General features: G+C 39.6%; 1 protein-coding gene across 2 annotated transcripts; it reads left to right on the top strand.

Moving 5' to 3' along the window:
• Positions 1-26206: 26206 nt before the first annotated feature.
• PLEKHF2 (pleckstrin homology and FYVE domain containing 2) lies at positions 26207-58483 on the top strand. 2 transcript variants are annotated; one of them, XM_036875458.2, is made up of 2 exons: positions 26207-26518; positions 55894-58483. In XM_036875458.2, exon 2 carries the CDS (start codon positions 55908-55910, stop codon positions 56655-56657), a length of 750 nt encoding a protein of 249 aa, XP_036731353.1. In that variant the 5' UTR covers positions 26207-26518; positions 55894-55907; the 3' UTR covers positions 56658-58483. The 2 variants fall into 2 exon arrangements, with proteins under 2 accessions (XP_036731353.1, XP_057353864.1); XM_057497881.1 differs by lacking the exon at positions 26207-26518 and adding an exon at positions 46170-46649.
• Positions 58484-72089: the final 13606 nt, after the last annotated feature.

Genomic DNA, 72089 nt, shown 5'->3' with positions numbered 1-72089 from the left:
CTCTGACTGCCCCTCAGTCCCCCTTACCTTTTTTCCATATTGAGATCTGTGCCCACCCCCACTTTGGTAAAGTCAGTGTAAGTGTTCCCTGTATGTGTGTCTGCAAAACGCTTATTTAGTATTTTAAATTTATTTAAAAAGTAACTTTATTATAGTAACAAGTTCTAAAACTTAGTCCTTCCTTAGGTTTTAAGGAAGTTTAAGCTTCGAAATCATTTGTTATAAGTGTAACAGATTTTAACAATCACTTCTAAGGGGTCTTTGATACTTGGTCCAATTTACAGATATTTCAACTGCTGATAGTCAAATCAGGATGCCAGTGTTCCTTATTTAGATGGGTGTGAAAGCTCCCGAATAGCATAGCGGCAGTGGGCCTAGAAACTTGGGATGGGGGAGGGTCAGGAGAGTGGAGAATGCTGGGGGAGGGGCGCCGCAGCCAGGACTTAGAAGAAAGTACTGGACCTCGAAGGAGTCAGGTAAAGAAGCTCTGCTTCTCAGCCACCTGCACCACCCCTCAATGCCTGGGGCTGGTCATTGACCAATCAGAGACTCTACATGCGCAGGGCTGAAACTCCTGTAAGCTTATAAACAATCCAAGTGACCAAAATGAGTAAACATCAAAAGGAATCATTAGATAACAGACCAAGAAACAATAGCAGATGAGAGAATTAATATTACTGAGTGCACTTTGTTCATTAGGCCTCCCTGTAACCCTGTGAGGTCAGCATTACTCGTCCCACTTCAAGGATGTGGAACCTGCATCTCAAAACCATGTATTTAGTGATTAGTGGGGACTAGATTTATTCTGCAAATCTTAAAATACATATGCCTTATTAAAAACTATTTATAAACATCTTGCAGAAGTGTTGGAATTGTCTAGTCTGAATTGGATCACAAGGTAACTTTTCCACCTTTATCAATTTCTCTCAGCCCCTAGTCTGCTCTGACTTTTTCCAAAACTGCCATCTCAGGTTCACTGTCTGAGTCTCCATGGAGCAAACCCAGGCAAGGCTAATTTTGAGAATTTCTTATGAAGAAAACTGCAGGAAGGAGCTGGTTCTGCTCTACTATGCTACTGTGGTTGCCAAAGTGGAAGCAGAGTCATTGCCCACTTGGAGATGCAGGAGGCCCCCAGTAGCTCAGCTGGGATGCTTGGCAGCTTATCAGTAGCGATGCTGACAGAATCCCACCTAGTGAGGCCTAACAGGGAGGCAAGGAGACACGTAAGCTTGCAGCTCCTAGAGCCCATGGGTCCACAAACAAACTCATTCATCCATTTTTCTCTCAGGCTAATATGGTGCACATATGAATTTAGAATCATCTTTTCAAACATGCACAGGAAGTTAGCAAAATATATAATGTATTAAGGTCACAAATTTCCAAATGGAGAGTTGCGTAGGTCGCATTCCTTGACTGTACATTAAATGAAACTAAAGTGAATAACAAAAGATTAAATTAAGGCATCTCAATTTGAAAAATCGAAGTACCTCCCTTATTGGTAACAGCAAAGGAACAAATGAAACAACCTAAATATAGAATACTGTGCAGTCACTAAAATAATGTTGTTGAGTTTGTCTTCTATCCATACTGTTGACTCCTGAGTTGAAAATTAAGCTTTTAGAAGTTGGTGTGCTCCCCAAAGATCTAACCTCTGAATTTCAAAGGCACGGGCTCAGGAGCCTAGGATCTGATGACTGTGAAGCACTCTGGAAATTCCGCCGAAGTGGCGACTCATCTGTTGCTGGTCATGGATCTCTAGACCTACTCTCATTACCAGGACCTGCTTTGCTTTCTGAAGTTAGGTGATGGACTGGAATGCACGTGTCTGAGGGAAAGTTCTGGTGGGTTCTGAATCCCTTTGTCTGGGGTTGGTATGAGACATTAGAAAGGTAAGAAGAGGTTCTTTTATCTCCTACAGCTCCTTGTAAAGGGCTTCAGGTGAGAGCCTTAGTGGTGATATTCTGTTCTGGAATCCTTTCTGCTTCCCCAAAGTGAATTTTCTTAACAGATTAAAAAAGCTTACTGTCCATTGCCCCGAACTGGGATGGTGCTCAGAAGGCATCGAGCACTGAAGAATAAAACAATTGACTGCAAATCCTGGGGAAAGGTGTGTCATCTACTCTGTTACCACAGCGTCTTACACCCCAAAGGAAGGCTGTGGGAGAAAATGCAGAGAAAATGGCTGGGCAGTGGCTGTGGGTAGGCTGAAACACTTACAGGTAGAGTGGTCGCACTTTCTGAATTAAATATTGATGTTTCAAGTGTGAGAATGAAACAGAACTCTCTTGGAATAGCTGGGATGTATGGTTGCCTAATTCTCTGAAATCTTAATGGGAAATTAGACAGATTGTGTCCCAAGAAGAAAGCCTAGTAGCTGGGCTTGGGAAATCTTGAGGGAGGTGGAAAGTACACTGATGATTTGAGAAATCTAAGAAACTTGGAATTTGAAGAGAGATGTTTAAAATTCTGTTTTTTATTAAAATTGTTTATGGTAGAAAATTTCAAAGATATAAGGAAGCATAAAGAAAAACTGTAATCCTACCACTCTGAAGTAACAACTCCTGGTATCTTGTGCTATTTTCTTTTTAGTCTTTCAAAATTTAATCATTTAATAATTTAATGTAAATTAATAAAATAATTTTAAAAATTATAAAATGCACATAATGCAAATGTAATCATTTTACCCATTTTTAGGTATACAATTCAGTGGCATTAAGCACATTCACACTGCTGTGCAGACATCATCACCACCCATCTCTGGAACTCTTATCTTGCAAAACTGGAACTCTGTGCCCATTAATCCCTCACTTCTCCCCTCACTTCTCCCCTCCTGCCATACCTTGGCAACTACGATTCTAGTTTCTGTCTCTATGATTTTGACTGAATACACCATTTTTTAAAATTTAAAACTGAAATTGTACTGTATATAGAGTTTTGTGCCCTGCTCTTTTAAATTAATATTATATTCCTCATATCATCAAATATTCTTGCCATCTTCACTTTGCAGTATATTCCAAATGGGTATTTCCCTTTTTCTTTTAAAATTGTCCATATGCATACTTACACGTGAAGTTTGTTTGTAAGTGTCATTCTGTAGGCTGTTTTAAGTGACTCCATAAGATTAACAGCTGTTGAAACCTGTTTGACAAAACAAGAAAAATGCTGTCACATGGTTTCTTATTTTTCCATTTTGGTAGGTAAGCTACACTTGTTAAAATAGAAATAAAGATATTAAAACAGGCTATTGCTAATTAGGTTTTAGCTAGATCCATCCTCCACCGTGGAGACTTCAAAGTCTTTAGAACCATTGAGGCCTCTCTTATTTGCCAATGTGTGGATGTACCACTCCCACACCAGAGGGATCCATCTTCCTTCAAAGCTGGCTTCCCTCTCAGGGGGTGTTCTTATGGGCCACGCTAGCCACCACAGTTCTCCTGGGCTTCCGGCTGGCAGGCAAAAATGGCCACACTCAACGTGTCTGCCTCCACATCCTCTGCACTCCTTCACTTCTGCTCCCTGGCCCAAACTTCTGTGATTCATGCAAGGCATCAGCTGTGAAGAGTTTCTGGTACTTCCCCTCTCCTAAACAGAGGAGAGCTCCTCCAGCAATGGCCTCTGAAAACCAGCCTCTTGAATGTTCCACTTCTCCATCTCTTCACTCCAGGTTACAGAGCCCAGCCTGTCTACCTGGGCCTTACTGGACACACACCATACTTGTAGTTCATTCTCCTCATTCCTAAGGATCCCACTTCTATTGTCTCATCTCTAGAGTGTTTCCTAAAATAGGGCATCTCCAAGTGCCTATAAAATAATTGTCCTTCCCTTGGTAGAGGTTTGACCTCTAATGCTTTCTCTGGTGTCTCTTTCATTGCTCCAGTTTAGGAGAACATCTACAAATAAGATTTCCCAGCTCTTTTCCTCTGAGATGGAGTGTGCTTAGGCTCTTCTGCCTTGGTTGGGCTGCATATAATGATCCCTAAATCATACATGAGGCTTTGGAGTGAATTGAACATAGATGGGTCTTTCCAATCCAGAAATTGATTTTAACTCATCAGGGAAGCCGAACTGTAAAGGTTAATTCCAGGGGCAGCCCTTACTCTGCTTGGCTCCTAATCAATTCTTGCCTTTCCTCATTCTATGTAAGGAATAAATAAGCAATCACAAAATGTCCCTGAAATGAGGATATCCGTAAGAATTAGGTTTTAAAATGATTTCCTCCTCAGGATGTGGTCTGCATGCAAAAAATAAATAGAAGAAACAATGGCAAATGGAGGGACCAAATAATTAAACCCGAAAGCAAGTTTTGCTCCACAAAAACTGTGATGGAAATGTGGTTGGATTTTTTTTTCCTTCCTAAAGAAAAGGAGAAAATTATCGATAGTGAAAAGGAAATAATCTGATTTGCTGAAATATTTGGTCTAGAGGACTGTTCTATGTGAAGTCAGATGCAAAGTTGCCTCTGACTTTCTGAATCTATTATACCTTTGAGAGCACTGTGTTATGACGTCCTACAGATTTTAGTTTCACTTCCTATGTGTTTAGGTATACATTAAACCAACCTCTCTGGTATGCTCAAATTAGCTAGTTCTAGTCAGGTATCTTTAGAAGTTACATTAATTCAGAGGTGTTGGAAAATATTGGCTAAATAATGCAGTTCCAGTGTAATTCATGCCCAGAAAACTGCATTAAAAGATTCTGACTGGAAATATCTATTATGTTCATAGACTAATACATTGTTTTCTATTTTTGTAGGCATTTCCTGTTTAACTTTCACATACTCTGTGATGTAGGTATGACTATTGTTTTGTTATTCTTGTACTGGATAAGCAGAAGCTCAGCACAACCAAGTTCTTTTTCTTCTTCCTCTCCACAACCCCCACCCCCAACTCTTGCCCCAAGGTCACTGCAAAAAACAGGAACAGAATCAGTGTTGGCTGCCTCCAACTTAACGTTCCATACCTTGGGTGAAGCTGGATCCTGGAGCTGGAGCACTTTTCTTACTTAAGTAAGCCCTTAACTTACTTAAGCAATCTAATTCTGAGTTAGGTAAATATGCTTGAGTCAAATTAAAACCAAATGTTTAATATACTTATTTTCAGAGAGTTTATTTACAGTAATTGCTTTCCTGTTTTCCATGCAATACATTGTGTTCTTAGCGGGGCAAAAAGTCTATTTAAATACCCCTATCTGGTGACTTAGTCCACTTTCTTTGTATCTGATGATAACATCTGGCAGGACTCAAAGATCTAATCCCAAACAATTCATGTAATGTACAATGTTGCCCTTGTCTGCTTTTCTCTTAACTGGGACTATCTAATAGGATTGGACTGAGGAATTTCCACAAACCTAATAGCAGAACCTCAGATTTGGGAGGGGCTTTATAGGTCATTTAGCTGCATTTCCCACCTACTGCAATAATCTCTCCCTCAGCAAACTGACAGTGGCCATCACCCCTTGTCTTCCAGTGCTTCCCGAGACAGGGCCTTCACAATGGACAGGGCCGTTTATTCTACTTTTGAGCACTGAATTGCTGGACAGGTCTTCCTTATGTTGTCATGATGAACTGAAGTTTTGTCTCTGTAACTTCCACTTATTGGTCCTAGTTTGGTCATTAGATGAGAAATTATATTATGGTCATAATTAAAATTGACCATAGCATTCAAATTCTTCTTTCACACAACAAAAATGTAAATAGTTCTCATACTGCCTCCTAAGAAGATGAATATTTACTGGGTAAAGGTTTCTTTTTCCTTTAAGTGCTCATTCTCCTTTTGAGGCTTATATGATTCAGATTCTCTAAAACCAACTCAAATGGCTCAAGTAAATAAATAAAGTATTGGTTTATGCAACTGAAAAGTCCAGCTCTGGCCCAGCCAGTGCCATCAGGGCCTGGTCTCACTTGCCATCTGGGTCATTCAGAGTCCCATCAGGGGAGACCAGCCACATAATCATTTGAACAGAGAAAGCTGAATCTAAAGAATCATTAACTATAACAGAGATGGAAGTAATAAGGGCTTGGCCAAAAAGAAGTAAAGAGAATCCTAAAGAATGCAGAAATAGCAGATATAAGGGGCAATATACCCCTAGGGCTGAGATAAGAGTACCCAAGGAAGAACCAGCCATTCCCGCCTCCAATCCCAATCTGAGAACCAGACCCTGTAGGAGAGGGTACAGCTTTATCTCACTGATTGCCAGATAAACTGCTGTCATGCTGTTCCAGTGGAACTTGAAGGAAATTTATCCCATGGAATTTGCTAGAAATTTGTCCCATAGGATGCCTGGGACAGCCATTCATGAGGAGGTGTTAGCTAAGCTGCTGGCCACTGGGTGCTGCTGGCACTGGAGGCGTCAGATGCTAGAAAAGCCCTCAGTGTTGCAAGAGCCAGACATTGGAGAATCATCCTGCATTCCCAGCGAACACGCTGGAGCCAGGAAGCGAAATACTTTTCTTCTGCCATGTTCTCCAGCTCTCTTTAATGACAAGATATTACATTGTAAAGGGAAAATATTTAAGGGCCATCTATATTTTTGTAGGGCAGACAATAAAGGGTGAATTTGGAGCTAAGATAACCAGCATACAACCTTCCTTTCCTCTCCTTAGACCCTGTACACACTCTTCTTATGGTGACAAGATGGCTGTCAGTAGCTCCAGGTTTTTATCTCTTCTTTTTGGTGACCTCACCGGGAAGCAAATACTTCTCTCCCCAAGTATTTCACAAGATTAAGTTTGATTGACTCTAGTTGGTCAAGCTTGTATCATGTGTTCATTCCTCAGAGTCATGGTATCTAGTGGCTCTGTTGCTCTGACTGGCCAGCCCTTAGGTACATTACCCCCAGAGGTAGAGGTGGGTCAACTTCACCTCTATGAAATGTACAGAGAAAATTCTAAATAAAATCAAGCTGCTTATACCAGAAAAAGGAGGAATGGCTGATAAGCAGGCAAAAACAACATTGGTGGTTTTTAGCAGCAGAGTGTGTAGGATAAGACAGATCTCAATCAATCAATGCCTCTGTTTTCTCATTTGTAGAGTAGATACAGTAATAATGTTTACTTGAGTTGGAAGGGGAAATAAATGCCATACCATTATTGTCCAAATTAGGAAACAGTTGAGACATGTTCTCAAGTCAGTAAGATGGAGTATAACATATCAACTTTATTACTTAGAAAAGCTGATACTGAATGATGTTCATAGGCTGACAGGGTCTCTGGTAGTGCTAAACAGTCCACAGAACCCTGCACCCCTTCCTGTACCTCCTGCATGTGAATTGGCCACTGTAAAGCTTTTGGCATCGACATAAAGTAGAGAAAGTCTTGTATTATTTATAGGTAGACAAATCTCAAAGAGAAGGAGAGGAGTGAGCTGATCCAGACATGCACAATTTCTTTTTCTAAACTCCCCACAAATTAAGCTATCCTTCCTCCCTTGGGGAAGAATATGTGACAGTGGGGCAAGAGAACAGGAGTGTAATTCTAACAGAACTCCAACCACATTTCCTAGCTTTCTGTTCTGTTAACCATTTGGGTTTGCTCGTTAAGCCTATGGTTAACCAAAGTTTAAGCTACCTCCTTGGAGGAGGAGATCAGGCACCTGTCAGAGTTGGGTCCTTTTTTCATGAGGCTTCCTCAGTTCCAAACACTGTTCCTTTGGCTTATTTCCTGGGCACTTGGAGTATTTTAAATTTGAATTAGTTGCCAACATTTAAAGAGTGGCAGTTATCACATAAGAATCCCCTTTTCAAGTTCTTTTGGGGAAAAAAATCAAGCAACTTGGGACCCTCCTTCTCACATGGAAATAATAAGCCTGAGCTGAGCAGTGGCTGCCAACTTCAGAGAGAGCATGGACTCCTGTTTTCTGCAGTCCCCATCACTCCCACTTATTACAACTAGCCACCACACTCATTTACCTACCTGCCTGGCCAATGCGGGCATTTAAATTTGTAACACTCTGTGTTAGACCCTCGTGGTTGGTGACTTCCTTGCCATTCTGGGTGGCCTCCTTCAACCAGGTGGACACCTATCTGTGGTCTTTCATGTGGGGCTGGTCAACACTTACCAAGTAGAGCCTAGAAAGGCCCAGGCAAAGGCTGATCTATTTCTGTAACTCTTAAAAGAATAAAATGACAATAAGCACTTTACTTTTGCACTTAGGCATCACTGGAGTGATCCACTATAATCACCACGCAGAAAAGAATTTGGAATATCCACATTTACATTCATGAACAGCAGATGACAGCATACACAATAACATCCTATGATCCTCATAGTATTTATACAAAAAGGTAAAGAAGGGGGATTTGCTGGTAACTACTGTCAGGAGATGATTCTCCATGGATCTTCAGTGTTTATAGCTTGCATGAAGAGGTACTAATTTCCCTTCATTCTGGATCATCTTTCTTAGTCTCATCTAAGGATGTTTACACAGAGAATAGCATTGGGAATTAGAGAGAGTGTTTCCCTGCAGAGCACAGGGCAGTCATACTTAGAGTCCAGTATAATAAAGATACTGTCTCTTCTGGAGCAAAGGGCATTATTAGTGCCCATTATGAAGTATTCATATTTTTGAGGCTCAGGTCTCCCCTCCTCACCCCATTGTGTGTGCAGTTGTCCCTGGGCCCTCTTCACATCACCCCAACATCTGTGTTTCCTTATTATGTGACTTCAGTTCCCCTCATGGCAAAGTAGATTGGTCCCAGTCTGGCCACCTGACCCTGGAAGAGCATTGTATTGGCTGGAATGCACCTATCCCGTGGCCCCATTGGAGAAGACAAGCCAGGTCAATCAGAATTCTCTCCTAGATAATGGAGTTTTTAGTAACAGGAGTAGGAGAGTAAATGATCCCTAGGAAGAGGGAAGATGAGTTAGAATTGGGGCCATGAACAATAAAATCAAGTCGAGTTTTGAGGGAACAAATGCACAGAGAGAAGCAATGATGCTATGAGAAACAGAGTGTATCCCAAGAAAAAGAGAAAAAGTAGCTCTGGTTCCTGATGGCTCCCTAGTTTCTGTTCACAAATATCTTTATAATAAATGCCGCTTTTCCAGGGATTTGAGTGCTTCTTGTTTCAATCAACCAAAAGGGCCTGACGAAGACCGCCGGCAATGCCTGTAAACAGACGGCTGGATGAGGACAGTACACTACCGCCCTATCATAAAATACTCCTTTCCCAAAGAGTGACCATGAATTTAGGGGCAGCCATCTTACCCATAGGAATGAGAAAGTTGCCTTTAAAAATGTTACTTTAAAACAGTGAATTTTATGATATGTGAATTATAAGCTGTCAATAAGCTTGTATTTAAAATTTTCTTTTTAAATTAATGTAAAAGATTATTGGGTTTCTCAAGGTATTGGGGGAAGTCATAAGGACTAATATGAGTCGGCCTTTTAGGAGCAAGAGGATCTTGGTAGGGTATGACCGAATTCCCTGGGGTCATTTGGACCCGTGACCTAGTGCTTGGACAATACCAGAAATAGATGGGAGGGAGGGGGTGGTCTGGGGGAACCAGGATGCCTCTTGGCTGTAGTATTAAACAATCTGGGCAGCAGATGTCTGGTTCAGTTGTGTGGGCAAGCCCTCTCCCCAAAATGATCAGAACACCTGCTGGCATTTTGTGTGCATAGGATGGCGATTATAAAAAAAAGAAAGAAAACAACATATACTGATGTGGATGTGGAAGAATTGGAACCCTTGGGCATTGCTGGTGGGAATGTAAAATGGCTCTGTCACTGCAGAGGAGCCATTATACCATTTGCTACAGAGAAGGAAATCCAATTACACTGAGGTTGTCGTCCTGAGTTGTGAGTGTGGAACGAGAACATCTGCAGGAGGGAAAGCAGTGAGATTAACCCAGAGAGGGCATTAAATGACACCAGAGACCATCACCCTGGTTTTATCAACATAAATGACACAGAAGAATTAGTGGAGGTTTGAGATTTCAGACCAATATAGAACTCTTAGGGGCTCTCCTCTCTGTGTCTCCAAGCTTATGCATAAATATTCACATTTGTATTATTTTGAGGTTGTAAATCAGAATATCATAAAAGAACATGGACATCTAGCCCCACAGGCATAGGGACAGGCTAAGGGCAGAGAGTGCCATGTGAGACCTGGGAAAGAAACCTTCATCTGAGCAGCTGGAGCTGCTGCTGATGCCCTGGGGGCATGACAAATGCCATCCTCCTTCTTATAGATCCTCTAGGATAGTGTTTCTAATAATGTGCCATGTGAGATGCTGGGGGTTCCAAGTAAGTTAGGATTTGGTTTTCCAACAAGGATGATCTAGGTCACCCTTATGCCCCCAACCTCTTTGCAAATAAGGAAACAAACTCTGATTGGTGAAGTGAAACCAGCTTATCCAAGATTACGCAGGTGGGTCTGTCTGCCTGTAGTTATGGAATACTTTGCTACACTTTCAAACAACCTGAAGTTTTGTATCAGTATGTTGGTATAGGGATTCTTTTCTCTATCTTTGCATTACCTTTATCCAATTCCCTGGTTGGTGGTAAAATGCATTCTTATTAATTCAGGAAGGGAACTCTAATGACCCACTGCACCTTGCCCATGGAGGTGGGGCAATTTCACCAAGGGTGATCTTAGTCCAATAATAGCCAATAATGTGGCCAGATGTGCTTGGGACCAGTGATATGTGCATGAGAGATAGTTGGAGAAGCAAAGACTTTAGTTTGGAGCCATGGAACAGAATGAAAGTACTTAACTCTGCAGCTAGGGTGGTCTCATTAGCATTTTGCCTAACCAACAAACCACACACCAGACAGAACAGGCTTCGGTCTCCTACTCAGCAACCATCAAAATGCCTTAGCCCTGCTCTGCATCAACAGACACGGTTTCATTGCTCTATGAGGTGTGGTTCAGGCATGCCACTTACTAAGGAAACAGATGGGCTATCTAAGCAGTTTCCAGTACCAGTGTTGGACATATTCTAGTCAAAATAGTAGTAGCTATCACACACTGAGTGTTTGCTATGTCCCAGGCACTGTTCTAAGTGCTCTTTATATATTTACTAGTTTAATCTTCAAACAATAGTAAGGTAGGGACTATTATTATCCCAAATGAGTAGGTACAGAAACTAAAATAAAGAGTGGTTGAGTCACTTATCCAAAAGCAGCAGCCAGGAAGTGTCAGAGCTGGGGTTTGGTCCCAGAAAATCTGAGTCCAGAATCTGTTCCTTTAAATCTTTATGCGATTCTACCTCCCCTGTGCTATATGGTTTGAAATTATGGATAATTATATATCAGAACCATGTTGTCTTCCAGTCTCCTGAAGATCATTGTCCTTCACGTTTTTTTTTTTCTTGCTCCATCAAGATGCCATTGGATAATATCCTTTCTGGTTCCCAACATGCAGGGTCAGCTCTAAAATCTGAGTTGCTATGGAAAATTTCTGGTTGATTACAGTTTTTCTTTTGCTGATAGGTAAAAAACTTGTTACTTTTTAAGGCAGTATGTTTCTGGAAAGGAATTATTATCCCATCTCTCTGATCCCCTACTTGGAGGGTTGGTCTGGCTTGTCTGGCCCTGAGAAGCCTGGACAGAGAAGCTGAGGGTCTCACCCGCAGCTGTGAAGAGGCAAGACTCCCAGACCAATCGGGGAGCAGCCAGTGAACTCGGGAATTTTACTCTGACAGGTAATCTAAACAAGTAGTGTTGGGGTCAGTAAAGAGAACTAAGCAGACAGGAATGAGCTGAGAGCCCCAGCGAAGTCAGGAGCAGGAAGAAGCAAGCCAAAAGGAGTTGCTACAGGGCATTCCAGGCGGCTCTGTGCAATTCTGTGCAAGATCAGAGATAGGAAGCTGTTGCCAGAAGCACAGACCTGTTTGAATAAACTTTACAAACTTCAGAGAATACTTAAAATTCTATTCAAATCTTTATTAACTTGCATTATCACTTAAATGCACATGTAATCAGTATGAATAATGCTGTTCATTCTTTTTACTCAGTGTTAATAAAACATTTCCAGGAATTAGCATAGCCCACATTCTTGGATTTTTTAATAGTTTTATAACATTTCTTCCTCCTGCGGTTTGGCCATTTCCTTATTCTTGAACTGGTTCCAGTATCTTTCTTTTTGGAGCAACGCTTAGTAAGGTGCTGTGCAAATGTGCCTGTGAAAACAACATTCCCCCAGGCCCACATACACCTGACTTACTCATCATGGGCATAGCATCCTGACCAAATTAGTCACCACATCACCTTGTCCAGCTGTTCACCTATAACAAAACCAAAGGCATCCTGGGACTCAGGGCTTCATAAAAACCTCAAAAGATTTATTAAAAATGACCAAACAGACTATGAAAGAAGTAAAACATTATGTTCCAATTATCTTACACAAGATCAGATATTCCAAAAGTTTAAAAATATTGTATAGGGTGCTTCCATCGCAACGTGATGATCCCCTGGCCATGGCTAGCCCTTTGTCCCTGCCATCCAGTATGAGTCTTCTTCTGCTTTTGTCATCCTGATCCTGCTGGTTTCACTCCCCTGCTTGAAACCCTTTGATGAGTTCTTCTGCTCTTAGAATGAAACCCCAGTTCCCAACTATGGTCAATATAATGGCCCCCAAAGATGCCTATATCCTAATCACTGAGACCTGAGAATCTTCTTGTTATAGGGCAAAAGACCTTCCAGATGTGATTAAATTAAGGATCTTGAGATAGAAAGATTATCCTGGATTATCTGAGAAGGCCCAATCATAAGAGTCCTTATGAAAGGGAGGCAAGAGGGCTGGAGTCAGAGAAGGAAGATAGGATGATGTGAAGCAGAAGTGGTGTCTAGAAGCTGGTAAAAGTGAGGAAATGGATTCTCATCTGCAGCCAGAGCAGCAGAAAGGTGCTGAGGAATCTTTCTGGTTAGGCACCAAGGCTCCCACAGAACACCCTCTAATGTCACAGGATTCTAGTCTTCTGAAAATCATCAAGCAAAATGTAGATACCTGTGAGCCACCATATTTGGAGTGCTCTCTGTGTGCAAAAGCCTCTGCTCTTGTGTATAACTGGAGTGCTCTGAATAGGCTTCCCACCCCCACCACCCAAAATATGTTCAAGTCTTAACCTCCAGGACCTGTGAATATGATGATATTTTGAAAACAGTTCTTTGCAGATGTAATTAATTAATTACACTAAAGATCTCAAGGATCTCAAGATGAGATCATCCTGGACTTTGTGGGGGCTCTAACCCCAGTGACCGGCATCTTTATAAGGGAGGCAGAGGGATATTTGGTGCACAGAGACACAGAGAGCAAGGCCCCGTGAAGACAGAGGGAGAGATGGAGGTAGGCCTCCACAAGGCAGTGAACACCTGGAGCCCCCAGAGGTTGGAAAAGGCAAGCACTGATTCTCTCCTACAGTCTTAGAGGGAACATTATCCTGCCAGCAACTTCAGAGGGAGTTCAGGCTTCTGGCCTCTGGAATTGTGAGAGAATAAGTATCTGGTGTTTTTGGGTCTGGTTTGCAGTCATTTGTTATGGCAACTCCAGAAAGCAATACAAGTCTTTGCTGTACTTCTCTGTCATGCCTAAGCCACTACGATCCTGTTCACCTGTCATGTTGCAGAGAGAAGACCCCTTGCCATTCTGCTCTCTCCCACCCTCTATGCTTCTGCTTGTGATTCCTGGCTCACCTCTCCTGAGCTATAAGGACCCATTAGCACACCCTTTGCTGTGTGACTTCACTTTCAGTACACATGGGACAAGATTAAAGATGTTTAGCAACCAGGTTGGCCCAGGTGCTGGCCCACTGGAATGCATGCCAGCTGTGGTGATGGAGCCAAGTCCAGGAGGCCCCTGCCATGCCAGACATCACCTCTTCAGGAGCTGGATCACGGCTACCAGATAGCGGCTGGAGTCTGATGTGAATTCTTACTGGATACCAGGACCTGTGCTAAGCGGGCTGTCTCTCGGAGATCTCACCACAACCTGATGGGTGAGGAAACTCAGGCTTCAAGGGGCTCACTGATGTGCCCCGGGTCACACGGGGAGCAAGCAGGTGGTGGAGTCGGGGCGGAAGCCCCGTGCTCTGTTGTGGAGCATGTAAGGAAATGCCTGGAGAGGTCATTCTCTGTGGAGTAGGGAATGCTTAGAAGAGTTACCCAGCCTGGGGTCCTCAGAAATGGAAGTTATATATTTCAGAAAAATAGCGGCAGAGGGGATACTAGTTGACTTGTCATTCAGTCCTGGTTGAAACCTCAGGCCCAAGGCAAGCATCAACCCTGAGGGGTGCTCCCCCAATCTCACCCCACGTGGGCTTCAAGCTCACCATACAATCCAGGGCAGAGAACTCAGGGTATGCAGAGGCTGAAGGACTTCCAGTGCATTGGGAATTACAGCCAGGACACTGAAGATGGGCACCTGGTAAGATGTCTGAAGCCCCGATGCTTCCCCAGACTTGCTGTTCTTTGTCTAAGCTGATTCTCAGTGAAACGACTTACGTGAGGGCAGAGAAGAGACTGGTAAAACAAGCAGACCTTTTTTTTCCTCTCCAAGTGCATCTTTTTTTATTAAGGTATTATTGAAATACACTTTGTGCAGGTTTCACTTGAAAAATAATGTGGTTACTACATTCACCCATATTATCGAGTCCCCCTCTATGCCCCATTTCAGTCACTGTCTATCAGTGTAGTATGATGCCATCGAGTCACTATTTGCCTTCTCTGTGCTACACTGTCTTCCCCATGATCCCCCCAACACTATGTATGACAATCATAACTCCCCTCAATCCCCTTCTCCCTACCTCCCCACCTGCCCTCCCCTTTGGTAACTACTAGTCCCTTCTTGGAGTCTGTGAGTCAACAAGCAGACTTTATCTCCAGTCTTGTAGGGGAGAAGTGAAGCCAGAGATAAAACAGGCAGTGTTAGCTTGAAAGAGGGAAGGACCCTCAGCACCCTGAGGCCTGCAAAGAGAAGAAAGGAGAAGCCTGGAGGTCTCATTCAGCTTCAGCCAGAGGCAGGGCCCCTGGAGTTTAACCACTGAGGACCCAGGGTTCCTCAGATGGACAGGTGGAGGGGAAGATGAGGGAGGCCTACCTAAAGCAGGAGCAGTGGGTGCCCTGGAAGTTACCAGTGGGTGACCTCCTTACCTTTCCCCTCCCACCTCCACCCCCTGCTGATAGCCATGCTTGCTGAAAGTCAGTGGCATTTCTGGTATTACATATCTAGGTATACTTCACAGGAACTTTTAAATAAATCTTGTCCCAAGTGAGTCATTATTCTATTACATTAGTTGTTGGTAGATCTGTCACACAATATACAAAAGCTGTGCTATTTCAGTGCTTGTACTTATGAGTCATTTAACCAACTTTCTGTATATATTTTCTACCACTGTTCTATAATCGTATTCTTTCATTCAGTGTACGCAGGTGATAATTATGTTCTTACCTTCTCCTACATTATTTTTTCTGTAAGATCAAGATAGCAACAACAAAAAAGGCAGACATGGTTTTCTTGAATATTCCATGGAGATTTATAAAAGTAACTTTGACACTGGTGCTTCAACTGAGATCTGAAATTATACATAAGCTAATGTAATGCTCTTCTGAGATTTGTAATAAGCAAAAGTGTGTATCAAGATAGCTTACATTTGAAGGGCCTATCAAACCATGTGCCCATCTTGCCAAATTGGCAACTTTTCAAAAATTCTTTTTTTATGTTTAGTGAATCTGCTTAATCCATCATTGCAACTAAAGTCTAAAAGTTTACCTTGAACACCTCAATATTTGTCAACATCAAGAGAGCTGAAGGAGAGAGGGAAAAATTTAGAATAACCCAAGAAAAGATGGATTGGTATGGCTGAGAAGACCACAAACCATGTTTTTCATTTACTACACTATGTCTGGAAGGTCTCCCTTGGCAACTTTTAAATGTTGTTATATAATTTTTCAGAGGCTTCTCTAGCTGTTCAAATGTGGTGAAAGGATGAGAAAATTATAATATATTTATATATATTATATCCAGCTCCTCTCACTGAAAAATGTCTCTTCATTTTCCCCTTTTATATCACCTTGAGACCCTTTCCAACGGATTCAGTCCACTGTTTGGAGCTGCACTGTACTTACTCAGAGGGGTATACACTTCCCCATTCATTTGACCACATCAGGAAGTTAGAAGTATAACTTTGACTCAACAGGAGTTTTTCTGTCCTCATGCTTTGTGTGCATGAGCTGCCAGGCCTCAAATGAGGGTCTTTGTGCTGTGCGAAGTTTTCTTCTCAATGGCACCCAAACTTATTGCTCAGCAGATAGTTTTGAGAGAAGCTTGGACCTCAGACAGCTTCCCATGGTCATTTGTCCAGGAGATGCCCTAAAATTACAGATGTTTACAAGTCAGTGCTTAAAGAATGGCACTTTGCAACAGCCAGAAATCTGGAATAGTAAAATGTTTTGTAAATGCTGCAGATGGTGATTTTATTCTTCAGCCATGACAACAAGGGCCCAGACCATGCTTTTTATGGTGATTATGCTAAGTATATCTTAGGCTCAGTTTAACCTTATTTTGAAAGGAAAATACAATTTTAGAGAACTGAAAGTGACTCAGGGAGGCTGGATCATAGTGTTGGTATTATTAGTTAGGAGTCTTTGGTTGAAATGAACAGAAAGCCCAACTTACATTGACTTAAACAATAAAGGAAATTCATCGTCTTACCTAAAAGGCCAGAGGTTGTTCAGGCCAGAGATGGTTTAGACTCAAGATAAGACCTCATGGTGTTAAAGGTCTCATTTCTTTTCCTTTCTCTGTTCTGGCTTCTCCTGTGTGAGCTGCATCCTAGTGAAGATGTCCTTCGCGGTCCCAAGGTGGATGCCAAAAGCCCTTAGATTGATTATATGATTTCTTGTTCACATCAGCAGGAGAGAGAAAACCTGTTTCTTCAACTGTCAAGTAAAATTACTGGGCTTCATTCTGATGGGACCAATTACTGTATCCAGGAGTGTGGATAACCTGCTGGGCAAAACTGGTTCATCCTTGTTGCTGAGGGAAAGTTAATACCACCCAAACTGTTTTGTTGAGAGTTGGATAGGAATGGTTAGGCAAAACAAAATCAGGATATTGTTTTGTCAAAAGAAGAGTACATGGATGCAAAGAGGGAAAAATAAACAACCTTCTCTATTGAGTGTGTTGGGAGAAAAACTGTAAGCTATCCAGAAAGGTGGACTGACGAGTGATAGTGAAGGGCCTTGTTAAGAAGTCTAAACTTGATATCCTTTTCAGGGTTGTAATCAGTAATTATCACCTAACATCAGGGAAAGCTCTCTAGGGGCATTTAATATCCAATAATCTTCTTACAAAGAAAGCTTTTTTTGTGTGGTTGTAAGAGTTAGATATCTGATTAGTAAGTAGATGTCTATCATTTTGTCACTGTACTTTTTGTGGCATTTGAAATTTTTAAAAAGTGAAAGTAATGCACAAGCATAGTAGACGTTACCAGTGCTCACTAATATATAATTTTTTCTCCTTTCCAGGTGCATAAGAGACCATATTTCTTTGCTTGCCTTGTGCTGACCAATAGGTTGTGAGCAACAATGATGCCTGTTTATTTTAGGCCGATGCAGTGAAAAGTCCTGTGTGAACTTTCAGCTCTGCCTTCCCCTTGAGTGTGATAGCAGAGGACAGATATTTTGAGAAGGTTGGAACCACAAGAGCAAAGCTGCCTGGATCCCTGAATCACTGCATGGATGTCACCTGGCTTGGAGAGTGGTGACATGTTCTGGTTATTGATTTCTGTGTGTCAAATCACTCCAAGACTTACTGGCTTAAAACAACAATTTACTATTATATTTCATGTGCTGACTGGGCTCAGCTGGTGAGTTCTTACCACAGGTCTCTCATACTGTTGTAGATGGTTGTTGAGTGGAGCTACAGTCATATAACCAATCATCTGAGCTGGTTGTCCAAAATGACTCACTCATCTGGTTAGAATTGATGCTGGCTATTGACTGGGTGCTCTGAAGCTGTCAACCATAGCACCTATGTGGCCTGGGCTGCTTATTGCATGGGTCCTGGATTCTGAGAGGAAGCATCCCAAAAGCATGTGTTCCAAGAGACCCAGGGGGAATTGAAAGGCTTCTTATGACCTCTCCTTGGATGTCCCAGACCACCATTGCCATATCCTATTAGTCAAGATAAGTTACCAAGGCCAGTCCAGTTTCAAAGAAAGGGGAATTAGATTCCTACTCTTTATGTGGGGAGTAGCATGTGGTACAGGAAGGGAAAGTATTGATTGCAGCCATCTTTTATTATCTACTATACCTCACCTAAAGTGGCCTTTGGGTGAGCAAGAAATATATTTTATGTGTTAAGCCATTGAAACTGTGGGAATTATTTGTTACCATAGCGTAACTCTAGCCTAAACTGATTAATAGAATGGAAATTATAGAAAATATGGAAAAGACTGAAGAAAAAGAATGACTATTAACCTTTCGTATGTTTCCTTCTTGTCTTTTGTGCATATATTTATATAGTTATCACGACATGTAGACAAATTTATAGTGTTTTATCCCATTTGGCATTATAATATAAACATATCTCTCCCCTATCAAGAAGTCTTAATGAAGACTTTTAATCACTGAGTAATATTTCAACTGCTACTCAAATAGTCATCTTGTGCTTCCCCATTTATTTGATATTATAAATGATACTGCACTAAATATCTTTGAGCATAGAGCATTACTTCTTTATGATAGATTATATTCATTCATATTTAGATCCTTGATTTTGAAAGTTTTATCCTAGTAAATTTCTTGGGACTATCCCATCTTTCTGTGGACAATGCCCAAATTTAGATTTTTAGTCCTGATCTCTCTCCTTACTCTTGACTTGATATCACTACTTGCAACCACTAATAGGTATTTCAAACTAAATATGTCAAATGAGTCTTGATTCTCTTCCCAGTTTCTCAAACCAGCTCCTTTCTCAGGCATCTTTAGAAAAGTATATGGGGCCACAATCTACCTGACTGCTCAAGCCTAAACTGGGAGTTGTTCTTCATTCTTCCTATTCTCTGTTTTCTTGCAGTCAGTTAGGAAGTCCTACCTGTACAATCTCCAAAACATACCTTACCTGTCCATTTCTTTTCTCTCCAAAGCTGCCACCCTGGTCCAAGTTATCATTATCTCCCCTGAGCTACTGCAATGGCTTGCTGAGAGATCTTCCAGTTTCCATTTTTGACTTCCATTCTGATTTAAATCTGTTAAAACCATAAATCAAATAGTGTCACTCTCCTGCTTATAACCCTTCAGTTAGGGTCCTTCTGGCTCAGGCCAGACCCTTTGGCCTCTACCTGCCTCACTTAGCTCTTAGCATGTGCTCCTCCTCCTGCCACACTTATCTTTCTCCTCTGAGATCACTATAAACTCTTCCTGCCTGAGGGCCTTTGCCCGTGTTTCTCCCCTGGTCTAGAACACTTTTCCCTAGCTCTTCCAAAAGTTGCCTTTTTCTCATCTTTCAATTTGATTGTCATCTCCTTAGAGAGGTTGTATGGATCATTCTTTGTAAAATAGGCACTTTTCAGTAAATACCCTGTGATGACCCCAGAACCTTTATAAATGAATAGGGGCAATAATCTGGTTGAGAGTGTATGATGGTGGAAGTGGTTGGTGGTAGCCTTTGCCTAGGGCCCACACCTGTCTTGAAGATGAATTTGCATAGCAACTGACATGAGACTGAGGGCCTATCAACTGTTCTCAAAGAAGAATAACGGCGGTAGGGGAGTTGATGAATATTATGGGAATAAAGTACCTCCCACACTAACTAGTCCTTGGTAATGTCATGGCACTTTATTTCCTTTTTTGCACTCATCACTGTCTGCAATTACCTTGTTTATTATCTATGTTTTCTCCCCTTGCTAGAATATAGGCTCCATGAAGATGTGGACCTTGTCTATCATCCCTACATACCCTATTCCAACACCAACTCTAAGAACAATACCTAGCTCATAGCAGTCAATAGATATTTTTTGAATAAAGTAATGAATTGATTTATAAATAAACAAGACTAACACACTCTATCCTATATTTTCATCCCAACTGTAACCCCCAAGTGGAAGAAATCAAATCCATGATTTCTATATTTATCTCTCTACACATATTTATATTTGTATACATATACACAATACTCCATTTCTGGAAAAGTAGTCCTGTACAACAGGACTTTTCTTGCAGGGAAGCAGAGACTAGGAGAAAATAAGGTGAAGATATGCTGGAGATGGCACAGAAGAAAAATGACAGGAAAAAAAAGTTCAGTACTTGGAGAAAGTGGGAAGAAGGTGCTACATGCAGGAAGAGGCCATTTATACCTTTGTATTATCATCAAAAAGCTATTCAGTGTCTTCCAGATCAAAATGTCCTTTACAGCCCTCAGGAGTTTTGACACCCAACTTGAGAAACAGCCCCCTGCACCAAATCCTCTGTCTCTGGCTGTGAGCTTGTGTCTCTTGCCTCTGTCCCCTGTTTCTTGGCTGCTTTGCCTGCCTTGCCACTAAGTTTCATTTCCAAATTTGGGTTCCCGTATGTGTGAGTCATAATGCAATAAATAGTGATTGTATGCACTGAGGCCTGGTTGATGTGGAGCAGGGCACTGCTCTGTAAAGTATCTTTTCTATGGGACGCTCTGGTCCAGCAACCTTGCCCCTGTTTGAGAACCAGGGGGCCCTGTTCTATTTGGCCCTGCCTGTTCCTCTTAGTGAACACCTGGCCTTGTGGCAGCGTGAGTTGAGAAGGGAAGAAACATGTGGGTGGGTTTGGGTATAGGTGGGGGCTGGACATGTGTGTTGAGAGTCCCTCCATATGGAGCCAGAGGGAAACCAAGTAAACAGTATGACTGGGGGGTTGCAGCTGAATGATGGCTTATTTTCATAGGATTTGTCCTGCCTGTGAACAGTCCTTGTTTGTTCTCAATTTAAAGTGTATAAAGAGTTACTAGAGAGGCACAAATATGAAGGCAAGACCTTTGCAAGAATTGGCTAGGGATCTATGAATTAGGCATGTCAAGGTTTAACATACAATTTCCTGTCATTTCATATAAGTAGTAAAAATATATATTTTATTAATAATTTCAACAGCAACAACATTCACTATTACAACTATTACTGTAACATCCATTGTTCATTGAGCACCTACTATTTGCTATGTGCTTTACTTATATTACCCTAATCTTTATAATCTTAGTGAATAGGGATTATTTTTCCCATTTTACAAATTTTACTGACAAGAAAATTGAGGCACAGAACAGGTAAGCCATTTACACAAGGTTGAACAGCTAGTAAGTTGCAGAATCAGAATCTGAACCCAGGTATTTCTGGCTCTAAACTGTAAAACTAAAATTTTTTTTTTTTTGAGAGGGCATCTCTCATATTTATTGATCAAATGGTTGTTAACATATAAAACTATAATTTTTAAAGCTATAAAACTATACAAGTTTTTATTTTATTTGAAAATGAATTTTTTAGTGAAAACATGTTTAAATTTCTTCTTTTACATAAAAGTATGAAAAATATATTGCTTTTTAAAATAGATTCTCTTGATAGTATTTAGATTTAAAGTTTCTGTTGAGTTTTATTTGACACCAAATTTAAAAAATTTAACAGTGTTCTAACTTTGTCAGCTGTATATTCATTTGGAGTTAATTTTATAGACAGTTTTTTCAATAACTGCTTATTGAGGTTAATGTTTTGTCATTTGTAGGAGTTAATTTGAGGAATAAAGGATTTACTGTATAATTTCACTCTACTGGAAGGGAAGGTAATGTGCAAGTAATTTAGGAATTTTCTACAGAAGAAAGCAGCTGTGTCTTTATGTGTATGAGTAGTTGAATATGATTTCTATGTCATTGAAAAACTTACCCATCATTGTGGTTTTTAAAAAAATAAAACAATACATACTTACATAGGAATAGTAAAATACAGAGAAGAAAAAGAAAAGGAATTATGCATAATCCTACCAAAGATAAAAAATGAATACAGTTGAACATTTTATGTCTTTTTTGTACAAAAGTTTACATAATTCACTAATCTATTGGAATTTATTTTACTGAAGGACATTAAGCCTTATGTTTCTGGTAAGAGGGAGATAAGCATGAAACAGTTCCTTAATTTCAATACGATAAATAAATGATGCCCCTGTTAGAAATACATAAACTTAGTTTGGGGTTAGGCAAATCCCTGATCAATTTATATCCATTGCTGGGAAAATTCACAGGATTCATGATGTATACTAAATTTTTATGTTAAAATTCCCAAGATCAAGATGAAATTTCTGCCAAGAAAATTTCATTTTTTAAAAATATGGATGTTTGTCTGTTCAAATTTAAATGTCATTGTTTGATTCTAAGGTAAGAGAGCTTGACAGATGGAAAAAAGAGTAGTCTGAGAAATACAATTTACAATAAATCTTTCAAGAAATGAATTTTAATTTTTAAATGTTTAAATATGGTGGGGGGAAAAAGCCTGAGTAAAAGCTTCTCTGATAACTCTCCAAGCTTAAATTCCAGCCTCATCGAGAGACATAATTTTTGTTTTTTTTGAATTTCATTTTTTAGAGGAGTTTTAGCTTCACAGCAAAATTGGATCAAAGTACAGTTTCCATATACCTCCTGTGGCTATGCTTGCCCAGCCTCCCCACCATCAACATCCCACGTTTATTACAATCCATGAACTTACACTGACAGGTCACTATTACCAAAGTCCACAGTTGACATTAGGGTTCACTTGTGGTGTTTTACATTCTATGAGTTTTGACAAATGTATAATGACATGTATCCAGCATTATAGTATCACACAGAAGAGTTTCACTGCCCTGAAAATCCTCTGTGCTCTGCCTGTTCATCCCTCCCTCCCCTCAACACCTGGCAACTACTGATCATTATACTGTCTTGCAATATATTCAAGGGAACCTTCTATGTCATTTAACTGGGAAACTTTTCTAATCATCTTCTAAAACAGCACAGAACTGTATTTCCATGAGTCTCAGGGCCTTCCTGCTTGATAGAAAAAAGTATGCAATACTGTGATTTTGGGATCATTCTCCTTACATAATAAATTTTTCTAAGGAATATATCAGTTCCCACTTCCTGCAGCCCAGGATCTGTAGTAAATGTGATTGTGCCAAACTAGTTTTAGGACACAGTGGCCAGCAAAGCCACAAATGTCCCATATTTAAATATTTACAAAGACACTCTATGTATGATATTTTCCCATAGCTGGGGAACATCTTGCTTTCTGGAGAAGAGTAAATTTGCTCTTTGTTCACTGGGGAATAGAAAAAATAACCCAAAATGTATTGTTTTCTAATCATGTAGCTATCAGTCTGTGCCTATTTTAAGATTGGATATTTAAGGTAACTATCCTAGTTTGTCTTGGATTATTCAATATAGTTTATTTAGTGTCTTACTATATAAATTTTCTTTTTTTGAAGTAATTTCAAACTTACAGTTAGCAAGAATAGAAATAGTGTCAGAACACCCATATACTCTTTACTCAGATTCACCCACTAACATTTTATTCCATTTGCATTATCATTTACATACGTGGTTCCTCTTTTTCATATACAATATTTAAATTGTATGTTATATATGAATTTTTTTCTGAATCACTTGAGGGTAAACTATACACATTGGTGGTCTTTTACTCCTAAATACTTTGGTGTATATAACCTAAGGATAGGAATATTTTCTTATATAACCAGAACAGTAAATTTAACTTTGACATAACACTTTTATCTAATTTTCTGTTCATATTTCAGTTTTGTCAATTGACCCAATAATGTCCTTTGAAGCATTCTCCCCTTATAGTACAGGACCCTGTCTAGGGTCAGGCATTGCATTTACGTGTCATGTCTCTTTCACCTCTTTTTATCTGGAACATTTACACTGCCCTTTTAAAGAATACAACCTCTAGCCCCCTTTTAAAAACAGAATATTTATTTTTTCAGGTTTGTCTTATATTTTCTCAGAAATCTAGGGAAACAGCCACCTATGATCTGAACTTCTTGTTCAAAATTGAACTGGAGAATAATTATTTCTCTTTTTCTTTTTCTTTTCAAATCTCATATATGTGTCTCCAATGGCAGAATTTAACTGGAACCATTCAGGGAAAAAGTCCTTTGGAAAATAGGGTTCTAGGCTTTGTCTCCACAGTGCAGAGGAAAATACAGAGAGAGGAGGCAATAATGCCGAGGAGACAATCACTGCTAAGAAGCTGGCACATTCTCTTGTCCTGTGAGGACTTGAGGATAGAATAGAGAACAAGACAAGTGAGTGCCCTGTCCTCAGGGAGCTTACAGTCTGCAGGCAGGTCTGTAAGCACTGGGAGGGAAATACCCAGGGCTATGACCCAGAGTAACAGGGGCAGTCTGTCAGGGCACAAAGGCCTGAAAGATGACAAGAAGCTACAGTTATGTGAAGGGCAGGATGGAGTGGGCTTGTAACTGTCTAGGTAGTGAAGTGGCCAGGGTAGTGGACACCATCTCAGAAAAGAGCTTCATATATATTTAAAATGGCCGAAGGTCAACATGACTGGAATTTGCTAGAGCTTGGCAACATTTTAAGGTGGAGAGATGGCAGAGGCTAGATTGTAGCTTACAGAAATGATGACTTGGCATTTTGTTCTAAGTGAAATAGAAATGTTCCTACCTTACACGGTACCTTCAAGTAAATTTAAAAAAAGGCATTCATTCCTCAGGGCATTTCCATCTTGTTGAAAAATTGTTGTAAAACTTTAATTAGAACAAGGCACTTCACTGAAATCTACCAGAGAATATTTGCAGTGAATACAAAATTTACAATGCTCCAATGTGAAAGGCACTCTTCCACAGCATTGTTCTACTTACCTCTTGGACAACTGTATAGAGCAGCCTCAATGGGAAGCCCTGCAAGGGTTCTGCAGGGAATGACACAATCCTGTGTGGTCCCCATATGGAGGGGACAAAAGACAGATCAGGTGAAGTGCTTTGGAGGTGGATCCTACAATATTTTGCAGGCAAAGGGACAGGAGAAGGAGAAGAGAAAGAGGATGACATGGTATTGCTCATCAGGTTTGTGGATGGCAGTGCCATTTCATTGAGATGGGCACGACTGGGAGAAGACCAGGGTCTATGGGTGAGGAGTCCTGGAGACATCTGTGCTTATCTACAGAGATCTACAGCTAACTCAGGCACAGTACAGATTTGTATGACAGGGATCCAATAAATTTTCCCATTAGAAAAAAGTACCCTTGCCACTTTTGTTCTAGTTACTAATTTTTTAAAAAGGATTTGTTTGTTTCTGAGACACTGAAATAGGAGAGTGGGGGAGGCCGAAGACCTCGAGGGGGTAGAATCCCAACCCAAAGAAAGCAGGTGGGAACTAAGACCTGTTCCTGTTCCCTCAGTGGGTGCTGATTTATGTTTAGCTTCGGTGCTGGTGGCTCTAATTCAAGAACAATCAAAGGTTAAATATCCTTTCAATAACAGGCAAATGGGAAAGATAAAGTTAACCCAAATCTCATTTCCACCTACACATAGTTTGAAGCAGTCCCCTTCCCCTGTTGCTTGTCTTAGACTTTATTTCTCCACGCACCTACTGCATGCTTATCAATTGCTGAAATATAAATGAAGAAGGGCAGCTTTAACCTTATATACCATCACTACTGTTTCCAGGTACGTGTAGTTAGATGAGGGGTTTATGGCATGGGAAAAGTTTTGGAAAAACTATAGTTTCAAGGCAGGTAATAAAGGCAAGCACCTAAAAGAAAGGGCTGTGCAGAGTACGTAGGGTATCCCTCCGTTTCAAGAGACAGAGGTTTTAGGGAAAGCACATGGACGAGGTGACCGGCAGGAACGCCGTGCTAAGTGTGAGAAGCAAACAAACTGTATGCCTGGACACCTTTGGGCGTCTAAATCCAAAGGCTTTCTTTCCCAGCTGAGGAAAGTTCTTGAGGCCTCATTCGGTGGTTGGGTAGAGGTAATCCAGCCTTCCTTCCTTTCTTCCCGTCTCCCAGAAAACTTCGTAGAGACGAACAATCCCATCCGAGGGCTTGGCGGCGGCAGACGAGCCAGATAAAGCGACACACGTGCAGCCAATCAACTCTGCGACGCGAGTCTCCTCGGGAAGCGCTGGAACCAAACCCACGCCCCGGCCGCCCAGGTGGGTGTGGCCTCCGCGGGCGCCCCGCCCCCTTGAGCACGACGCGCGGGGCCGCACGGGCGGGGCTAGGGAACCAGCACGAAAGGGCGGGGAGCGAGCCGGGTGGGTGTGCTCGTGCCCGCGCGCTTGGGCCTGGAGTGTGGGCGGCGGCGCACCCGTGCGCGCGCAGGGGAGAGGCCAGCCCGCACGGCCGCGGTGGGGCTCGACTGGAGGGACGGTGGAGTCACCTGCGAGCTGCTGAGGCGGCCGGCGGCCCCCTTGCCACGTCCAGGTTGCGCCGGCTCTGCGGGGCCGCGGGCCGCTCACACCCTGGGAGGCCGGGACGGAGGAGCGGCAGAGTCCGCGCCTGGGACGAGGAGGAGTCGCACCTTCGCCGCCGCCGCCGCCCGCTCCCGGCTGGGTAGGTGAAACGCGGGTTGGGTGTCTGTCGCTCCCTCGCGGGCCCGGAGCAGAGAAGCGAAACTTTCCGGCGCTTCCCCCTCGCGGTCCCCGCGCCGTCTGTGGCGCGGGGAGGTGTCGTCGTCGCGGGCGGCGGTGGCGGCCGACGCCATGTTGGGGTCTGTAAGAAACGGGGCGCTCGCGAGGCGCTCCCCTCGCGCCGCGCCCGGCCCTGGGACACCGTCGGCGGGCTTGGGCGCCGTCGGGAGGGGCCGCGCCGGTGCGGGGCCGGGCCGGGCGGACGCGCGGAGGGGGCCTCGAGTTTGGACGAGAAGTTTGGAGCGTGAGGACTAGAGTCCTCGTGGTCAGTGGTGACTTAGGGCCCCATCTTTCTGTCCGAAAAGTTTGCAGGGTGTAGGCATCAGGGACGTTGGGACTTGAACTGCGTATTGTGGTGTGACTTGGGCAAAAAATGGCACCGCAGAATGGCTTTAGTAGAAACGTTGGGTCTGACATTTATTTGAACTCCTAAAAATTCTACAGTCTTTTGCCGAATTTATTTTTCCTTTAAAAAATTTCACTGAAGGCCGAGAGCTTGCTGCTTGCATGCTTGCATTGCTTGAATACCCGTGTGCTTTTACTGCAGTATAGCAATAACTTTTGTGTGTACGCTTTAAATGGGTAGTCTTAAGTTTACAGATAACTAAGCCCTTCTCTGTTTCATAGACTCACAAAGTAAGTCAATAAATAACCTTTGTATTCTTATCCAAGAAAGACTTAGACACTAACGTTGAGAGACTTAAAGGCATGTGTTCTCTGTAAGAATAAAGTAAAGTGATCTTGACTTTGCCAAGTTTTTTTAAGTCCCTTTGGTTCCTTACAGGTGCATTTCTGAGTATTTACCTTTTTCTGTACTCTGGTATCTCATGGGGTCCTCAGGTTAATTCAGTATTAACGAAGGCTTCTGTTTTTAATCTTCTCGGGTCCTGACCGCTCTGGAGGTGAATGGTATTAAGTTACTTATTTGGAAAGCCCATGAAATGGCCTCAAAAAATAAAACTGGTGTACTGACCAAGGTATCAAAAGAGATTCAGCTTGAATTACCCCAGTAAATGAATGTAAATTGATATTTTATATCTTAGCTTTAATAAAGGCATCTTGGTTTTAAAATTCTGTTAAATGAAGTGAAAGGACTTCTTAGCCAAAAGTGAGATAACCCTAAAACATGTTTAGGAGAATTTCTCTTCTTAATCTACAGGTAAAAATAATAGCTTCTACTCAGATCTGGTTCCTGATTTCCTTAGTCTTTTTTTTTTTTAATCGTTTAGTTTTGCTTCATTGTCAAGTAAATACCATTGTATATACTTGTTTTGTTGGATGAAGCATTATCTAGAAATTAGGTGACTTAACTAACTTCACAAATCTAGCAGCCAAACGTATTTTACTGAGGTCTTTATGACTCCGAACTCTTCATTTTTTCCTATAGCATATCTTTGTAGAATACATAACTCATTCCTGTGGAGCAATCTCTGTCTCTCTTGTTTCCTCTGTCTTTGCTGCTCTTTGTGATTTTAATTTATTTCCTCAGTGTAAATAGTTACCTAGAGAGCTGATGTACAAGGGTTCTTACACTGAAATTTTCTCTCTTAAAAGTACTCAGTTAAGCTTATATTCTTTGAAGTCCTTTCTGCCCTGTTCTCCTTACCCCACCTCCTTTCTCTCACTAAGAATAATTCACGTATCCCATTGCATCCCAGCAAATAGTACATTGATCTGTCACAAGCACTTTCAGGACAGCAGGCATTGCCTAGGGTCTGATTTACTTCTAACCCCAGAGTGACAAGAATATTACAGATGCTTAGGAAAGGTTTGAATGGGTGAGTACATATATGTTCCCTGTAAATACACTTCATGAATTTCTTACTGAGTTGCACTTTCCATGGGCTAGTAGTTAAACCGTTAATAAATTTTGGCCTGGGGTTCAGAACTTAAATGTTTATGAAATTTACTTGTAAATAATCGACTTAAGCATAATTAACAAAGAAGAACCCATGGGTCAGCAAAAGGATAATAATCGTAATTTTAAAGTGCAGTTGAATTTCTTTGCACTGCATAGAAAAGAGTTACTGCCTGAAAAATTTGAAGGTCATATTTATACTTTTGAGCTCTTTGATAGAGCAACTTTCATTTCTCTGTCAATTATTGTTTTGTCAGAATTGTCTTAGAATTTTGCTTTAGCATGCCTTGCTTAATGGAAAGCATATAAAAATTGCTTTTCTATTGATAAATTTATCTTTGAGAGCCAGCTTTGTACACCAGCTGCATGCTTTATAACTGTGCACGTTGGCTTAACTGAATATGCTTCATAGATATACTTTCAGAGTGCTATTTTAAGTTGTTGCAAAATCTCTAGGTGAAGGTGTTCTGTAATTCTGTAATGAAATTACTGTAGTATTTGGGGTTAATTCCTTGCTCCAACCCAATGTAACTTTCCAGTTAATCCATAAACCACAAATTGGTGTGCTCAATTTGGTAGGTGCTGGGAAGAGAATAGAAGACATTAAAGTAGTTGCAGTGAGTGCCTGAGAAAGCAACTTACTTGTAGGGTGGACTGGAACAAAAAAAAACAACCACCTGAATCCTAGCTCTGCTCCTTACTTGCTTGTGACTCTTGAATATCGGTTCACTTCTCTATGCTTCACTGGACGACTCATTTGTGAAATGGACACAGAAATATTTGCCTCACAGTGTTGTGAGGATTTACCGAGATGCTTGTGGAAGCACCTGGTACATGATATTTGGTAAATTACATTAGCAAATGAGTGGAGTGACAGTGATATATAGAATCATAGGATTTTAAAAGGGAAACAACCTTTGGAAATACCTAGTTCAGTTCCCAACCTGGGCCACACATTAGAATTCCCTGAGCTGCTTAAAAATACTAATGTGTGAACCTTACTGTAGAACAGATAAATCAAAACTACTGGGGTGAAGGCATAGGTGGTTTTACCTGTTTGTTTTTTAAGCATCCATGTTCTAATGTGTAGTTGGGTTTGAGAACCATTGATTAAATTCAGTCTCCCATCTTATTCTCTTCATTTTGTAGTTCAGTAAAGTACAGAGAGAGGTTAAGGGCCAGCCAAATTCCTATCAAGTCAGGCAAGAAAGGATATATTTGCATCAGAAGGAAGTGAAGCACTAGAGGTTAAAGTAACAGTTAAATTCAAATCAGACCAGAAAAGCCACATTTGGACTGCATTTCACTAACTCAGGTGACTTTCACCTCCACTCATCATCAGCAACCTTCCTGGATGACCTATTTATTCAATTGTCATCATTCAGAGCTACCTCAGAATCTGAAACTTTTTGACCAGAAATAGTGATTCAAGAGCCTTTAATTTGTTTTTGTTTTTTTTTAATCATACCTGATGAATCAGCTTTCTTGTTTTCATTGTTACCCCCAGTTCCTCCCAGACTTCATTTTCTTCCTTCTTTCCAGTCCTGAACTCTAGTTCATATTCTGTGAACTCACTAGTACTGCATAGCCCTCTTCTTGACATTTGCTATATATAACTGGTGAATTCTCAACTAGTGAATAATCACTGTTTACTTTTTCTACTTTTCTGCCTGCCTAGCATACCCCCGAAAAGTCATAGCTGTGGTAACTGTTAAGTATATGTTTTCCAGGTGCATGTGTACTAGTTACTTTCTAATTTTTTCCTCATCCCAGAGTTGACTCATTTTCTGTTGCTTTGTCATTCCAACCCAAGTTGCTAACCCTAATCTTGAAACCTCTGATTCTTAGCAGATGACCTTGCTTCTTTCTAAAATGATAACGGTTTTATGATATGGCTTTTCTATTTTCTATATCAACTTTCTAATCTTTTTTCTTTTTCATAAATAGAACTATCCTTAATACTTTATACTTGTTACATTTAAACAATAGCTGAGGAAAAATCAAAAAGATTTGTTTATTCTCTGTTCATGTTTTTATTAGTATAACTTTGTATTTGCTTATTACACATTTTTCCACACATTCTTTGCATTTTGTTGCTTAAACTTTTTTGTCTGAGAGAATATGTGTTCATTATGAAGTAATTAGGCAATATCAAAATATTTCACTCTAGTACTTACTGAGAGATAACCAGTACTAAATTTTTTGTATTAACTTAAAAATAAATTTATATATGTGGTTTAGAAACCTTTAATAAACTGCCTTATTTAACAGTTCTCCACATTAAATATTAATCGGTATCTTCTCAAAAGCTGCCTAAAAATCCCTTAAATGGATATGCCATAATTTACGTAACCAGTCTCCTATGTTGAACATTTAGGTTGTTTCTGGCTTTTTGACATTATAAACAAAGCTATGGTGAACTAATTTATGTGAACAACTTTGCACAGTGGTTTAATTATTGTTTGCATACAATCTTGGAAATAGAATTTCCCTGTATATATTAAAAATGTTGAATCCTTGTCATATATTGCAAATATTTTTCTTTAAGCTTGGTTTCCCTCAGTGTTGAAGCTTAAAAATTTTATGTGGTAAAATTAAAAAAAAAAAGATAATTGGCTTTTTCATGTTATATTTAACCATTTCTCTCTCTGGCTAGAAATTTAGTTCTGTTTTTCACTATTAGAGTTAATGCCAGAAGGAAAACTTTTCCTATACCACATCCCCCACCCCTGCAATTGCTTATGTCTCAGGATAAATTTATGTGGTTAAATTCTCCAAAGAAGAAATTCTGATGGCCAACAGGCACATGAAAAGATGCTCCACATCGCTAATTATCAGGGAAATGCAAATTAAAACCACAAGGAGATATCACCTCATACCAGTTAGGATGGCCAACATTGAAAAGTCTGGTGAGGATATGGAGAAAGGGGAACCCTCCTACACTGTTGTGGGAATGTAACTAGTTCAACCATTGTGGAAAGCAATATAGAGGTTCCTCAAAAAACTAAAAATAGAAATACCATCTGACCTGGAAATTCCACTCCTAGGAATTTACCCAAAGAAAACAAGTTGTCAGATTCAAGAAGACATGCACACACCCCTATGTTTATTGCAGCACTATTACAATAGCCAAGATAAGGAAGCAACCTAAGTGTCCATCAGTAGATGAATGGATAAAGAAGAGGTGGTGCATATACATAATGGAATACTATTCAGCCTTAAGAAAGAAACAAATGCTACCATTTGCAACAACATAGATGGAGCAGGAGGGTATTATGCTCAGTGAAGTAAGTCAGGCAAAATGTAAGTCCAGGGAAGGGAAATTTTAGGGCAAAATAGCTCTAAAAACCAAAATCAGTCGAAGGGAGAAATAAAGTTTAAAACTCGTTTATTGCTTACAAAACTGCAGTCTGGCCCATCTCTCTCTCCTTCTCCAGTAGCAGCAAAAACGGCCCTCCCCTCACCTCTCAGGTACAGACAGATAAGCCCTCCTTGCCCAGGTAATTACCCATTGATATGGAGATGAACTTCTCTCCACACCTGAGGAATGATGCAAGTGAACTAAAGCCATACTTCTTTCCACCTCTGAATACCTATTGATATGCAGATGTATTAAAGCCAGGTGAGATATTCTGGAAATGTTACAATTTTACCCACAATCCACTCCTCCAGAAATCTCGCTTTACAATTTACTCAATCCCCTTCTCCGACCAATCTAATAACATACAATAGCAACAGCAATAAAATCTTGATAATCCTCAGGCCAGAGGATTCTGCCTATGCAGATTAAGTAAATGAACTTTACAGCACTATCTCTAACTAAGCACAAAATATATTTCTACACTTGTTTACTCATTCCTAGCAACCATGGTAGATTGCTCACAAAACTTTTACCAAACATTAGACAGTCAAGCCTCTCTTTAAGCATTTTTTTCTTGACAACAGCAACACAATCATACTTCTCAAGCCAGAGGATTCAGCTAAATTCAAAGTCCCATGCAGATTAAGTCCAGAGCTTGTCCATTCCAGCCATCATGCGGCAGCTGCAGCCAGGAAGCGCATCCTGGACCCAAGGACTGTAGAAGCAAATAACTGTGATTGTCGTGGGGCCACTTTGCTGTTACTCCAGGAATACACAGGAGGCCACCTTCCAGGCCTTTTCCCCAAGGTGCCAGAAGAGCCAGCCATTGCCGGTCCATGTGTCAAAATGTCCAGGGCCACATCCATTTTATTCCTAATTGCTACATCCATCCTTGCAATGCATGTCCAATAAAGTGGGTGCCTTAATCGCTCTTAATCACTGGCAACTGGCCATTGGCAGCAAAGAGATGCTCTAGGCCACTCTTCGTGGTTTGCTGATCTGCACAACATGAAGGACACTCCTTCCAGGCTTGGCTGACTTCTTCAAAGGTCAATGGCAAGCCCAACTGATGGGCTACAGCCCACACTGTCTTTTGCCCCGCGTGAAACAAACTCTGATGTAGCCATTGGGCTACATCAGAGGCAGGCTTTCCTTCTAGCCAGCGCACCTCGGCCAGTGCATCTGCTTCACCATTCCCTGGGGATGCCAAAGGCAAATGGCCAGTCACATGATAGAAGTTAGGTGTCTGTGCCACACCACTCCATGGCCTTTGGGTCCAGTCTCCCCCCACCCCGTAATGGGATAGGTGGTTATTACCTTGGTCAGAGCTTTTCCAGCGATGGGCTCCGTAGCCAACAAGACATGGTACACAGCAGCCAGTTGCTTCTTAAGATGTACTGGACCATTGCTCCTTTCTATAATTGTGACCAGGCTCCAGCCAGCAGCAGGAGCAGCAGCAGTAGCAGTGGCAGAAGCAGTAGCCTTACTCTCGGGCCATGGGCCGGGGTTGGTGCAGCCAGCAGCGGCGGTGGTGCCTCCAGAACTACATGAGTGTAGACATATGTCCCTTGGCGCGAGCACCACTTCTCCCCATCATTTCTTGGGGTGGCCCTTCCAAAGGTTGCACCCATTATAACAGATTTTGGGTTCAGAGGAATCATGCAGACTGCGCCAGATGTAAGTCTGGGGAAGGGAAATCCTGGGGCAAAATACCTCTAAAAACCAAAATCAGTCAAAGGGAGAAATAATGTTTAAAATCCATTTATTGCGTACAAAACTGCAGTCCGGCCTCTCTCTCCTGCTCCAGCAGCAGCAAAACAGGCCCTCCCCTCCCCTCTCAGGTACAGATAAGCCCTCCTTGCCCAGGTAATTACCCATTGATATGGAGATGAACTTCTCTCCACCCCTGAGGAATGATGCAAATGCACTAAATCCATACCTCTTTCCACGTCTGAGCGCCTATTGATATGCAGATGTACTAAAGCCAGGTGAGATACTCTGGAAATATTACAATTTTACCCACACAGAGAAAGACAAATACCAAATGATTCCCCTCATTGGTGGAGTATAACAACAAAGCAAAACTGAAGGAACAAAACAGCAGACTCACAGACTCTTAAGAAGGGACTGGTGGTTACCAAAGGGGAGGGGTGGGGAAGGGTGGGGGGAGGGAGGGAGAAGGGGATTTAGGGGTATTATGATTAGGACACATGGTGTGTGTGGGGATCATGGGGAAGACAATGTAGCACAGAGAAGACTAGTGACTCTGGCATCTTACTACACTACACTGATGGACTGTGACTGCAATGGGGTATCGGGGTGGGGGGGCATTCGATAATATGGGTGGATGTAGTAACCACATTGTTTTTCATGTGAAACCTTCATAAGAGTGTATATCAATGATACCTTGATAAAAAAAATTATGTGGTTAAAAATTCCAGGGTCAAAAGGCAGTGCATTTTGATATATTTTATTACTGTACATTGCCATTACTCCTTGATTTTTCCATATTTCACTGCTTATTGTGACCTTTTGGCATAATAAGGTTATTTAGTATCTGAGACTTGTGAGATGTGCATGCAAGTTGAAAAGTTGCTTTTTGCTTTCTGGTCTCCCCTTTTCTCTTCTGCTTTCTAAACTGTTTGGACATTCCCCAAAGTTTAGTCCTCTGCCCTGTTCTCTTTTCTACAGCGTCAAACAGCATCACTATGTGGATGACTACTAAATCTCTTTCTGTCCTGGAGCTCCCTGCTCATCTGGGCATTTGTTTATCTGGTATTTCTGTTTATTTGGCAGGTGTTTGTATTGTGGATACCTTGAGGGTACTTCAAGATAAATAAGTCCTCCAACTGACTTCTCCCTCTGGAAACAAAGCTAGCATCTATCCAATGGCTTGTGCTTAAACCCTTGAAGTCAGTCTTACACTCACTTTTCATACACACATTCAGTTGGTTCCCAAATCCTATCTGTTATACCTCAGTGATTTCTCTTCCTTTTATTTCTGCTGTCAATTTTTATGGTTCTGGTTTTTGTTGGCTTTCACTTACTTAGAGTCTATTGTAATAACCTTCTGTTTTTTCTTTTCCTTAGATTTTGCTTCTTCAATAGTTTCCCCAGCCCATCCTGTGTACTGCTTCAGTGTACTGATTAATATTTTCCTATTTAAAAAACTCAGTCTTCCAGCTGCCTATATAATAGTCCAGAATTCTTCAGTCTGGTGTTTACCTACCTTTGCTGTTTGGGTCTTCCCCATCTTACCAGATTTCTATTCTACTGCTATACTTTCTCCTGGCCCTACCTCTTTCAACCTGGGTTCAACTATTTTGTCTCTGGGGAATATATTTGTATTCCACCATCCCCTTGTCTCTCCCTCTCCCCCAGGTAGTTAGATCTACTATCTTTGCTTTCAGGCCCAGCTTGAATTTCAAGTCATTTAAGAGTTGTTTGTAGGTGTTCCCCATGGACAAATGACCTCCCAGCTGTAAACTCTTTGGCTGTAGGCTTTATCAGTTTTTTTTTTTTTAATTTTAAATGTTTTAGTTTGTTTCTCCTTTGCTCCCATAGACTTTTTCTTTAAAACTGTATATTTAAAAAAATTGAACTATAGTTGCCGTACATTCTCCTATAGATTTTGAATGTACAGAGTTAATTATAGTTCTTAATTCAGAGTTCATAGCATACTACATGGGTACCTAACCCCTTTCTTGTTTGTCCTGTTTTTTTTGTTTCCTTCTTTATCAATTACTTCCACCATCTTTCTTTTAAAAACACACGCTAATGTACAATACATGAATTCTATATAATTGTATATATATATATATATATATATATATACAAGTATGTATAAACTTGTATCTTTCCTTCAGAAAGATTTTTAGTCTTGATACTTCATTTTATACTACTTTGTACAGAATAATCAGTAAGTGTTTGCTACTTGGAATTCACTGAAAATCATTATTGGTTTTACCTAGTTTCTGGTAGCTAAAAACCTGGGGATTTAATTGCAACTTGACTCTTTCACATCTAGTTAAGTTATTCATGGCTATCCTGAACGTGACCTTGCAGACTTCAGATGCTCATCAAATTTCCCCTCTACTTTCGCAATAATTTTTTAACTGGTCCTGCTTGCAAATCTCTTTTAAGTTTCATTGTTTAAAATTGTCTTAGAAAAGTTCAGATCAAATTAGCCCACACTCTCCATAAGTTTCAGAACTCTCAGAAACCAGTAAGATCTCACCTTATTTTTTCTCCCCCATTTTGCTAGGTAACTCAGTCTCTGCTGCTCCACATATGACTTTTTTTTTTTTTTTTTACCAATTTTTGCTTGCAAAGCTTTGTGTCTTTATTTAACGATTTTTGCCTTTTGAGGCTCCACTTAAAACATGTTTCAAGTGTTCAAATGCTATATACTCTTCTGGCCATGCTTTCACTCTCTTTTTTTGCTTCCTTCCTTGTTAATGTTTTTATTATAGTACTTACCTTGTTGTGTCTTTCACTGAAACCTTGTGGTACAGATAGATCTTAATTCCCAGTGTCTGGTTCATTGTTTTTTGGCTCTAATGTAAAGCATGGAGACTTGGATATAGTGAGCAGATTGTAACTGCTTTGAAAAATACTAAAGAAAATTTATTAAGGATGTGATGGGATAACCAATTCCACAGTAGCATTTTAGTTGAGCTTTACCACCTTTATTTTTCAAATATTATACAATGGTTTCTGCACAGCTGTCAGTACTGTACAGCTGCCCCTGTACAAATACTTTTTGATACGATGAAGTTTTTTGTCTGAATTTTGTTGATGATGAAAATATGTGTACAGCATCATTTTCTATTTGCTAACTAAACAGCTGTGCTTTTTGGCAAGAGAAGAAATCATTTTTATTTATTATTGCGAGATTGAGATTTTTAAAAAAAACAGGATCTGCCATGCTCAATACTTAGAATTCATAATTAGATACTATAGTTAAATGGACCAGAACATTTGCTTGTGAATTCAAAATCTATGAGTCTAGTGAAGCAATTGATGTGTAGGATGTGGTTCCTGTTTTCTGTGAAAATTAGTGTAGATGTCAATAATGAGGTCTTTGATTCTCGTCAAACTCATCAAACGTTTGATGGCATATATATATATGCAAATATTTTCCTAGGTGTGTTAGGAATACAGAGTTGTAGGAAGTAGTATTCTTGTCTCAGGAACCTCCAAATCTTTTGGGAATAAGCAGGTACACAAATATTAATAAAATACAATAGAATGTTAGTGCCATAAAAAGCTTTGTGTCTTTATTTAGATATATGGTATGAGAATTTAAAGATGAAACAACAACTGGCTGTGAGGCTACTGAACCCAGTGCATCTTGTACTGGTAAGATTTCAGAATAGCAAGGGAGGGAGGACATACTGAACTGAGAAGCAGGGAAGGAAGCCCAGAGCATGTTCTAGGAAGAACTGGTTGTCTGGTTTGACTATAACAAAGACAGATAAAACATACAGAAAGGTAAAAACTGAAAAGATAGACTGGGACAGCTGGGGTTTGCCAGTGAAGGGCTTTGAATCCCTGATTTAAGGACTTGAGATTTAATTTGGTTGGCTAGGAAACCTTTTTTTTTTTTTAATGTTTTATTAAATCAAACTTATGATAACTCTAGATTCCCATACAGTTAAGAAGTAATAGAGAAAGGTCTGATATTTCTCCCAATGTTTACATCTTGTAAAACTGTATAGTACAATACCACAAGGATATGGACATTGATGTGGTCAAGACACAGAACATTTCCATCGCCACAAGGATCCCTCTGCTGCCCATTTAGAACCAACCTTCTTCTACCCCTCACCGCACCTGTAACCACTGGTAACCATTACTCTGTTCTCCATTACTAAAATTATGTCAGTTTCAAAAGTGTTGTGTAAGTGTTACCATGCATCTTGTAAACTTTTGGGATTGGCTTTTCCCTCACTCAGCATAATTCTCTGGAGACTCACCCAAGGTTTTTTTTTTTTTTTAAGGTATTGTTGATATACAGTCTTCTGTTGGTTTCAGATACACAGCACTGGTTCAACAGTTACCCATATTATTAAATCCTCACCTCCTTTAATGCAGTTACTATCTGTCAACGTAGACAGATGTTACAGAATCATTGACTGTGTTCTCCACGCTGTACTACCATCCCCATGGCAATTTATATTTTGATTGTGAATTATTGTACCCCTTTATCCCCTTCACCTCCCCATAACCACTAGTCCCTTCTTGATATCTGTGAGTCAACTGTTATTTTGTTCTTTCTGTTTGGCTTTGTTTTTAAAGTCCACAAGTAAGTGAAATCATATGGCATTGTCTTTCTCCGCCTGCCTTAGTTCACTGTGCATAATACCCTTTAGATCCATTCATGTTGTCACAAATGGAAGGATTTCTTTTCTTTTTATGGCTGAATAATCTATTGTGTATGTGTGTCACATCTTTATCCATTCATCTGTTGATAGACATTTAGATTGCTTCCATTTCTTGGCTATTGCAAATAGTGTGGCAATAAACAGGGGTGCATATGCTTTTCTAAGCAGGGATTTTGTTTTCTTCAGGTAAATTCCTAGGAGTGGAATTACTGGGTCAACTGGTATATATACCTTTAGTTTTTTGAGGAACCTCTGTATTGCTTTCCACAGTGGTTGCACCAATTTACCTTCCCACCAACAGTGTAGGAGGGTTCCTGTTTCTCTGCATCCTTGCCAGCATTTGTTATTTCTTGTCTTTTGGGTTGTGGCCACCCTAACTGGAGTGAGGTGATACCTCATTGTGGTTTAATTTGCATTTTCCTGATGATTTGTGATGTGGAGCATCTTTTCATGTGCCTATTGGTCATCTATATTTCTTTGGAGAAATGTCTGTTCAGGTCTTCTGCCCATTTTTTAATTGGGTTATTTGTTTTTTGGGGTGTTGAGTTCTTTATATATTTTGGATGTTAACCCTTCATCAGATGAGTCATTTATGAATATATTCTCCCATACTGTGGGATGCCTTTTTGTTCTGCTGATGCTGTACTTTGCTGTGCAGAAGCTTTTAATTTTGATGCTGTCCCACTGTCCATTTTTGCTTTTGTTTCTCTTGCCCGAGGAGACATGTCCAGGAAAAAATTGCTCTTGGAAACCTTTGGTTTTTGAATAGTTAACTGATCATAGCTGAAAGACTATTAATCTTGTTTTGTGCAGTATGATTTAAATGCTAGTTAAAAACTAGCGGACTTGTTTAAAACTTGAGTTCATATTCTTTCCCTCTTTCCTACCTCTCTATAAAGATTTTTGTAACTCCCAGTGTGGCTGTTCTGGTTTTCCAAATTGATTTTCTAAAATCCCTGACTCTGGATTAGTTGTTCTTAAATACAATAGTGAGTTTCTCTGTCAAGCCTAACCTATTTGAAACTGCCTTTACTAACACCCTAAATTAATCATAGCTTTACTTTTTACTTCCTTTTACTATTTGAAGAACCTTTTTGAGCATATTTTATGCTTACTACCATGTTTAAAATTTTTTCTCCTCTTACTTTACCAGTGGTTTCCCCAAATATATAATAAGGTCCACATGAGTGGAATATTTCTGGAATATTTGTTTCTAAAGGTAGCAAAATAAAATGGGAATGATAAGCATTTTTACAAAAACAAGCTCTGAGTCCATGGGAAAACTGCTTAACTAGTCCATGACTCAGTTTGTTTCTTTGTTAAATGGAGACAATTATCACTTAACAAAATTGCGATTATTAAACAAAATAGTAAAATGTTGATATGCCTACTAGCACATGTGTTGGTGTTGAATAAATTTTTTTTTCTTTTCTTGGCTTAGCTCATAGAATAATGCATTTGAGTCTAATTTTCAGTAATAGGCAGATTTGGTACCTAGGAAAGATTTCTAAAAAAGTGCTATGACTTCTCTAAATGTGTTTCCAAATGTTGGTTTCAATTCTCCTCAGATAAGTTTTACATGAGTTTAAAATTAAAATATAATAGCACAAAAGCTTGTTTTTTTTCCCTTACCTAATGAACCTGTTTCCTTTATCACTACTAATTTTTTGCAATATGTGTTGTGGAGGTGGTGGTTGAAGATGGTGGCATAGGAAGATCCTGGACTCACTTTATCCCATGGACACATCAGATTTATAGTCTACATATGGAACAGTTCCCTCTGAAAAAGATCTGAAATTAGCTGAATAGCTTTTCACAACAAATGGTTAAAGGGCCACATTGAGATGGGCAGAAGAAGCAGACACAGTCTCACCAAAAACCCCCTTAGCAATCCACAGTTGGCAGGGATCTCACAGATGTGTTTTTACCGGAGGGATGAGGGATTCGTGCCCTATCAGACACTCTAACCCTTGGGACCTGCAATGGATTGATGAGCCTCCCCTAAATGTTTGGCTTTAAAATCCATTCAGGAGAGCCAAAGTACTATAGGGATTCTTCTCATGAAGGGCTTATGTGTGGACTTATTCAACCCACAGATCAACACAGAAGAAGCACCATATATTCAAGATTACTGAAAGGAAAACAAATTTTCATCCAAGAATACACTGCCTAGCAAGGTTATCACTCAGAATTGAAGGAGAGAGTTTCCCAGACAAGCAAAAGCTAAAAGATTTCATCATCATTAAACTAGTTTTGTAAGTAATGTCAAGGGGATTTCTTGAAGCTGAAAAGAAAGGGCATTAATTAATTAATTGGTATCATTAATATACAATTACATGAGCAACACTGTAGTTACTAGATTCCCCCCATTATCAAGTCCCCACTACATACCCCATTAGTCACTGTCCATCAGTGTAGTAAGATGCTATAAAGTCACTACTTGTCTTCTCTGTGCTATATACTGCCTTCTCCATGCCCCCACCTACATTATGTGTGCTAATCGTAATGCCCTTTTCCCCCTTATCCCTCCCTTCCTACCCATCCTCCCCAGTCCCTTTCCCTTTGATAACTGTTAGTCCATTCTTGGGTTCTGTGAGTTTGCACTGTTTTGTTCCTTCAGTTTTTGTTTTGTTCTTATATTCCACAGATGAGTGAAATCATTTGGTACTTGTCTTTCTCCACCTGGCTTATTTCACTGAGCATAATAACCTCTAGCTTCATCCATGTTGTTGCAAATGGTAGGATTTGTTTTCTTATGGCTGAATAATATTCCGTTGTGTATATGTACCACATCTTCTTTATCCGTTCATCTACACTTAGGTTGGACACTAAGTTGCTTCCATTTCTTGGTTATTGTAAATAGTGCCATGATAAACATAGGGGTGCATATGTTTTTTTGAAACTGGGCTCCTGCATTCTTAGGGTAAATTCTGAGTAGAATTCCTGGGTCAAATAGTATTTCTATTTTTAGTTTTTTGAGGAACCTCCATACTGCTTTCCACAATGGTTGAACTAATTTACATTCCCACCAGCAGTGTAGGAGGGTTCCCCTTTCTCCACATCCTCAGAAAGGGCATTTATTAGTAACAAGAGAACATACAAAAGTGTAAATCTCACTGGTAAAGGTGGTGTGTAAATTATAAAGCTGATAAGAAGGTTTAAAGACCAAAGTAGTAAAAATAACTTAACTACAACAGTTAGTTAAAGGATGCACAAATAAAAAGATGTAAATTGTGACATCAAAAACACAAATGGGGTGGTAGTACAAAGTTCAGAGTTTTAGAATTTAGAGTTGAAACTTAAGTTGCTATCAATTTAAGACTGTTATATACATAGGATGTATAAGCCTTATGGTAACTACAAAGCAAAAGCCTATAGTACATGTACAAAAGACAGTAAGAAAGGAATATAAGCATAACTCTGAAGAAAGTCATCAAATCAGAAGGGAAGGGAGCAAGCAAGAGAAGAAAGGAAGGGAAAGGAACTGTAGAAAGCCAGGAAACAATGAAGAAAATGGCAATAAGTACATACCTATCGATAATTAAGTGTAAATGTACCAAATCCTCCAATGAAAGGACATAAGGTGGCTGATTGGATCCCATTTACAGTTGGATCTAAAAATAAAATAAAATGCCTATGAATAAATTTAATGAGGTCAGAGCCTTGTCCACTGAAAACTATAATACACTGAAGGAAGTGATAAGAAGACACAAATAAGTTTTGGAAAGATATTTTGTGCTCGTGGATTCTAAGAATTAATATTTGTTAAATTGTCCATATTATTCAAAGCAACCTATGGATTCAATGCAGTCTTTACCAAAACCCCAATGGCATTTTTGAACAGAACTAGAATAAACAATTCTAAAATTTGTGTGGAACCACCAAGTCCCTCAATAGCTAAAGCAATCTTGCAAAGCAGAACAAAGCTGGAGACATCACTCTCCCTTATTTCAAGCTATAGTGTATTTTAAAGCAATAGTAATCAAAACTGTGGTATCAGCATAAACACAGACATGTAGATCAGTGGAACAGAGTAGAAAATTCTAGTAAACCCACACACACATATATGTTCCATTAATTTACAACAGAAGAGTCAAGAATATACAACTGTCTCTTAATAAATAGTGTTGGGAAAACTGGACAACCACATGCAATAGGATGAAACTAGACTACTACCTTACAACATACACAAAAATTAACTCAAAAATGGATTAAAGACTTGAATGTAAGACCTGAAACCATAAAACTCCCTGAAGAAAACATAGGTGGTAAGCTCTTGGATGTCAGTCTTGGCAATGAGTTTTTGGATTGGAACCCAGAAGCAAAGGCAACAAAAATAAGTGGGACTGCCTCAAATAAGAAGCTTCACAGCAGAGGAAGCCATCAACCAAATGTAAAGGCAACCTAGTGAATGGGAGAAAATAGTTGCAAATCGTATATCCTATAAGGGGCTAATATCCAAAATATATGAAGAACTCATTCAACTCAATAACATGAAGAGAATCTGATTAAAAAATGAATAGAGGATTGGAATAGACATTTTTCCAAAGATCACATATGGATGGGCAAGAGGCACATGAAAAGATTCTTAATGTCAGTAAATCATCAGGGAAATACAAATCAAAATTGCAATGAGATACACCTTACACCTGTTAGAATGGCTATTGTCAAAAAGATAAGAAATAGGAAGTGTTCGTGAGGATATGGAGAAAAGGGAATTCTCATGATCTGTTGGTGGGAATATGAAATGGTGCAACCACTGTGGAAAACAATACGGAGGTTCCTCCAAAAAATTAAAAATAGAACTACTGTGTTATCCAGCAGTTCTACTTCTGGATATTTATCCAAAGGAAATGGAAATAGTAATTTGAAAAGATACTTGCATACTTAAGTTTATTGCAGTATTATTACAATAGCTAAGATAAGTAACAACCTAAATGAACATTGATAGATGATTGGGTAAAGGAGATGACATGCACATCTCCTACTACTCAGCCACAAAGGATGACATCTTGCCTTTTGGTACTACCTGCATGGACCTTGAGGGTATTATGCTAAATGAAAGAAGTTAGAGAAATACAAATACCATATGATTTCACTTAACATGTGGAATATAAAAACAAAACAAAGCTTATGGATATAGATAACAGAATTGTTGCCAGCAGGGAGAGAGCCTGGCAGGGTGGGCAAAATGGATGAAGGGGGTCAGAGGTACAAACTTCCAGTTATAAAATAAGTCATGGTGAAGTAGTAATGTACAGCATAGTGACTAGAGTCAGTAATATTGTAATGCACTTTAGAAAGTTGCCAAGAGAGTAAATCTTAAAAAGTTCTCACAGCAAGAAAATTTGTTTTTGTAATTTTGTATGATGACAGATGGCAATTAGATTTAGTGGTGATCATTTCACAGTATATACAAATACTGGACCATTTCACTGTACAGCTGAAACTAATATAATGTTATATGTCAGTTATACTTCAGTTAAGAAAAATACATGTTGAGTAGTTGGTTTGCCACAGTGGCAGAAATCCTAGTGGAAAGGGGAGGGAAAAACTTTGTCTCCTCTTGATGGAATAAGTAAAAATTTCCTGGAATTCCAAATTTAGTTTGCTAAATTTTCAAGTATTTCTTCTTAGGTCTGTCATCCTAATATTTTATTGAAAGTCTTACCTGGAATTTCCTGATTATTACGCCTGCTAAACTACAGAACTTTTTAAAGTAAAAACTGTCTTGTCTTCTGCATATGGTATTGTTCCTTTGACTTAGAAGCATTAGGTGAGGAAGTAGTTTGCTCTAATGCCTATATTGTTTGCCCAGGGAGGATGTATCTGTTGCTGTTTGTTTTAATCTCTTCTCTCCCCACTTTGCTGTTTGTCTCTCCCTTTCCTTTTTGTATTTTCTATAGTTGCCATTCAGCTGTAACAGATTCTGAAATCTTGACTGCTATTAATACATAGTCAAAAATTTGACTAAAAATTAATTTGTAGATAAGACAGGCTTGTAGTAAACCAGAAATAAGGCCCATCTACTATCACAGTTTCATTATTCTAAAGACAAAGTGCTCTACAGATTATTTTATTCAAGGTGGTGGCTGCTGTCGCTTTTTTTTTTTTTTTTTTTTTTGGTAGAGCAGTTTGTTAATCTGTGTGAATCTCTTATTTAGTGCCTGAGTTGAGATTAAAATCCTGGTCTTTTGGTTCATAATTTATTGTTTTTTCCACTGTAATGCATGGTTAAATACTGAAGCTCACTGATACCAGATATCATGGATATGTGTTAAAGTAATTAGATGATTTTTTTGTTTTAAACTCACTTGGAAAGATATAAGTTGGTTTTCAGTAAGAAGAACTGGGCCACAGTATTCTGTTGGACTCTCTTCTAAATTTTAAATAGTATTCTGTCTCTTTTTTAAGAGTTTTTGCCTCTCCTAGTATTACATTTTTAACAGGTGGTAGACACTCCACTATTTAGAAGAACATACTACTTTAGAAACAAAGTGCTACCAAAAGATTAGGGTGGAGCTTGGACAATTCAAACGTATTTCTTGTCTACAGTTGTGAAGGAGGTAACTTGAAACTTTGGATTGTTTAATTTAAAAAAAAATTGGTATATAAAGCTGTCTATAATAAAGTTAAGATTTTTTTTTTGTATTCTTTTGCTGTGGTTCTTATATTTTTTAACTGAATTAGGGCTTCCAAACACGATTTGCTGAAAAAGCATACAGGAAGTCATGTGGAAAACTTGGAATTTAGAGAGTTCTGAGAAGTGGCTGAAAAGGGGGAGGGGACTCAGAAATATCAGTAGATTTCTTTAAAAAATAGTAATTAATTAGAAAATATGATGTAGAAATGAGATTAAGTTCAAAATAGTAACAGAAAGTATGAAATACCTGGGAGCCTACTTAAGAAATATTCAACAATCTTGTGAAAAGATACCTATAACATTATTGGGCCATAAAAGAAGTTTGGAAACCTTGGGGGAGAGATACAGTCAACCTGGCTAGGAACACTCAAAAACTATAATGATGTTAATTGATTCCAAATTAATTTATGGGTATAATTTGAGTTCCGTCAAATTTCAGTGGGTGTTGTCTGTTTATTCTCTGATTTATTCATTGTAATTAAAGAATAGTTCGACTTTAGTTGCACTTTAGAATTACCTGGGGAACTTTAAACTATTCCAGTGCCTAGACCACACCCCATATACTTGTGAACAATAAAATCAGAATGTTTTATTCTGGGGGAGGGATCTGGGTATCAGTATTTCTGGAACACTATTTATTATCAGAGCCCATTAGTCTCAATTTTTGGTTTTTGAGTTTCGATTTTAAGCAGTTCTAATTATTTGTAGTGATTGACATTTTGTAACTTCTACTATTAAGAGCTCTTCAAAACAAAAAGGAGAAATATGCTCATTTAAAAAACAAAACTCATTTTAGCTTGCATTCACCATATGGGTTCATTGGGACATGCATAAATCTTAGATATAGGATCTTAATGATCTTGTATCTTGAAGCATTTTGCTATTTCATTATCCTATGAATTATATAACAAAAGAAGAAAATGAGGAGTGATTTAAGTGGCTGGAAGACTGATGCAGTGATATAAATCACTATAGCACCATCTTTCAGTTTTTTTATTGCATTGCTCAAAGTATTACATCATTTTTCAGAAAGATAAGAAAGCAGTTTAGAGATATCCTTAGTCTGTTTTAAACTTTTATTTAACATATTTGAGAATTTAGATTTTTTTCCTGTTTCATTTTCCATCTATAATGGCATAGAAAAAATATTGGCAAAGATAGACATCTCAGAACTGTTACGACAAAGCAGAAGAGATGGGTGCAAAAAACTAACATTAATAATGGTGGTGAATTATAAGTGAAATCTCAGACTGAGTCTTCAGATGATGATTTTCTAGATGAATTTCCTTAAGTTCAAAATCAATTAGTAAACAATGTTCCTAAAGACAGAAATGGAAATATTACAGATTCGTGGATGGTGAATAATGAGCAGATAGTTGCATTCAGAGGATGCTGTTACTTTGGACATAAACACCTTCAGTAATAGAAATGTGGAATAAGAAATTTGCTGTTTAAGCTTTCATAAAGATTGTAGCTCTGTCGGGGAGCGGTGTTTCCAGAGCAGAGCAAATAAACTGGTATGACCAAAATCAGTCTAAGGAAAGGCTAGATTGGGAGAAATCCGTTTATTGCTCACGGTGAGGCCTGGCTCCGTCCTTCCCCCTCTGGCCGCCACTCTGGCTCGCTGTCCATCCAGCCACGCGCTCCCGCTTCCCCGCCTGCCCTTCCCGGATGAGCTCCGTGGGCGGATCCGCGGCGACTGAGAGGCGCCAGACCAATCAGGCTACAGAGGGGAGGAGAGAACAGCCTATCTCAGCCCCTCTACCTCTCTTCCCAGAGGCTGCGAGAAGAAACACCTATTGATATGTAAGTGTAAGGTCAGGCCGGAGATTCTAGAAATACTGCAATTTTACCCCGCAAGATTGTTCTTAAAATTATTTTTTTTACTATCCCTTTATTATGCCTGTAAATTAGTCATAAAATGGCTTAAAACATTTAAAATAAATAAGAGTGTTTTGACCCAGATACTAAATTGGGATGGCTCTTTTTTCCTGGCATTCTGAAGGTAAAGTTCCTCTGTAGTCCCATTATAGCTAAGGTTGAGAACCAGTAGACTTCAAGTGGACAAATAGGAGGTTAGGTAAAATGTTTTTAAAAGGTTAAGTAATGATAAGGAATAGTCTAGACTAGTCCTAGAAGCGTGGTACTGACACAGTTATAAAACAGATGAATGGATTAGACAGGAGAGCCCAGAAACAGATACTACAATGTATAAGAACATGATAAACAAAGCATCATAAATCAGTAGATTATATTATTAACACCTTTAGTAAGAGCTACCACTCGTTGACTACTTGCCAAACATTTTTATATGCATTAGCTCCTTTAATCTTTCCCTTGACTTAGCTGGTGGTATTGCTATTCTCATTTACAAGTGAGAAAATAAGGTCACATAGTATTTGGTGATTCTGGAGTAGTTAGCTCTTTTAGAATGCAAATACTTGATAGTGATTTTACAGCATCTTACTATGCTGATGGACAGTGACTGTGAACGGGGATGTGGGGGGGACTTGGTGAAGGGGGAAGCCTAGTAAACATAATGTCCTTCATGTAATTGTAGATTAATGATACCAAAATAAAATTTAAAAAAAAGAATGCAAATACTTGAAAAGAAAAAAGAAATGCCAAAATAAATTAAGGGTCTATAAAAGAATTAAATGTAAAATCATATCCTAAAACATACAGGTAGTGAACGAACATAGGTATCCCCCATTTTTTGAAAGTTTGCATTGCACCACTTCTTCACTTTTATGAATGACCTACTGGAGTGTTTTCCTTGACTGAAAGAAATCTGGAGAGGATTTTCACTTTTGGGAAAAAAGGCAAAGGGAGAAAATAGCCTTTAGTGTTTGTTTTGCAGCAAGCCCTTAGAGAGGCAGCTTTGCACCCTGAGCAGCCAGGGCGGCCCCACCAAGCTCCTTCCCAGTGAACCACACTTGACATCTCAGCACCAAGCTTCCCAAACTTTGAACTGTGTCTATGAGCATCTGTGCTCTACCTCGATTTTTTTGTGTGTGCATCCATTAGCAAAATGTGTCATATTGTATAAGAAAAGCCAAAGTCTTAAGGGAGGTTATTTTTTTGGATCTGGGAAAGCTCAAAACTTTTTCCATATTAATGGTGATTGCTTCCTCACTTTAGGCCATTTTGGCTTATGTATTATGGGGAAAACTAGGCGCATCTAGTACCTAGAAAAGGAAGCTTAAAGAGTAGTGGAAGAAAATAAAGGAAAATATTTGTAAGTTTATTTACTTAAATAAAACTGCCTTTGTGTCAAACACCATAAAATAAGCAATTATAGATTAATATACTAGGGAAAGCAATTAAATAAGTTAATAGTTTTTATGTAAAAAACACATATAGATTAATAACCCTTAAATATAATAAGCTTAGAAATACAAGTGGTTAATAGCCATATTAGCAAGTGGTCTGACCTTACTAGGTAGCTGTGAAATAAACATTCAATTAAATTAAAAGTGCTGTTCTTCCCTGTTTTAGGACCTTCGTCCATAGTATTAGTTCCTTTGCACAGCTGACTCCTCATCCTTTTAAGACCCAGTTTATGGTACCGCCTCAGTGAGGTCTTTTTTAACTTCTAATAGATGAGTTTTTCCCCTGAATCTGACACGCTGCTGGATTTCCTTCATTTCCCTTTGCCTTTTGGAACCTGTTTACTTACTTTTTTCTCCACTAGACTGTAATATAAGCTCTGAGAGGAAAAGAATGATATGTGGCATCTACAAAATGTTCAATAAATAATTGTTGAGTGAATAAATGGAATGAGAAGTAAATGAATAAGATGAGATACCATTTAAAAAATCTATCCTTTTTTGCTGAAATTTTTAAACAAAAATACGTGAGACGAGATGGGATGGGTAAGGTCATTGTGCTACTTAGTAAGTTAGTGTTACCTTTCAGGATGGAAATTTTGTGAAAGGTAACAATAGCCTTTACATGTCTTTTGATCTAGTAGTTTTACTTCTTGAAATCCATCCTAAAAAAGTGTTCTCTGTCAGAAGATGGGGAGGTTTTCTGTGTTCACTGGTATTCCTTCCTAAGAATAGCAGATAGGAATCCAGTTGGGCCATGTTGTAGAGTCTTCTGCTTCCTCTTTCCATGCTCCTCAATGAGTAAGATATGCAAAGGACTCAGTCCTTGCCTAGGCCTGGTGATTTTTTTTAAATTAAAGTATTGTTGATATACACTCTTATGTTGGTTTCAGATGTACAATACAGTGGTTCAACAGTTATACACCTCCTCTAATGTGGCTACTATCTGTCAATATCAACTTAGAAAGATGTTGCAAAATCACTGACTGTGTTCTCCATTGTTACTACCATTCCATGACCAACTTACATTATGGTTGCGAATTTTTGTGCCCCTTTACTCCCCTCCTTCTACCCCCAACCTGCCCCAAACCCTCCCCCTTTGTAACCATTAGTTTCTTCTCAGTGTCTGTGAATCTGTTGCTGTTTTGTTCCTTCTGTTTTGCTTTGTTTTTATACTGCACAAATAAGTGAAATCACATGGTATTTGTCTTTCTCTGCCTGGCTTATTTTACTGAGCATAATACTCTCTAGATCCATTCGTGTTGCAAATGGGAGGATTTATTTTCTTTTAATGGCTGAATAATATTCCATTGTGTATATGTACCACATCTCCTTTATGCATCATCTAGATGGACATTTAGGTTGTTTCCATATCTTGGCTATTGCAAATAGTACAGCTGTAAGCAAAGGGGGTGCGTATGTCTTTTTTAATTAGCCTCAGTCGGTAATCTCTTATTCTAAGACTTACAAAAGTCTTTGAGAGTTCTTACTGCAGGGGGCACCTTAATGTGCTGGTGGTAAATTTGAATTTGGCCTTTGGCATAAGGCTCTGCTAAGGCCTTGAACCAAAGGGTAGTGCCCTAATACAGTTTGCCAAAGAACCTTGCTTTGGGGTATCAAGCAGTAATCCAGCTGAAAGTGGTACTTTGAGTGCCCCGTTGATAACTTCCCCCCATTCTTCCTGTCCCTCACTGCCCTCATCTCTTTCGTGTGTGTGTGTGTGTGTGTGTGTGTGTGTGTGTGAGAGAGAGAGAGAGAGAGAGAGAGAGAAAGTGTTCATGTGTGTATGTGTATTTTGGGGAGCAGGCATTTGTGTATTCTTGGGTTGTCTGGCTTAGTGCTTCTCTTCTTTTTCATGTCAGATACATTCAGAAGGTATTTCAGGACCATCAGGGGTAATGAAAGGGGCTGCCTAAGGCCACAGACCTTATGTTCTTCCTTCGTATTGTTTTTCAAGTATAGGTCACAGTCCATTAGTAAATCATCCAGTTTAGTGAATTCAGTGACAGCTGAGCTATAGCTATCAATTAAATAAATGAAGATAATAAAATACATCATTCTTAGTTGAAAGAATTATTTTTTAATTTTTTAATTTTGGTATCATTAATGTACAATTACTTGAACATTATGGTTACTAGACTCCCCCCATTATCAAGCCCCCCCACATACCCCATTACAGTCACTGTCCATCAGTGTAGTAAGATGCTATAGAATCATTACTTGTCTTTTCTGTATATACTGCCTTTCCCGTGTCCCCACCCAACTACATTATGTGTGCTAATCGTAATGCCTCATTTTCCCCCTTATCCCTCCCTTCCTACCCTCCCTCCCCAATCCCTTTCCCCTTGGTAACTATTAGTCCATTCTTGGGTTCTGTGAGTCTGCTGCTGTTTTGTTCCTTTGGTTTTTTTCTTTGTTGTTATACTTCACAGATAAGTGAAATCATTTGATACTTGTCTTTCTCTGCCTGGCTTATTTCACTGAGCATAATACCCTCTAGCTCCATCCATGTTGTTGCAAATGGTAGGATTTGTTTTCTTCTTATGGCTGAATAATATTCCATTGTGTATATGTACCACATCTTCTTTATCCGTTCATCTACTGATGGACACTTAGGTTGCTTCAGTATCTTGGCTATTGTAAATAGTGCTGCAATAAACATAGGGGTTCATATGTCTTTTTCAAACTGGGCTGCTGCATTCTTAGGGTAAATTCATAGGAGTGGAATTCCTGGGTCAAATGGTATTTCTATTTTTAGTTTTTTGAGGAAACTCCATGCTGCTTTCCACAATGGTTGAATAGTTTACATTCCCACCAGCAGTGTACGAGGGTTCCCCTTTCTCTACATCCTCGCCAACATTTGTTGTTTGTCTTTTGGATGTTGGCCATCCTAACTGGTGTGAGGTGATACCTCATTGTGGTTTTAATTTACATTTCTCTGATGATTAGCGATGTGGAGCATCTTCTCATGTGCCTGTTGGCCATTAAATTTCTTCTTTGGAGAAGTGTCTCTTAAGCTCCTCTGCCCATTTTTTAATTGGATTATTTGCTATTTTGTTTGTTGAGGCAGGTGAGCTCTTTATATAATTTGGATGTCAACCCCTTATCAGATATGTCATTTATGAATATATTCTCTCATGCTGTAGGGTGTCTTTTCTATTGATGGTATCCTTTGCTGTACAGAAGCTTTTTAGTTTGATATAGTCCCACTTGTTCATTTTTGCTTTTGTTTCCTTTGCCTGGGGAGATATTTTCATGAAGAAGTTGCTCATGTTTATGTCCAAGAGATTTTTGCCTATATTTTTTTCTAAGAGTTTTATGGTTTCATGACTTACATTCAGGTCTTTGATCCATTTTGAGTTTACTTTTGTGTATGGGGTTAGACAATAATCCAGATTTATTCTCTTACATGTAGCTGTCCACTTTTGCCAACATCAGCTGTTGAAGAGGCTGTCATTCCCCCATTGTATATCCATGGCTCCTTCATCATATATTAATTGACCATATATGCTTGAGTTTGTATCTGGACTCTCTATTCTGTTCCACTGGTCTATGGGTCTGTTCTTGTGCCAGTACTAAATTGTCTTAATTACTGTGGCTTTGTAGTAGAGCTTGAAGTCAGGGAGCATAATTCCGCCTGCTTTATTCTTCCTCTCAGGATTGTTTTGGCTATTCGTGGTCTTTTGTCATTCCATATGAATTTTAGAACTATTTGCTCTAGTTTATTGAGGAATGCTGTAGGTATTTTGATAGGGATTGCATTGAATCTGTAGATTGCTTTGGGCAGGATGGCCATTTTGACAATATTAATTCTTACTAGCCAAGAGCATGGGATGAATTTCCATTTGTTAGTGTCCTCTTTAATTTCTCTTAAGAGTGTCCTGTAGCTTTCAGGGTATAGGTCTTTCACTTCCTTGGTTAGGTGTATTCCTAGGTATTTTATTCTTTTTGATGCAATTGTGAATGGAATTGTTTTCCTGATTTCTCTTTCTGCTAGTTTATCATTAGTGTATAGGAATGCAACAGATTTCTGTGTATTAATTTTGTATTCTGCAACCTTGCTGAATTCAGATATTAGATCTAGTAGTTTTGGAGTGGATTCTTTATGGTTTTTTATGTACAATATCATGTCATCTACAAACAGGGACAGTTTGACCTCTTCCTTGCCTATCTGGATGCCTTTTATTTCTTTGTGTTGTTTAAGTTGAAAGAATTTTGAGAGTATGTATTTGTAACTTTGCAGTATGAAATGTGTTCCTTACGTGGGGCACTGTCAAACTTTGAAGGCTTTTTGTTCTAGCCATATACCAATTAATAATGCCCCAAATGTCTCTTCTGTTGTATCATTCTTAAATAGGGGAAAAGATTATGAGCAGAGATTCAGGCTTAATATATTGTCAAATAGGAGCATTATCAGGAGATTGGCTAAATAAGTAATGATGACCCATCCTTTCAGGTTATTTGGTAAAGTTAGTGTTGTCTTAACCTTTCTTCAATACGTTTTAGGGTTTGCAGTGACTATCTAGAGTTTAGCAGTAGCTTTCTTAGTTCTGGTAGAGTCAGTGAAGTCTTAAGGAATGATAAGTGTATCAAAATGTACTGGTAACAGCACAGAGGAATCAGATTTGAGCTCCAGTTCTGTGGTAGTTTTGGGCAGGGTACTTAACTCCTCTGTGTCTGTTCACTCTTTTATAAAATGGAGCTACCAGTGCAAATCTATGGTAAGGTTGCCCGTAGGAAGTAGGGTAATGCATGTAAAGTGCTCAGCTGGTTGCTTGGGCTCCCAGTGAGTAGAGTTACTTCCAGACTGTTTGCTTCTTGATATTATTGAATCTCTCTCTTTGTGCCTTAGTTTCCCCACTAGCTCACATTTCAGCTGTTGTTAGTTGCTTCTTTGGGAGGTAACAAAAACGTGTCCAGTTACTTCACAGGAGTTTGAGATATTTAAAGTCAGAAGATAATAAATGTAAAAGCACTGTACAAATTTGTGATATTAATAATTCCAATAGTAGCAATAATAGGAAACCTGTTTGCATTGCCTATGAGGTAGTTAATAACTGTATGTCCAAATGAGTAGAATTGACAGATGATTTAGATGGGCATAGATAGATACTTTCAGTTCTCTTTCCTGCTTTAGGACCTTTTGCAGTTACTCCTTTTGTCTAGAATATTCTCCTGTTCCCAACCTTCATATATGCTACCTAGTTCCTCCGTATCAGCAGAAATAATAGAAAGGCTTTTCCTGACCTTTCAGTCTGTGTAGCTCCTAGCTGATTTTTTAAAAATCAGCATTAATTACATTTGGATATTGATTTTGTTTTTTGCCCCCTCCTTGGCCTGTGCCCAGTTGGAGGTAAGTCTTGACAAGCAAGAACCTTGCTTGTGCTGTTACTTATTTTCCTGCAGTTATTTCTTTTCCTGCACCTAGATCAATGCCTAACAAAATAAAACACTTGCTGACTGTTTGAATATAAAGTATGAAAAATTATTTATAATTGTATTTTTCTGAGATAATCATTATTGCTGTTACATGTAGTTTTCTCATTTTATTTCCTATGTGTGTGCTTCCATATTTACAAGTGCCTATGATTAATGAGTTTATACTGTATTTCATTGAGTCTAAAGATGAACGTATTTTACTATATATTATGTCTCTGAAATTAGGATGCCATATAATCAACAGTAATACCATGACTTAATTGGCAGCATTTTTCTAAGTAGCACATAGATGAGAATGTGTTCCAAAATCTATAGCATTTTAGATTTGATGAAAAATGGTATATATATGAAACAAAAAGGAGGTGATGATATCCAGCTCTTTCTCCAACTAAATATCTTGAGCCTTTCCCCATATCACTATATTTAGATCGATCTCATTTTTAACATATGTAGCATATTATTAAGGGTGTATTATAAGTTGCTCTTGATGGACATTTTGGAGCTTTTCCAATTTATTCCTTTTACAAATAGTGCTGTGTTGAATATCATACATATCTTTATATACTTCAATGAAATTTTTTTTTGATTAAATGCCTAGATCAATGGATAAACACATTTTCAGTAGTGTATGAGGGTACCTGTTTCCCTATATCCTCACTAGTACTGTATCTTAGGAAATTCAAAAAATTTGTTAATCTGATAGGTTAAAAAAAAAACCTAATGTTTTATCATTTCTTTAATTATGAATCAGATTGAGTCTCTTTTCCTGTATATTAGCTGTTTTTATTTCCTCTTCTGTGATGCACTTGTGCACAGGACAGTAGACCTTTGATTGGCTGGCAGATTTGCCCTAATCAGAAAGAGAAGCCATCACAATTTGGAGCCAGACATTATCATATTAATTCTTGGGAACAACTTTTAGGACAGAGCCCACCCTTATGGAGGGGAAGAAAGCTTTTTAAGGACCCAAGATTGGGGGAGACAGAATTCAGGAATAATCAGAATTGTTGTGTCCTTTATAATGAAGGCCATATAATGGGTTTGCCGTATCATCAGTTTGTGAGTTGAATCCTGGAACTTAGAATATTATTAGTCTTTGTTAGTCTTTAAACTTTAAATGTTCCTTTTTAATATAACTTGATTGTAGTATAGTAGTGTTAGGTTAGTAGGTCTGAAATAGGGCACAACTCTGGTACTTGAGAGAAATCAGTATTGAATTAAGAGATTAAATCTATGATGATTTAAAATTAGATTATGCACATTGCCAATATGCTCTTGTCAGCATTTTTGAGCACTTTTGCTATGTCAGATGATGTCAGTTTCAAAGACAGATATCAGATGGTCTCTGCCTTTTAGGTTCCATTGCAGTCTTTGGGAGAGAGAGATTTCAGTCCTTTGGTAAGAGTGAAGCCAAAAGGTACTTGGAGTATGGAAAGCACAGAGGAAGATGTTTAGTCTAATGAAGTTTATGGAATGCTTCCTGGAGTAGATATGATAAATTAATCTGAGTCTTGGATGAGTAAGAGTTAGTTGGGGCTAGTAAATAGTAAAGGATACAACAACATTAATAAGAGAAGACATGCTTAGATGAAATGGACTACAAATAGGGTACTCTTAGAGCATAGTTTGAGGAGAAGAATATTATGCTGAGTCTGGGAAGATAAGCAAGAAACCAGATAATGAAGGACCTCAAATACCATGGTAAAAGATTTGTATTTTCTAGGTTAAGGGGAGTCAATTATGAGTAATGACTTGTTCAATTTGCATTGGTTTAAGGGGCAAAATCAAAGGCAAGGGAGACAGGTTGGGAAACGGTGATCCAAGTCAAAGATTTAAGGCCTTAACTCAGTTGTACTAGCTTCTTGGATAAATTATAATCACTTCTCTTAGTTTATATAATATTTGGCCCTCTTGTTCAGAATCTCTCAGATTAATTTCATGTAACTGGGTTTATTAATTTGCAGAGACAACTTATATTCATTGTCTAGTTGTATGTTTTTCTTTCATGTCTGCAATAAGTTTATACTTTTGTAAAAGCCAACTTAACTACTTTAGTGTATAGGGAGATGGGTAATAAATATTTTTGATGATTATAAAAATTTGAAGATATTAGCTCTTTTGGTGTGCTTAGCGATTATTTTAGAGTGAAAAAATTTGGGAGCATTTTGTCTTTGGGTAAAAGACTTGTTAGATTACATTTAGACTATATGTAATTTCTTAATTTATATGAATTTATAATTTCTGGGTGCTAATTTTTCTTTCTTTTTTTTTTTTTTTTTAAGGCTATTAGCAAAAGATGGTGGATCGCTTGGCAAACAGTGAAGCAAATACTAGACGTATAAACATAGTAGAAAACTGTTTTGGAGCAGCTGGTCAACCCTTAACTATACCTGGAAGGGTTCTTATTGGAGAAGGAGTACTGACTAAGTTGTGCAGAAAAAAGCCCAAAGCAAGGCAGTTTTTCTTATTTAATGATATTCTTGTATATGGCAATATTGTCATCCAAAAGAAAAAATATAACAAGCAACATATTATTCCCCTGGAAAATGTCACTATTGATTCTATCAAAGATGAGGGAGACTTGAGGAATGGATGGCTTATCAAGACACCAACCAAATCATTTGCAGTTTATGCTGCCACTGCCACTGAGAAATCGGAATGGATGAATCATATAAATAAATGTGTTACTGACTTACTCTGCAAAAGCGGGAAGACACCCAGTAATGAGCATGCTGCTGTCTGGGTTCCCGACTCTGAGGCGACTGTATGTATGCGTTGTCAGAAAGCAAAATTCACACCTGTTAATCGTCGTCACCATTGCCGCAAATGTGGTTTTGTTGTCTGTGGGCCCTGCTCTGAAAAGAGATTTCTTCTTCCCAGTCAGTCCTCTAAGCCTGTGCGGATTTGTGACTTCTGCTATGACCTGCTTTCTACTGGGGACATGGCCACGTGCCAGCCTACTCGATCGGATTCATACAGTCAGTCTCTGAAGTCTCCTTTAAATGATGCTTCTGATGATGATGACGATGATGACAGCAGTGACTAAGGACATATTTTGAAATATTTAATAGGGTGTGACTGAGAGAAATCAGCTCTGGGGGGATGTAAAATTCTGAGTGTTCTCTCTCAATCTTGCTGTAGCCATGAATTTGCCTGAGAAATTTTAACCTATGTGCCTCAATATCTCAATATATTCTACAGAAAATAGGTCCCATCGTCCCTTCCCACTTCTGAACTCCCCACTCTTCTACAGGGTTAGACTATTGCAAATATATCAGATAAATTTTTGGTTTCTTATTCTTGTTACATCATAGATTATTTTCTTTGAAGTTTGAGAAAAAATGTTTAACAGATCATATACATTGTTGCTTATTATATGTTCTGTTATATGGAAAAACATAGAGGCAAAGAACTGTGGAAAAGGGAGTATAATGTGGTTAGTTGATAATACTAGCTTTTTTCTAAATATCCTATCTAATGATTAAGACACCAGTAACAAAAATAGATGATTTGGAAATACTTTGACTTTCTCATTTACCGAGTTGTGGGTACCTTATAACAGCACTGTTAATGAAATAAGCCCCTACCTTCTCACTTTTTAGTTTATTTTTAAAATACACTGGTGCTCTCTGAGGTGATAAAATGAATGTTTATGAATGGGTAGCATTAGAAAAATAGTTCTCATCTGACAGCCACAAACAACTAAATTTAGAGGTTCTTCATTCTATATGAGTAAATATTTTTACGTAAAATAGTTGTGATTATATTTTTGTGTTTTATAGGTACCACATTACAATGGTCAAATATGTATTTTAAATTAATAGGTTGTCATTCGTAAGAATTTGATTTGAAATTGATCAAGTATAGAATTGTCATATCGCACTAGTTTCTGCTTGTAGTAAAACACATTAGGTATAAATTCATCTGCTTTAACATTAATTATTTCTATAATGAAAAATCTTATAAAACCCTTAAATTAATCTCTTAAAAAAAATCCCATGATAGAGCACAGATCACTTGGGCTAAAGATTTGAAAGAAATAATGTATAATAATGGTTAAGACAGACAAGTTTGACTCTATATTTGTGGACTTATTGTCTGTATCAGTGTGAAACTATGTTGAATTTACAATATAGTGTTATATTTTATAAAGTTTTATAAAATCTCAAACAATATTTCTATTTTTATAAAACAATGGTATGTTTAATCTTTCTGAAATTTGCAATCTATGGAAATAGATTAGCAACTGATCTTTCTAAATTGTGAACTTCATTGAGTCCGTCTAGATTGCTTTTGAGAAGTAATTTTTCACTCTTTGCTTTTGAGGCAGCCATTAGTTTGAAAGTATATCATATAAAACTTGATGCATTTTGCACTATTCTCTTCATTTGTATGCTGCAAATAACTAGTCTTTCAAGTATGAAAAATCATTCTGAAGTTTTTTTTTAATTCTAAATTTTTTTTGTTTTTAAATCTTTAAATTTGGATGTATTGCAAATGTCATGAGAGGTTTGATTCAGTAACTTCAATGGAGCCTTCTTTGGTTTGGTTAAGGCTCCAGCTTTACTATTAAATTGTGAGAATATCTGAGACATATAGATCTCCCTGCAGGAGATGTGAAAGAAAGGCACAACAGGTTTTGTTTGTTTGTTTTAATAGCAGATGTGCTTTTCTTTCCAAGCAATATATGCATATAATCAACCAACATATCTGAAAAGGACCATGAAACCTGACAAGTGCTAATGGACACTTGCTGGTACATAGGAACCTAGCAAATTCAGAAATCAAGGGGACGGACATGTTCTGAGGTAACATTTGCATTGTCAACCTCTATTGACTCTGTTTTTACAATAAAAAATATTTTAAAACTTACCTTCTGTTCAGTGCATATTGTGACTTGAAGACTTTTTACCTTCCTACCTAAGGTAATGGAGATAGTATGCATATTTTGCCTCATTCAACAGTCATGAGTACCTTCTATGTGCCAAGCATTGTTCTAAGCACTAGGGGTAGAGAAGTGAAAAAATTCCCTCCTTGTCATGGAGTTTACATGTAAATAGAATCCAAGATGTGTTTTCTTCGAGAACTTTTTATTTAATTTGTAAAGCTTTTATAAATGTCAGTTGTATATAAACCTGAGATGACTTTGGTGCTGATTTCTCATGCCATTCCTCATGAATGAAATTTATTTGGACTGTACTGTACCTCCAGTATGTTGGTCAAGTTGGTAATTATTGATGTAAAAGGAGCAAGACTATGTAGACACCAAGGAAAAAATATTAAATACACTTAAATATAGAAACTGAACTTATTTATTTTTGATGCTCAAATTGTCCCTAATTCGGCCAGTGGCAAGCTGGCTTCTGCAGCCTATGATAAATCTTCATTATTTGAGCACTTCTATACTTTTTTGCTATAATATGTTCTGGATTCATCTTGAACTTTCCTTATCCCAACCCAGGAATTGGCTGTTTCTCCAAAGAATCCTCATTTCTTTTTGAGGAGAATGATACTTCAGAGCCAAGATGTGGACATGAGGTATGCTTATTGCTTTGGGGAAAGTAGCATTCGCAGACTTTAAGGAGACAAATCTAGGGAACATGTGTATGTACATACATGCATAGGCACATATCTAATGCATCTGTCTCCACATTGAAATCTATGACTTCATACTGATAATTTCCAATTCTAACAGCACTGTAGGTTCCTTTCTGCTTTGACAGTGAAAGACTGGGTCTCACTAGCTTTAATATATTTAAAGTATTTGATCAGTCTTCCTGTATGTAACCTGTCCCTTCACCACCGCTGCTTCTCTCCCACATGGATAGCCTCTGACCCCACCCAGGCTGTGGTGCTTCATACCAGGCTGCTTCATCATGGATGTCCCCTTACCCACTTAGGCTCCAACAACCTGTGCTGGGCCTTACACCCACCCCAGCCCCCATGGGTGTCCCTCTCATCCTGTTTGGCCTCTTAACACCTCATTCTGGACTGTTCTCACATATGTATACCCTCTACACTTGGGCTCCAGCATTCAACAAAGGACTACCTCTCAGGATACTGTCCTCATCCTGCCTGGCTCTGAGCCCACTCTGAGTCACCCACACACAAGGACAGTGTTCTTGCTTTGTGTGACTCCCCTCACTGGGTCACTCCCATGCCAGAGCACCTTCCTCAGCCTGCTTAAGCTTTGACACCAGGCTCCACGCCTTCCCCCTGTGTGGATGCCCTCATCACTGTGCTTGGGATACAGAACTCTTCCAAACCTCCCACGTGGGAGCGTGGCTTCTCTCCCTAAGCCTCTGACTACCCGAGCCAGGCTGCTGCCCTGTGGTGGGCACTGTTCCCTCTTAGAGTTCTGCCTCCCTGCCCCTCAACACTCTCCTCTCTGGCTACATGCCGTACACTAGGCTGTTCCTTAGTGCAGACTTCTTACCTTACTTTTTAGTCCACCTCATGGCTTTACGTCAGTTCAGAAGAAGGGAAAGGTTATGCACGTAACGTAACTCCTAGAAGAAGAAATGGGTGGTAGAAAGAAAAAGTAAAAGCAGGCGAGCAGGGGAATATCTTTAAAACAAACCTACCTGGTAGCATGTATAAATACAGAAAACTAGAACTCTGAGCTGCTCTGGCTGAAGGGAGGGTTGGAGATGTCAGAACCAGGCCAGCTTCTTGCGTGTCCTAACTCCACTTTGGTAAGACCTCGGGATTTGGAAACCACTGCTCTAAACCAAGTCTGCTGACATTTGTAGCCCAAGTGCTAGGTTGCCCAAGAGAATCCAGCTGGTTTCCAGTTGCTCTTATTTAATGATGATTGAACAGTAAACTTATGTTCAGAGCTTTAGCTTAACTTATAAATAAACCACGAATCAACTTGTTCTAGCAGTGGTGTGACTGATAAAGAGCTTGAGAGTAGAGACAGGATCTCAAGTTGGATGAGGTATTCATAAATGGAATTTAAGAGTTTTAGTGAAAAGAGGTTTGAAGCACAGAATTCTCCAAAAATTACTTGAAAATTTATTTCTGTGATATGGAAAATAAATGGCCACTAGTATATATAATTCTACATTTGTGTTTGAGCCAGTATGTTGAATCACAGTGTATTTCAGAAAAATAAAATATGTAAATAGAAACTTTGGTTCTTACACATTTAAAGGAAATATTGCTAACTAAATGAAAATATGCAGAGTAACGTGTCATTGAGAAATAGAAAAGAGAGCAAAGTAGAGCAAAGACTGAGTTTTTAAAAGATTATATTTTTTGAATGCATGGCCTATTTTGGAGCCAGTTTACTTTTAACTTGGTATAATAAAGCATATTTTGGGGTGTGAGCAAATTTTACAGACTTCTGTGTTTTAAAAGCATTACTTGGGGATATTTTATCTAAGACTCTTTAAGCACAGAATCTGAAACCTGTGCTAATAAAAGTCAAGTTTTTCCTTGTTTCTTTGTATGAATTAAAGAGTGAAAAGCAAGTTTGATGTGATAAGCATAAGTAAATGACTTAGAAGGTTGTTATTATTTCCTGAAATTTATATTCCATAATGGGGAAGCATCAGTGGTGACATCGTTAAACTTACAGTGATAGTCTATCATTTTACATCTGGTAGTTTCTGTAATTTAGAATGTTTAGTAGTGCTTTAAGGTCTTAATAGCAGAAAGAATCAGTGACCAAATGTTAAAAAGCAGCATTCACTTGGCCAATTACTCAAATGCCAAATTATCTTAATTTCAGCCAAAGCAAGTTGTGTGTCTAGGCTGAAAAATATAAATCTTAATTCCTTATTTTTATTGAAAGCTTCAATGCATGATGTGTGAACAATTCAATTTGATTTCCCTTTACATTAAGAGCTGTGCTGTATGTTTTATAGGCAAGATTGTTAAAAACTGGCCTTCTTTCTGGTATGGGCCCTCACTGTCTAGGGTGAAAATTAGAACTGCCTTTAAATTATAATCAGTAATTTATTTCTTCCGTAGACATGCTATTCTATTTATAACAAAACAACAATAATAATTATTCCATTAATAATAATAATAACTTTTACTTGATATTACTCTGTATGACAGGCCCTGTTCCAAGCACATTTATTAAGTCACTTCTCATATAGGTCCTGTTACAGGTTTAATATTATTGTTAACTTGGAGGTATAGCAAGATGGGTCACACATTTAGTAAGTGGCAAGCCAGGATATTAACCTTGGCAGTCTGGCTGGGAGTTCATTCTATGCCTAATCTAAAGAGGCTATACAAAGTTGGGGAAGTCTCTATGTGTATTTGAGGGATATTTTGCAAATGGGCAACATTGGCAAATTCCTACTCTTACGTAAGCCTCTGCTCTGTCTTCCTCATTTAGTTGTTGATTTTCTGGGGCTTCTTTAACACTTTATGTATATTTTGCATCTACCATGTTTATTGTAATTGTTTACCCAACTCAATACGACTTCTTGAAGGAAAGGATCCCATACTATTATTTTAGAAACTTTAATACTCAATCATACACACTTACTCTCATATTCATTTATCTATTTAGTGGCAGGAATTTAGCTGCTCTCCCACAATATCCATTGTTTTTCACCCCCAAATTGCCCAAGTCAGCACTCCATCCAGGTAGAAACAACATACTTGCTATGCAAACCAGCTTTTAGGCACATTCCTTTCTTCTAACCCTGATACCCATCAACTCCTTTCATATGGAAAGATGTAGCTACCACTATATTCTGTAACTGTCAGTTGCACAGCACAATGCCTGGCTCATTCATTCACCTGAGTGAAGGAGCCAGCTGTGTCACTGAGTAAGTACTTTCCACCAGGAACTGGTCTAGGCTGTGGGGTTGTAGCAGTGATCAAAGCAGTGTGAAGTTCCTGCCACAGGAAGCTTCTGTTCTAGTGTATAACACAATGTCAGGTAGTATAAATGCTGGGATGAAAATGCAATAGGTGTAGGGGCTTGAAAATGGAGGAAGCTCAGTTTCAAATCCCGCTGTGTAAATAACAAGTGCTTCACAAATGCTGGAATGAATGGAAATTAAAGCTCAAGACAGAAGTTTGGTCTACTGTCCTAATCTAGAGCCAACAGTTATGTTACGAATATTTGTTTGAATAACCCATGCTTAAAAAAACACATTGGTCTCTAGACCTAGAAGCCAGGCCCCACGAGGAAATATTTGACCATGTCCAGACCATGCTCACTTACTGAATTCAAACACAATGATCGTTTCCAGGGTCAAGTTTATAAGCATCTTTTAATTAATTAAAAAATGTTTCCATTTGGGGACTAAAGAATGGCTGATCTTGCTGCAATGACAAAGAGCAAAAGAATTTTATGACTGAATAAATTAGGCTTGGTCGCAATGATGATAATTGGAATGCTAGCAAAATGTAGCTCAGTCAGGGTTCATCCTCAGTTAAAGTCATTCTGGTCCTAATCTGTCATTGGATGAGTGGCTTTGAAGTTGCTACCTGAGTGTTTGGTTTGGGAGGATAGCCACTGGGTAGGATGTTACATATCTAAAGAATGTAGCTCTTCCTAAATCTTAGAAGTTCTTAGAACAGTGAACTTTGAAAGGAGAGATTGGGATTTGCTCCCTGGTGCTGAAAGTTTGGAGAAATCCCAGCTGCAGGGTGACCACGTTTCCAGCCTCTCGTCTTCTCTGCACCCTACTCCCAACAGAACTGCATCCATCCCTCTAGTCTAATCTGCTCCTCTTCGAGTTGCTTTATCCATGCCTTTTCTAGGGGAAGGGGTCTGCCTTGTTCATCCTTTTATCCTGAGTGCCTCACATAGTGCCTGGCATATAATATGTGCTCAATAATTGCTTGTTGAATTGAATTTGATAAAAATGTCCACTTGGGCGTCCTGTCTTAGTAAGACAAATGCCTCCTGAGTCTCCATACATACATATGTTCTTTAAGCAAGTGTTGGAAACTTGAAGACATGTTGCTTGTTGACAATTTAGTTCATTCCATGTGAGTGTTCCAAGGAGTCCCAGGACACCTGGTCCTGCTTAACAGGCCAGCTCTGCAGGCACGACAGAAGGGGTGGCTTGCCTGGCCTTGTGTTCCAAGTGCCAGAGGGACAAGCCCCATGGCAGGGATTTCCCTCTGAAAAGGCATCCGTGCCACTTCAGTTCTGCGCTCTGCTGAGCTAGGGCCTTTTCTTCATTTCCACATATCTGCAAAAGAAGATTCAGCAGGATTTTCCTTTTCAAAGTGACCTTTAGAAATGACAGAGTCTCTAGGGAAGGTGAAGAATGTCTCCTCTACAAATCCTCACTTCTTTGCTAATCTCTTACTTTAATTACTCAAATTCTTTCTCAGACCAGTCTAAGAATACTAAGTGTTATGCAGACTTCTAATGAATTTCCACTGCCTCTCAGGAGGAAAAGCTTTTCTGCTAACTTTTCTTTGGGAACAGTTTAATCTGTTCATTTAGATCTAGAAGACTCACTTCTATGTTTTCCTCTGAAGTGAGAAGCCCAGAGCTGCCTTTTTAGGGAAGTCTATGGCTGGTTTGTAGGTCAGCAGAGGCCAAGACTGTGATCAATTGGTAACTGCAAAAAATATGGCACATTATAGAGACATATATGGAGAGAAATACCATCTTCTCCCTAGGACTAAAATTTTAGTCCATATTCCACTGTAGACTATGAAGAAAAATTCAAGATCTTAAAGACATCTGTCACAGAACATTATGGTGATAAAGAGTTTGAAAAATGGGGGTTTTAAATTTTGGTATTGCTATTGTTTATAATGGCAAAAAAGAAAGTTGAGAACTGACTTTTTAATAGGATTCCCTGACAATAAAGCTTTATAAACAAAATCTGGATCTAATACATTTCAATAAAGGAAGTTATATAATATTTAAAAATATATTGTACAGGAATGGAATAATCTATTTCAGGGATACAATCCATAAAGTCAATTCTAGTGGTACTTCAGCTATTGATTATAATATTGCATATTGTTTACATGTCATAAATAATAAATATTTTCTGTTAGCATTGTTAACAAGCCCATCATAGCATTGAATGGGTTCAGAAATTCACATACTAGAGAAACAGTATGGGTGGAAAGGAGGTGGACTTTAGTTCCTGTCAGAACTAGGATTACCTTCTAGCCTTTGCTGTTACTGACTAGCAAGCAGCATGACCTTGTTGGTTATATGGGTTATATAATCTCTCTGAGTTTCTTCATTTGGAAGTTGGGGTCAGTAGTACCTTACAGAATTACTGGGTAGGTTCAGTGAGAGTCCACAAAGCCCTTTTACCCATGCTTAACACACAATAAATTTCAAAACATTGTGGCTCTGGTGATTTTGGAAACAGCTCATTGTAACAATGTTATAAACATGCATCACTAGTAAATTTTGTTTTGTATTTTTGGTAGCATTTTATACTCTAGTTCCAAAAATTAAATACAGAGATTATATACTCTCCTTGTGAAAAGAAATTGCAAAGCAAATGACTTGGTATTTTATGTAGAAAAAGAAATTGAATTCCAGAAATATTCCAGCAGAGTGTATGAGATTATCAAGGGAGAGTGCAATGGAAAGATAATGAAGTTAGCATGGAGTTGAGGATGATTGTTAAGACAGTGATGACCGTGATGTGTTGTTGAGTCTGGGTTTGATAGGGAAGGAAGTAAAACAGGACGGGGTTGATAGACAAGAAGAAAACTGAGGAATCAAGATACTGAAGGTTTTGCTGAAATAAACCCAGATGTGGTGGTACTAATTGGAATGAAAAGTGGTAGCTTGTGGTCAGAGGAGGCTGTTCAGATTTATGATTTCATAGGTAGAGCAATTCTGGGTGATGACAAGGTCAAAGGGGTGGCCATAGGAAGGGTGGCCTAAGTGGCATCGAGGGGACACTTTTGAGATCAAAGAACTAAGATCGCAAAGCTCCCCAGGATAATGGCAAGACCTGGAGTGAAGAGCAAGACCAACCAAGGTGCGAAAGGCTCCTTTCATGAGGAGGGGAAACGACTGGAGGTCGGCATTTGACACTGACAGAGTCAAGCATAAAGGCTGGTTTGGCATGGGCCTGAACGGATAGAGGAATCGTCATCTGGAGCTGACACTGGGGTTCTCCTCTCAATTCCTGGGCACAGTCTGTGGGGGGAGGGAGAAGGAGCAGCGTCTCCTTGGGGAGGCTGCAGAGAGAAGCATCCTGGCAGGATGAGCCCTGATTCATTTCACCTGAGGAGGGGGAGGGACGGCCCCATCTGTGCCATGATCGTGGATGAGAGAGACTTTACCATGGGATGAAGTTCTGGAGGGCTCAGGCAAAGGTTCTAGAGAGAAGGGGGCAGTAGGAGGTTGGTCAACAGCAACGCAGCCCAGAGCTCTTGGGGTTGGAGTGCAGCAGAGATGACTAGAGAGGCTCACATTTGGGCTGGCCACAGATGATAAGAATCGGGTGGTTGGAGGGACTGGCTGGCTGCAAGTTTCCAAAGAATGTGCTCAGAAGTGCCCTCGTAGATGGGAAGGGAATGAAGACTCGGGTCATTCTGGAACAAGGCAGCCTTCCTCGGATGGGGAGGGAAGGGCAGGGTGAGAGGCGCAGGAGTTTAGTGGGGCTGGTCTGCAGTTTGTGGAAGAGTGACTGTGTGTCAGGTGCCCTGAGGGGCTGGCAGCACCTGCTCAGGTGTTTATCAGCAGAGATGGGCCACAGTCAGTTATGTGGCACCAGTGGGGAGAGTGAGCTGAGTGGAGACGAGGCCGAGAGAGAGAGAGAGAGAGAGAGAGAGAGAGAGGAAGGAGAACTTCGGAACAGGGAGGTCTGACCCTTGCTGCACTAACCCTCCACCCAACAGAAATATGTAAACACTGACAAAGACACCAAGGAATACATCTTGTCCTACTCTTTGGGAACCTGTATTTTGCTTTTGAAGGACCTGATGTGAACAAATAGACGTAGTCTCTGCTTTTTATCCTTCCTTTTCATAAGTGGTGATTATCAACAGTGATAAACCTCGTATCATTCAACCTAAGGCCCCAAACTCACTTAGAAACCAAATATACGCACATCATAGATGCTGCAGTGGCTTCACCACCTGACAATGCTTAAATGAGACATTGTTATTCTTCATTTATAAATTTTTTCATGGCTGGACTTCTCTAATTGAAAATCCCAGGGATAAGTAATTCAGAAACATGAAGACAGACTAGAGAAATGAAAGGTAGCTGAAATAAAAATCTAAGTAGGGACCTGTAAGTCCGGGGAAAGGAAGTCCCGGGGCAAAATACCTCTAAAAAACCAAAATCAGTCAAAGGGAGAAATAAAGTTTAAAACTCGATTATTGCTTACAAAACTGCAGTCCGGCCCCTCTCTCTCTCCTGCTCAAGTAGCCACAACACCGGCCCTCCCCTCACCTCTCAGGTACTGATAAGCCCTCTGTCGCCCAGGTAATTACCCATTGATATGAAGATGAACTCCTCCACCCCTGAGGAAAGATGCAAATGCACTAAAGCCTACTTGTATACACCTCTGAATGCCTGTTGATATGGAGATGTGCTAAAGCCAGGCAAGATAATCTGGAAATACTACAATTTTACCCACAGGACCTGAGGTAGGATTTGGGGCTGGAAGTGCTACAGGGGTGGATGAATTCACACAGTGATCGTTTGATGTGACATTCTCAGAATTGTTGGCCATTTGAACTTTTAAACATTCTGAATTTACTCCGGGTTTCTCTGTGGCTGTGCAACAATTAAATATTAACTCATTACTATTCTTTTGCTCTTTTGTAATCCTATCAGCAGGAGTCTACATAGATTGGGAAATTTGGCTGTATCACAGGTAAAGGACAGTTTTGCTGACCTTCCTCATTGGTTTGTCCCCAGACAGTCTCGTGGAATCCAAAGCAGAATGGAGACTGTTTTTCTTTTACTACGTTTGTGTAATACAGCTTCCTTAGCCTGCATATGGTATATGGGATAGAGCCTGTGTGTGCGTGTGCAAGTGTGTGTTCTTACAGGTGAGTGTGAACTGGTCAGTTGTGGGTAGAATATCCAAGGTTCACACATTGATCAGAGCTTGAGATTTAGAGTTCTTTTGAACTCCAGCTTTCACCTGCTGTGAGGCAGTAGGGGAACCCAAAGATCGAAGTTTGTAGCTGGAGAGGGGCCTTAGGTCACCTGACCCAAACTGTCTGGAGCAGAATCTGAGACTCCGGGCAGTGACTTGCCCGAGGTCATGCACAGACAGCAAGACAGGCCTGCCCACAATCCAATTTCTGGTCCTTTAGGGAGAGCCTGATATACAGCCTGCCAGTAAGACAGTGCAGCTCGCGTTTGCTCCGGTATTGGGCCGGGGGCTCTTTTGTCCTTTAAGCACTACTTGAAACCACTAGCTTGCATCTGGGGCCATTGTGTACCCCAAACACATGTCTGGAAGCACTGAGCAATGAGATGCTCACCCCAGGTCTGTGGGTCTGAGACTGAGGGGACAGCAGGGACAGTGGCTTAAGCTTTGAGGGAAGGAGAGTGGGCAGGCCGCAGGAGCTGGCCTCAGCAGAAAGTAAAAACTAGAGGTTGTTTTATTGAATCACTTAATTTAATTTCAGTAATTTGAAGTATATTTGCTCATTTGATGCCACCACAGACTATTACCCTGTTGAAACCAATTAATTCCAATATGAAAATCCTATAAATGGGATGGTCCACCCATTAACATATTTCTTTCTCTCATAAGATCTCCTTTAACTTTCTTTCTCTGCACTCACTCTCCCCCACACCTGGGCAGAATTCTTCTACACCTCCTCCCCGTCAGGCTATGTCTTGCTTAGAAAATGATACCCACTTTCTATGCCTCTCTGCTTTTTTATCTGTCCCCTCCTCCAAGCTTGTCCACTGCAGCTTGCTTATCCTTTAGAGGTAAGGGTAAGTGTGTGTGTTTTAATGTATATATTAAAAAATATTTCAGGTGTTTATTTTGTTTATTTTTAGGCAAAAAAATTTGATGGCTTTGCCTCTCCTTTTTTCTTCTCTTCAGTTTGTGCTAATTTTCCAGAGGGTCATTTACTGGCTGTGTGACTGGACACAATTTTCTTACCCTGCTTCCGCCTGTGGATTGGGATAATAGCACTTTCCTGATGGAGCTGTTTTTAAGAAGCCCATGATATAACTAAAGTGCTTAGTTCAGCATATAGCAGATTGTAAATACTAAGAGTTTCAGTTTTTAAATTTAATACTTGTATTTTAAATTACATGCAGATAGCTGCTGCCTAAGGAGAGAATTTTTATTAATGAATTTCACTTCATTTCATTTCATTCCCATAGTAAATGTGAAAAATTGTTGGGCTTTGAAAACTACTTTGAATAGGAAGGTCTCCTCATAACTTTTTTTTAGTCTTTAATGGACTTTAATTTCTTTAAACTGTTTTAGGTTCACAGTAACTCTAAGTGGAAAGAACAGAGTGTTCCCATCTGCCCCCTGCCCAGCAGGCACAGCTTCTCCCACTGCCAACATCCGGCGCCAGAGTGGAACATTTGGTACAATCAATGAACTTACATTGGCTTTTAATTTTTTTGACTGTAATACTTGCAAGTATAAGTTGTTCCTCAAAGTGGCCGTCCCTGTGTTCCTGAGCCATCCTGAAGACCCTCTTTATCTGGCCTGTTAGGATAAGGTAGCTGGTCAATGGGGCCCAGCTGTGCGGTAACCTTTCCTCAACTATTCAAGATGCAGGAGTTCTTGGAATTGGATGGACTGGTCAGAATAGTAGAAGCAATGTGTCCTGTCTGATTACCCCTTATCTTGTCTCTTCTATTTCATGAAGTTCTTTAAGGGTCTCTAAATGCAGAAACTCAGGCTGAACCCAACAATAGGGTGGGAGACAAAGGCAGTGCTTATGCTGCGGGGATGTGGTTAGAATCTGCCACAAATACCCTGAGGCAGTTCCCCAGAGCTGGAGCCCCCGGTGAGAGCAGTGAATAAGTAAGAGCCTGGCTACTGCCCTCCTCATCCTGCAGGGGAGCGCAGAACCACCCGGCGCGGTGCGTAGGAGCTCCCTAACTTCCAGCTACTGCCTCCTCACCTGCGCGGCCTCGGCGCCACCGCTCTTGACAGCTCACAGGGACAGGCTTGGGAAACCAGGCAGGAAGATGTGGCTAAGCATTAACTTCCAAATTAAAAGTTCTGCCTAAAAAGGGGACAAGGTGACAATACATGGTCCTGTGTCTGGATGGTTAGCATATTCAATGCTTATTTGTTTTCTACAAGGTTATTGCATTTTAGTTACAGAAATGATAATATGATTATCTTCTCCCCAAACCACCAGATGCCTTAAAAATTAATAGAAGTGAAATTTGAACTTGGGATGTGAAATGACTCCACAAGGTCCCTGAGAAGCTCCTGATAATTCTTGTCTATTGATTTACTACAAGAGGAAGAAAAACATCAACCAAGTAAAGGGTAAAGAGGAAATCTTCGTTTTTCTAAACTTTTCCATCCTCATGTCTATTGTTAAGTATTGTATTGTGTCAAGAAATGCATTATAATCTCGTTTTGAAAAATGATCAGAAATTTGTAAGCAATTCTCTTGGCGAATAAATTGAATTTACTTTCTAGAGATGTTTAAGAAGATGGACTGGCAAGTATGACGTTCACGAAGGCCTGGTGCTGGTCTGTGTTCAGCTGGCAGAATAAAACCCTGGCAACAGAGTCCTCCCCCCCCCCTCACTTAGGCAAATTGGACATCTGATTTACAGGATGCGGGGGAAACCCCAACCACTTTTGGCTTAAATTATGGTGTCTGATCAATTGGCTCATTTAACCATGACATGAATGTAAAAGTTTTGATTGAGAAGCTGAGCTGATTTAATGTGCGCTGCTGAACTTTCCCGGGGCACAAGAACTCATAATCTGTTCAGCCCTTGCATTCAGGGAAACTCTTTTTGAATGAACCCCACTTCACGTTCACACAGAATAGGCCAGCTTGGCTGGCACACAGGAAGCTCCCTGTGCCAGCACACTGTGCAAGTGGGGGCAGGGGAAGGGTCTAGCATGGTCACAACCTGAGTCCCTCTTAGGAAAAGCTTTCCATTCTCCAACTGCCAGCACCTACCATTTTCCCCAGCAGCTTTCTCATCTTTCTTCTGTGATATTTTTCTGTACTTTTAACTATTGCAGTGAGTGGCTATAAATCGTTAAACATTTACACCTAAAGCTGAACCCCCAGTCCAATCCTTTCTATCCCTTGCCTGGGTTATTTTTTCTTTCTTAGCACTTAGCTCCATCTAACACACTCTTTATGTTGTTTTCATGTTTTAGTGATTGTCTCTCTCTAGAAAGTCAGCTTTATGAGGCCAGGGCATTTTGTTCATTCTGTTTATTGCTTTATCTCTAGCATCTTAAGCAGTGCCTGCTACATAGTAGATGCTCAATAAGTATCTGTGGAATGAACAAATAATGGCAGGTCCTATCGCTCAAGCCCACTTCATACCACTTAGTTTCTCTGAGTTGCTAGCGTGGAGACCTCAGAGACAGAGTTAGGAGGGTGGGGTACGGCTGTCCCCAGGGCCAGCGTCATGGGCCTGCTGTGTGCAGTCGCAGAGACTGTGCTCAGAAGGGTCCTGTGCTTGGTTTAATGCTGTACTGTCACTATCTCAAAATTCTTAATAATTTTTTCTTTAAATCTCTTCTTTGTAAATGAAGTCCAGTGGCACAGCAGAGGATGTACGGGAGAGGCAGATACATTCAGTGTGAGTGTCTGATGCCACTCCCCCCACCCTATTCTCATGTAGCGCCCGTGATGCCCAGGAGCACAGAGTTCCATGCACCACGATACAAGGATGTTCAGCGAGACTGGAAGCAGCCCCAGGGTAAGGGGGCATGTCATGCCGGGGATGGCTGTGCCACCAGCCTGGGCCAGGAGGGGAGGGCACAGCACAGCCTGACCCACTCTGATCAATACAGTCATCACTTAGAGTTTTTTGATTATAAGCAATAGAAACCAATTCCAGCCAATTAAAGCAAAGTAGGACTTTTTAGATCCTGGGGCAGCTCTCATGTGAAGAAACATCCAGGTCTTAGCTGGCAGAGCAGCTCCAGGATTCTTATTATTCATGGGCCAATACCAGCATAACTGCACTCCAACCATTTTCTGCTCCTGTGTTACTCCACCCAAAAGTCAGAGTGAAGGGAGAGAGGGCTGAAATGGCTTAGTTTGAGTCATCTGCCCCTCCCTTAGCCAGAACATGGGCACCTGGTTGGACAGTCCCAGTAGAACTGCCCCCCCCAAAAAACATGAAGATGTTTATTTCCAGCAGCAATAGATGTCCACCATGACACTGCACAGCCACTGTTGGAGCAGCCAGGCTGGGCAAGTGCAGAGGAAAGCACCATGAAAAATGATTTCATAGGCTGAAGTATGTAGTTTAGAAATGTTGATACGTATTTTGTGACTGAACACAAAGTATGTGGCTGCTAAGGGCTTTCAGGTTTGCTGAGGCCTCTCCTTCTTAGCCTTTGGGCCA

The sequence above is a fragment of the Manis pentadactyla genome, chromosome 3 (genome assembly GCF_030020395.1).
Source record: "Manis pentadactyla isolate mManPen7 chromosome 3, mManPen7.hap1, whole genome shotgun sequence".
Classification (NCBI taxonomy): domain Eukaryota; kingdom Metazoa; phylum Chordata; class Mammalia; order Pholidota; family Manidae; genus Manis; species Manis pentadactyla.
The sequence above is the reverse complement of the archived record's forward strand: the minus strand, read 5'-3'. Positions and strand labels throughout refer to the sequence as shown.

Bases quoted from the DNA above. Each gene is read 5' to 3' on its own strand.
- PLEKHF2 (XM_036875458.2), top strand. From the start codon at position 55,908: ATGGTGGATCGCTTGGCAAACAGTGAAGCAAATACTAGACGTATAAAC.